The sequence below is a fragment of the Lissotriton vulgaris genome, chromosome 5 (genome assembly GCF_964263255.1).
Source record: "Lissotriton vulgaris chromosome 5, aLisVul1.2, whole genome shotgun sequence".
Lineage (NCBI taxonomy): Eukaryota > Metazoa > Chordata > Amphibia > Caudata > Salamandridae > Lissotriton > Lissotriton vulgaris.
Genome location: NC_141693.1, coordinates 495,187,560 through 495,259,648, shown reverse-complemented (window position 1 = coordinate 495,259,648; position 72,089 = coordinate 495,187,560).

The window sequence follows — 72,089 nt, the reverse complement described above, 5'->3', positions numbered from 1 at the left end:
CAATCCCACTTGAATCTTGGGACAGGCTCTAGGCTGCAGGATAGTGTGCACACCTTGTCCTCTCTCGATGAACTTGACCACATGAATTCGCCTAGGAGTTCTGTTGGAGTGAAGGCCACAGCCCGGTCAGTGGGAGCGGACCGAGGCTCAGTGATCGCTGGTATGACACTCTGGAAGAGACTGGTAAAGGAGTGATGTCTAGGGGCAAGGTGTCCAATAAGCAACCAATAAGTCTAGTCACTAACCTGTCGGATTACCAATTAACAACCACTGAACTAAAAGTATTAGAGAAAGGGCTTGGCTTTGTACCCACGGCCCGTCCAGACAAATTTAGGTTACATTGCGAACTGACTGACTTCTTTCGGAAATTAAAACTGAAGGCATTTTTTGAAGGGAAAGAGGACCCTGATGCAGACCTGCGAAAAGGGGATACTGGTCTGAGACTAAAGTCAACATTCGTACCACCACCACACACTGTACCTGCTGCCATCACAGCTTTTGAACAAGCAGTGTTCCTGGATCTCGAAACCAGCTCTGAACCAGAGTTATGGGAACTTTAGCACTATGGAATATCAAGCACTGGAGAAACTTAAGAACAACAATGCGATCACAATAAAACCGGCCGACAAAGGCGGTGGCATCGTCATCCAAAACACCACGGATTATGAAAATGTTTGTGAGGGACTATTGAATGATACCAACAACTATACTCCACTTACCATAGATCCCTCTCTCGATCTACAAAACCGCATTACCAACTTGGTCAAGGAAGCTGAAGGGAGGGGCCATTTGTCTAAAAATGAAGCGGATTTCCTCTCCACCAGTAAGAATATCATCCCGTATTTTTACACACTTCCCAAGACCCATAAAAACAAACTGCCACCTCCTGGCCGCCCTATAGTGTCAGGGATCGGGTCTCTACTAGAACCCTTGTCCACTTTCTGTGACCAGTTCTTAAAACCTATTGTTCAAAACACACCTACATACCTAAAGGACACAAAGAATCTTCTGCACCAATTGCAGACCATCACCTTCGAGCCAAATACCATCATCCTTGCTACTCTAGACATTGAGAGCTTGTACACCAGTATCCCTCAAGATGAAACAATCAAGGTACTTAGCACAGCTCTCAATTCTGTTACATGGGATTATAACACCCCCAAAGAATTTGTAATACAGTGCGCCACCATCGCACTCAAAGAAAATTTCTTTGCCTACAATGGACGGCTATTTCTGCAATGCTCTGGGACCTCGATGGGCAGTACGTTTACGCCCAGCGTGGCGGGGTTTATGTATCAGACTTTGAGGCTAATAACATCCAGTCTATTAATAATCCGTTTGCAAAAAACATCTAATTTTGGAGACGGTACATAGATGACGTGCTGCTAATCTGGAAAGGCAGCATGGAACGTCTGATGGAATTCCTGGACTGGATCAACACCATCAATAGATATTTGAAATTCACCCATACAGTGAGCACCACGGAGGTGGTGTTTCTTGATGTGGTAATCACGATCAGCGGTACAACGCTGACTACCAAGACCCATTACAAGGCTACAGCAAAAAACAACTTACTGCAGTTCTCCAGCTTCCATCCGCGCCCGTTGAGGGAGAACCTACCTTACGGGCAATATTTAAGAATCCGACGGAACTGTAGCAGCATAGATGATTTCAAAACACAATCATCTGATCTGACTGCCAAGTTGGTACAAAGAGGCTACCCCAATCACATTCTCAACAAAGGTTTCAAACGGGCACGGAACCAACCACGAGAAGCCCTTCTTGAACCGGTCATAAAAACAACTTTGGAAACCCCTCTGACTTGTGTGACCACCTACAGTGCTTTATCAAACTTGATGAAAAAATCCATAAACAAAAATTGGAAGATCATCACTAGCACTAAAAAGGACTGGCAGAAACCTCTTTTTTCGTTCAAGAAAGGCCATAGTCTGAAAGACGCTCTTGTCCACACAAGACCTAAAGAACCTACAGTTCCCCCAATGAGAAGTATCACCGATGCATGGAATTTACCCAAAGTCACAGGCCACTTCCCCTGCGCCAACTGCTCCGTATGTCACTTAACAACTTCCACCAAATCACTGTCCCTTGAACCTGGAAAAACATGGTGGCAAAAAGCACACACCAACTGCAACTCCATGAATGTTGTCTATCTTGTGACATGTCCCTGTTCACTTCGGTATGTGGGGATGACGACTAGGAAAGTCAAACAGAGGATATGTGAGCATAGGAGCAATATCAGGTGCAAGAAGGCCACGACGAAAATGAGCGATCATTTCTTATTATCCAACCATACCACCAATGACCTGAGATGGACTGTGATTGAGCAAATCACTGGGGGTTCCAATATCGCAGACAGACTGTTTGAAAAGGAACAGCGGTGGGTATATCGCTTGGGCACTCATGTTAATGGCCTCAATGACGATATACCATGGGGCTCTGTCCTCAAGTAACCTATATTCAGCCTCTCCCATTCCAAGTTCCGATTTTCCAACTGTCAATTATTGTACATTTGTTAGCATTAGATGCTCAATTAAACCCACACTAGTGATGAGCATTTCCACCTACTGTATAGCACTCGCGGCTATATCTGAGACATCATCATACCAACTCTCTCTGTGTGGAATCTCTTTCGACTCTGTGTACTTTCAGGTATCTGGGCAATCTATCACACTTGCGCCCGATACGATACCCAAGTTTGTTTACCTTCCATCCCATTGGCCGATTCTTCACGCATGCGCACTACTATCACCTTCCTATCCGGAAGTGAGTACGCTTCACTCCTTTCTGTTTACGCTCCACTCCATCGAGTTATTCTTGCGCATGCGCATTTCACACGTCTTCCAACCCGGAAGCGCGGTCGCAGCGTAACTCATCCAGGCTCATAAAACGGCCCGCACTCCCAAAGCCCGGATCGGCGAGACCCGGTTCCGAGGGCTGATCAGGTGTATCAACGGGAGACTGGCATAGTGGGCGTAGGTAACACCCTGGCTGCAATCTACCATACCAGCTAAGTATCTTTGCAGTCAATTGACAGTGTTTGTCCCTTGTTCGATCCCTTGTCTTCTCCCTTTACAGGATGTGCCAATAGGCGCTGTCCCCCCCCCTCCCGTGGTCTATGGGGTACAACGTCATCCCGTGTGAAGTGAGAACTTTCCCTTCTCACCCTCGAGTTATTTGTTGAGTGGTCACTGGCCTTTGGCCCATTGATCGCCCGAGTGATTGAGTTGAGTGTGAATGTTTACCACACTGCCATTCTCCTCCCTTTCTCACTAAAAAAAATTTCTTCTCCACCCCTGCGCACTCGCACTGAGGGCAATGATACTTGGCAGCTATATCCAAGGATTACACGTGAGACTGATTAGTCACTGTTTAAGGCTATGTTACAAACTTACTAGTCTCAGCCACAGGCAGAGCCATGTACCTCTGCTAATATGTATGAGTCGTGCACTCCCTGGCACTTTGAGCACAAGTCACTGGCTTTAAATTTTGAGCCTCCTGACAAATAATTTTAAATATTTGTTTGTCTCTTTTATGTTTGTCTGTACTTTTTATCTTCACAGGTGTTTTTAATTTTTGTCTCTAACAACTAGAGACTCGAGGCTGTGTGCTTCCCGCCTTTGGCTGGTGTAGCCCTCCTCTTCTTTTGCACTTCACAGACACGTTTTTTACTTTCAAGTCCTTTGGTTGGGTGGGCCTTAGCGTGCCCATACCGCCGGGGTTTACACTCTAGGTCCTGACGAATGCCAGGTTAATTATACCATACCGGCTGAAACATGTTGACCATTCACACTTTCACCTAAATGCTAGTGGTACAAGACCATCCAATTAGTTGGCCTTGCTTACCATCACATTTTTTAACCTTGTCCTTGATGATCAGCTATTAAAAGAATTTTTGATACATACAAGGCAATTTTAACTCACCACTTCACATTATTCACGTAATTTATCACATAGCCCTGTCATCCTCACAAGACCAGCTCCGCAGTAATTCTGGCGTCGCAGCACACCGGGGTGACATTCGGTCACACCCGGTGGGGCCCGATGATGAAGCAAGTCACCGACCAGGTCGGTGAGTGAGGGCTTTCATAACAAACCAAATGGGCTTTTGTTGGTTCCTTGTGCTCTGTGCATACTTCCATCTAACCGGTACAGGAACACTCTTTTGTTGTTATTTTCTGATAAAGCTTGGGGACCAAGAGTGTTCGCGCCTCTCCCTACCTCTCTCTTTGTTGATTAGTCATTCATGACACACCAAACTAAGCTGGACAAATTTGCACAGCCTAAGACATATGCACCCGCCGTGGTCGTGGAAGGCCAAAAACAGCTGCTGATCACAGCAGATGGGGTCCAAACACTGCAAGATATTATGGCAGCAATGCAGGGAGTTTGTGTAGCCCTTGAGAGTAACATAGATACAGTTACTTCTGAAGTTACCCAAATGCAGGCTGACCTCCGAAACATGGGCTTTCATGTCAAGGTCACTGAGGACTCGATAGCCACGCTTCAAATCAACACCAAAACACTTGAGGAGCAGGTCAAAGATTTGCAGAGTATTGCCACCACCCTGGAGGCCATGATGGAAGCGTCTGAGGGGCGATAACACAGAAATAATGTTTGAATCCTGGGAGTGCCTGAGTGAGTGACAGGCCCAGCAACAGACCTCTTTGTAGAGGACTTGATCCTCAATCATTCTGCAGCCTCATGACCTCTTCAACTATTTCTCAGTGGAGGGGGCCCACATGATCCCGGCGTTGCCACCAAGACCATGGGTGCCCCTGTGCTCCATCGTGGCCAGAATTTTTAATTGAAGAGACAGTGATATCATACTACGGATGGCTCGAAATGCTCTGCCTCTTAAACTAGGAAATGCTGCCATCACATTTTTTCCAGACTTCACTAGTAAAGTCCAGAGAATGAGGCACTCCTACCTTGAAGTGAAGAATGTTCTGCATGACTGGGAGCTAAAATATGCAATGCTCTTCCTGATCAAACTCTGAGTGGCAGCGGAGGGCAAGGCATGTTTTTTAAGGCCCCTGAGGATGCCTGGAAATGGCTTGATGGTTGGCGAATGACTAAGGATCAAAGGTCCTGCACCCGATGACCAAAGAGTGACAGTGATCATGAGTGGCCAGGGCGGCAGCAAAGCCAGACTGTGGATGGCACTGTAGGGGAATCATCAGGAGCTACAACACTTTAGGGGTCCCCAGCACAGATTGGATGTGATTGACAGACAACAAGGAGGACTTCATTATTGCTTCGGCGGTCTGCCTGTGAGATGAGATGGGATGGGTAGGGGGCTGTTTCCCCCCCCCTCTCAGATGAATTTCCGGCTGTAAGATGAGTCTTCTACATGGTCGGTGGACACTCTTCTACTGGGGTGGCTGACAACAGTGCGGCAAGGAACCAGCTCTTTTCAGTTGGGAGGAAATGATGAATGGTCATCCAAATTTGCTGCCATTCCTCTACAATGGCTTACAAGGAATGGGGTAAACAGGTGCCCTGCAATGTTGGGGGTTGGGCATTTTTAAGTCCACCAAGCAGGAAGGCAGGTAGGGGGTTGTGGGATTCTACATAGGGATCCTCTTCATGTTTTTCCTATGTATGTGTGTTGATGGAAGTGATGGTGAGACATGGCAGTCGCAAAGTACAGTTGGACAGTATTTCACTCCAAACCCGACTTAGACTTAATGGAATAGAAGTTGAGTTCCCTCACCAACATATTTGGTTAAAGGAATATATAGCTCCTTTGTGATGTCAGAATCCCTGGCCCGGTCGATGGGGTACCCAGTCAAGATCCCTTACGATACTAGACAATTGTAATTTAACCCCTTCGCTGCTGGCCCGTTTCCGCCGCTGTGCGGTAAACAAACGAACAGGGCGGGGCCGTGACGAACCCCAGCCGTCATCAGCACACGAGCACCGCGGAGCGTGACGGCTGGGGTTCGTCACCAGCATACAAGGGGTTAAATATTCAAATTCTCTCCTAGAATGTGAATGGCTTAGGGTACAAAATCAGAAGAGGAGTGGTATTACAATATTTGAAATGACATTTGCCCGATGTGCTCCTCCTCCAGGAAACACACTTACAGGGGACAACATTTTGTGCATTGAATACGTGGGGTTACAAACTAGTGGCCCATTTAGGCTATTCTAAAGGATCTAGGGTAATCGATATCCTTCTCCATAACTCCTTTCCATTCACTAAACAGCGGGCTATCCATGACTCTCAAGGCGATTCTTGGCACTCTTGGGAAACTGGTAGGACTGCTTGTTTAGTATTATTTTACTTTATGTTCCCCTGAGACTTCATGCTTCGGCTTTTGCAGACTTAGGCATGCTCAATGTTCGCATTCAGACATGGGAGTTGTTGATTGAGGATGACTGTAATGCAGCTCTTTGTGAGGAATGGGATCATTGGCCTTTGCATCAGTGAGGATCCTCTGGTAGAGCACAGACAATTTTTTTGTCAGCATTGGGCCTAGTAGATATATGGTGGATCCTCAATCCTGCTGCCTGTCAATACACCTTCTATTCGGGCGAGCATGGGAATGTATCCCACATAGACTACATATTTGGTCTGACTGATCAACTGTCAGCTTTTACCAACATACAACACTTAGTAAGAGGAATTTCTGACCATTCCCCAATTTGTGTGACAAATGGCCAAAAAAACTCATCTTGAGGGATGCGTGATGCATCCTTAACCCCTTGTACTTCAAAATGCAGCAGATTCGGGTGGGAATTCATGCAGGCACCAACCATTTTATCAAAGAGAACTAATAAACAGTAGAATTTGCTCAAATGTTATGGGAGGCCTTTAACTTGGTGATGAGGAGCCAGGCTATCTTAATAATTGCAGGCTATAAAAAGGAAACAAAAGCCAGGGTAGGGACCCTGTAACAAGAGATTCAGGCCTCAGAGGCTGAAATAACATCTGCTGATCATGTTGAGATGCAACACTGACTAGCCATTAAAAGTAAGGACAGCAAAGATACTGTAGAGGAGTCAGACAGGGCTCGTTACAGGGCATCTCAACATCACCTATACCAGGTAGGAGATAGAACGGGCAGGCTTCTGGCATGGCTGGAAAAAAAAAGGTGACGTCAAGGTGGGTGTTTGATGTTCTCACAGAAGGAGGGGCTCGAGTAAGAGGTAGACATGGTATTGCAGATACCTTTGTGGCTTACTACACACATTTATAAACCCCCTCTTCAATGAACATGGTGGATGAGGTGCAGGAACTGTTAGCTACCCTCCATGGGCCACACATTTCACTGGCTGATAGGGAGCAGCTTGAACCAAATCTCACTGACAGTGAGGTCTCCCAGGCCATTTGGTTATTGAATGCCAGAAAACCAATGTGTCCGATTGGCCTCGCTATTGAACTATAGAAGATGACACCTGCGAAAGTTTCCACTTACCTTCTGAAGATGTCCCAGGAAAGCCAGGAAAGCGGGTACTTGCAAGCAGACCAGAAACTTGCAAAAATTGTGGCAATACATACAAATGGGAAGCCACCAGAACAAGATCATAGCCAAACTGTTAGCAATACGACTAGCTCAGGTAATAGCAACATTGGTCCACCTTGATCAGGGGCGCAACTAGAGCCAAATTTCAGGGGGGGGCTAACACTTCACATGCTGGGGGCGGAGCAAAATTCAGAGTCAGACTAAAAATTGCTGGTGGGTCATCCTGTCATTGTAGTGGTATAATGCATAGGGTTTTTTTTTGCCGATACATCACAGCTCAATTCAAAATACGCTGGGCTCTAACATTAATGTATTCATGTTAGTATTTAACAAGTTTTGCAGGAAGTTTAGGACTTTCCTTCAAGAAATTCTAGTAGAACAAATATTAAATGTTGTATTTTAGTACACATTTAATGAGTTACCTACCCTCACATGACATTTATTTTTATAATTACAGTTTTGCCAACAATTAGTTACATATGATGCACTGTAAAACACCTGAAGTCAATTGTATTGGCTTCAACCCATTAACCATTCAAAATACTTTTAGAAGATATTTGGGTTCCTCTATCGTCCCACCTCCCAGAGTGGTTCAAAAAATGGTGGCAAATAGTGCAGTTTAAGCACATTTCTATAATTATTGTTACTATGCTGATACACACTAGCCGAATCATTAGCTTTATCACTTATAATTCAGTCAGCTGTCTCCCTAGTGTACCTCCACTTTCCCTACAATTGTTCACATTTGCATCCCTCACAGCCCACCAAAAAGTTTCATCGGACAGCGCTGCCACCTAAAGTTTCCATGAGTGAATGCTAACAGGCAATATACCCCAGTCCAGGTTAACTAAGAGCAGCCAGTGGGCTTTATTATTTGGCATACATACTAAGTTTCAGCCACGAGTCCCATGTTTAGGAACGTTTCTGAGTCACCTGTGTTGCCACTAATCACCAATGTGCTGTCTCCTAATCCACTGGTGATAATCAAGACCAGTGATTCATGGAGTGCCTCTACTGATGCAGTAGCCCTCTCCGCTTGTGTTGAGTACGGGGTAGTCTGTCAACCTTTTGTGTTTTTCTCCTACGTTGCGGTCAGGATTTCAATCAGTTCTGGGATGACCAATAAATAGGGCTTCCTGAGTTTGTCAGAGCTTCAGCCCATTTGCATACTGCGGATGCAACAGTATAGATGTGAATTTCCCATTGTACAAGACTTTCAGGTCTGCTTGGATTGAAAACAAGTACTTGGGGTGTAATTCAGGAAGTTGTTTCTTAACTTCCAGATATGCTCCCCTCTGTTGTTGCACCATTGGAGTGTAATCTGCAAAAATCAGTACTTGTGAATCATCAATTGTGTATGGGCCATCAAGGCCAGTCTGGTGCTTTTGTGGTGCCCTGATCCAAAGAACCTGGTTATCTATAGTGCCTAAACTGTTTGACCCTGGGCAATTGCTTTCCTTCATTGAGGCTCCCTTTTTCAGGATAATTATATTTTAAGGCACCTTGAAATGATTGTTTAGGATGCAAACTGTGCAGAAACCTCTCTTGCATAATGTTTAATGTACCATAATGTTGCTCAATCTATAACAATAAAGGCCTCGTATAGGAGGCTCAATACACCTGCCTAGGCATGCTTGTCTACCACAACCTGTCAACTGGAATCCAGGCTTTGTCACAGCATGGGCATGGTCTGTTTCATAGCATTACTATGATTACAGTTAACCCTTCACCCTGTGAAAATGCTGTACATCATGCTGAAAGTCTCACTTATAGTGCATTGCATGGCCTCTTCAAGGAGCAGAACTTGTAGAAAATTGCCGTGCCTGCCCACTTTTGGGCACTGGTGGGGTGATCTCTCCTTGCACACTGCAAGATTATGCCGCTTTGTCTGTAGAATAACACTTAGCAAGTGAAACAAAGTCGAGCAAACTCTGTAGTAGCAGCAGATGACATTATTTTAGCCCTGACTGGCCCTTTGGATGGCAGTAGTTATAATATGGGCCTGTGCCTGCTCAACGGAGAAGAATGTTGTCAGTTGAAGGGTTGTAAGTGTTGTACTCTGTAACCCTTCCAAAAACATTTAGTACTAAAGCTATTTGTTCGGTGTGGCCCCCTATCTGAATGTTGGTCCTCATACCATTTCCTTCTGCATCTTCGTCCCAGTATTCAAGGAATGAGATTCTGTCTTGCATGTTGTCAAAGTGCTTCCTGAGCACTCTGATCTCGTGTCAGTTTTGCTTTGGCTTCTGAAACCAACACTCCCAGTTTCTTCTGATCCGAGTTAATCCTACATCAAGCACTAGGGTGTCAATCTTTGCTATCAGAGCTGCATGAGTATGCTTAATAGTGAGCAATATAGGTTCAATATGTCAGCAGTGTCCGCAGTTGCAGTTCACCCCTTGCCTCCATGCCCTAATCTTCAACTATTAGCTCTCCCCTGTCTCTTACCTTCTTCCTTGCATGTCTATCCTTCCTCTTTCTTGCTGAGTGTTACTTTTTCTCACTGATTATTTCCCTCATACACTCCTCTTTCCCCCTTCTCCCTCCCTCATTGCTATTACCTGTTACTTTCGGTCAGTGGCTCTGCCCCACTTTCATCCATTTTTCCCTCCATGCTATAATTTCCCATCGCATTGCCACCTGGCCAGTTTGTTAACTAAACAGCAGATATTTTTAAGTAAAGGCCGGTAAAAAAAAACTTGGAACTCAACAAAAGCTCATAGTTATTCTTGTTTGAAATACGAGGTCCAAGCAGTTAATACAAGTATATATCCAGGGCCACTGGTGGTATGCAACTGTATGGCTGTGGTGTTTTTCGCATAGTTGAAAATTTGCTGCATTTGCCACATAAACTATCATCTGCCTCACAAATCTGCATATGTTAACAGAAATTTTTTTTTTTTCGCTTAAACGTTCAAAAGTTACTAAAAACGCAGCAACATGTTGCCATGCAGTGGAAGGGCCTTTGCAAATGGTGACTGGTCACCTTTCTGTTGCTTATTTCTGTATTTGGGTTTTAAACTGGTATTAATGAGATGCAACCAAAGGTTTAGACAGTGTTAAAAAGTGTCAAAATTACAAATTAATATAGTAATGCTATCACAAATGTGCAGCATTATGCCACATAATTTACTTAACTTTACTGCATAATTTGGCTCTCCCCTGCTGCAGAATTTCAGTTGCCCTGCATATATTATATCAAAATTATTACCAAGCAACATACACAATTCCTAAATTATTATTAAAGCTAACAGAGTCTTACTCTTCGCTGTTCAATATTTGTCTCTAAACATTTTTGATGACCTGACTGTATGACTTCGACACTCAGTTGTTCAATGTAATAATTGCAGCTTCACATTCACTGTGATGTCTTATTTTTGTCTATATTATCCGAGTGTGCATTGCGAACTCCTCAAGACTACTATACTTTCTGTAGCACTCACTATACTGTGTTCATTTTAAACCCCACTGTAATTTTATTTTGATGACATTATAAAATAAAATGAAATTGCCTGAGCAAAAAAGTTACGAGTTGTGAGTGAATGTTTCTTTTTTTCAAAAGACTAACAGCAGATTTGTTCATAAATTGCTATTCACTAACCAGCCTCGCCCCCATTTGCGGGAAAATGTGGCAACCCTATGTATATCATATGCCCACTTTAGAATCATCTCTCCCCTACATTCTTTGCAAAAGTCTGTTGTGATGTGGGTGTATTCGTTTTTGTTTGCAGAATACTGGGTGGGTGACTTTACTTCACACCTTTAAACCCTTTAACGTTGCCAGTCTCGCCGCTGTTATCATGCAGATACAGCCATTATGGAATGAAAGGCTCATGCAGGGAAGTCTACTAAAAGACAGAAAGAGGTAAATAGGATAAAGACAGTGGAAAGCAGTGACCGCCAAGGCTTTAGGACGAATCAAGTAATATTCTCGATGAACCTTGACTACTGCCTGGCAGCCTCAGCCCAACCCACGGAAACTTGACGGGGGGGAGGGCTGAAGCCCTTTTAGCCCAATGGTTGTTGCGCGCATGAACTTGATTAGTCTGCCTTTATGCTTGGCAGAAATACTGTACTCAACTTGAAACGCCTGCACAGAATATTGGCGGCCTACATTTTGGAGAACGCTGTGGTGTTGTCATTAGATATCCGAATTGCCTTCAACATGAAAGATGTCCTTTAACCCTGCCGCAGCGCAAATGGGGAGGGGGGCCGCGCGGTGCTCGCGTACTCGTGACGGAACCGCTCCGTCACGAGCCTCAGGTGGTCTGTGCTTGTGACGGAGCGGTTCCGTCACAGCCTCGCCCGCTCTATAGAACGCGCCACGCAGGTGCGAAATCAGCGCCGCACAGGTGCGGCAAGTGGGTCATGACGGAACCGCACTGTCATCTGCATAGCCCACATGAGGCTCGTAACGGAGCGGTTCCGTCAGGAGCATGGAACAGGTTAATGTTTGCAGTTTTGGAGAAACAAGGATTTTGGCTGAATTTTTTATTGTCGATTCGGCCTGACAGTGAACTGAGGTAGATCCTCGGTCTTTCAGTTACAACGGGGCATGAGGCAGGGTTGCCCCATTTCCCCACTGATCTTTGCCCTGGTACTGGAACCATTGGGTTTTAATATTTGGGTATTTATATTACTAAGGAACAAACTTTCTTCTACAAGTGAAATTTTGAGCCCCCACTGAGACGCCTTTGGGAAGACCTGCAACACTGGAGACCCTTGGCCCTGTCCCTATTAGGGAAGGCAGCCCTGTACAAAATGATGGCACTGCCTTATTTTCTGTAACACGCCATACCTGGTCTCACTCTCATGCTTCCTGACGGTTGACTCCATTATGTGAATGCTTCTCTGGGATGGGGAGTCCCCAGAATATCTTCACAAAAATTGACAAGAAGCTGGTACGATGGAGGAATAGCACTCCGGCTCTTCAATACTACTTACTGGGCAGCCCAACTCACTGCAGTGAATCACTGGCTTCATCTCCCACCAAATATGTACCCAAGGGGCTATCTCAGGGCCATCTATGGGGGGAAATAAAACAAGTTATCACTAATACGAACTCATTAACAGTTAAAATTTTACATACTATTTTTACATACTACAATGGCCATTTGCTTGTTGTGACGTCCAAGCCCGTCCCTCCAATTACGCTCCCGCCTCCCAGCTGAGCCAGCCTCCCACTGATAGATTAGGTCGACCCCTCCCCCTCCGAGAGCTGTGACCGTCCTGACTCGTGCAGATCCGGTTGCCCCCCTCTGTCCTCCTGGGTATCGTAGCGCTACTCCTACGCTTGTGCTCTGTGCATTCTTCCTGCTATAACATCATTGCGCCGCATTGTGTCCTAATCGGGCTCTGACCTTAGCGCTTCTTTGCTGCTTTGATTATTTATTGCACTGTGTTCAATTTCATAGCGCCGCTTTATACTTTTAAAGTGCTGTGTTCATAGCGCAACTTTGTGACCCCTCACAGCGTCCACCACTCAGCCATTTCATTTGTTAATTAATTGTTTTAGTAATAGCGCTCCACTGCTCGCCCCAACCTCTCCCTGCGTAAAGTTGTTGTTATTGTTGCAGCCATTTGCTTGTTGTGACGTCCAAGCCCGTCCCTCCAATCACGCTCCTGCCTCCCAGCTGAGCCTGCCTCGCCCCTCCCCTCCCAATATCCACTTATGACAGAAGCATTTGCGTGCAGCGTTCACGCGCAGCGTTCGCGCCCCAGTCGCGCCGAAGGTGCGCCAAAGGTAAGCCCGTCTACGCCCGTCCGCGCCTGGACCTCGCCCAGCGCCAGACCCCCTGGTCCACGCAATGCCCAGCCCTCCCGCATTACTTACGACGCCTCCACCCTCTTAGCCCTAAACCCCGGCCGCCTCCCCAACTGCGCCCAAGCCGCTCCTGGACACACCCATGGACCCTTCACATGCTACTCCTGCAAGTTCGACGGCACCAAGAACAACTCCTCATCCACGATCACACAACAGTTATCTGACTCCAACCACCTAAAATGCATCCTGCTCAACACCCGCTCAGTCCACAGACACGCCATCGACCTCTGGAACCTACTAGACACCATTTCTCCCGACGTCGCCTTCCTAACAGAAACATGGATGAACGCCTCATCATCCCCAGACATCACCATTGCCATCCCGGAAGGATACAAGATCATCCGTAAGGACTGCACCGACCAAACAGGAGGAGGCATCGCTATTGTCCATAAGAACTCCATCCGCATCTCAACCAGCTCAGACGTCAACCTTACCAGCGCCGAACACCTTCACTTCCAGATCCACACCGACCCCAAGACCACACTCAGAGGCACTCTCCTCTACAGACCTCCAGGACCCCGTGCACAATTAAGCGACGTTATCACTGACTTTATCACCCCACACGCCCTCCCCTCCGAGGAATACATTCTGCTGGGAGACCTCAAATTTCACCTGGAAAAGAGCAATGACAGCAACGCCACCTCTCTTCTGGACAATCTCGCCAACCTCGGACTCAAACAACTTGTCACTACGCCCACCCACATCGCAGGTCACACACTCGACCCTATCTTCCCCTCCAGCAAACATGTCTCCTTCAGTCACACCACTACTCTCCACTGGACTAAGCATGGGCGAATTTTGCGAATCTCGCGTTCGTGAATTTTGCGGATTAGCGAATTCGCAATCCGCAAAATCCGCGAATTCTCGCGAATTAGCGGATTTTTTTTTTTTTGTGTTCGCAAGTGTTTCTACCAGTTCGCGAGGATTTGGTACTAGTTCGCAATTGCGAACTTACTTGTCGGCTCGCAACGGTCGCGACTATGTTGTTTCTACGTCTGGTTCATCATCACAGCCTCCCAGCACCCTCTGTTTCACCACTGGCACCCTCTCTTTGACCCATGCCACCCTCTGTTACATCAATGCCACCCTCTGGTTCATCATCACTGTAGAAGATGGGGGGGGAAAAGCAAGCCCACCTGCCCTGCTTGAACTGACATGAATTAATTTGGGGTTAGTTTATTAACAACACCTGCCCTGCCCCAACTGACAATAATGAATTAGGGGCTAATTAATGTGTCACTGAAAGAATTTCAAGTTCCAGCCTGGCACCTGCTTGTCTGCTCCTTTAGCTGTAAATCAGGACCTTTGTGGCATACAGTTAAGGTCAGAGCAGGGTCACACAATAGTTGCAAGCAGGCAACCGAATTCTGGAGGGCCCCCTCAGGAAGCACTACAGAGAATCGTTACAAATCATGAGGTTGACCTTTTGCACCTGCTCATTGCTTTTGCTTTTGCTGAAATCGTTTTTCGTTTTTTTCGCGCTATTCGCGGGGCGCGGCGTCGTGCGAAACCGACCGCGGAAGCCGCCAATTCGTGCGAATGAGCATTTTATTTTTTTGCGGCTTGTTGTTTCGCGAGTTTTTTTGCAGTATTCGCGAGCCGCTTGCAGCGCAACACGCGAATTTACCCCAAGGTCGAGTACGGGCGCGGCCATTTTGTTTGCGTGACGTATTTCCGTTTCCGCCCGCTATGTATAATCTCGCGCAGTAAGCGCATTGCGAGTAGAGGTTCGCACGAGATCGCGCGGGAAATCTAGAGGTTCGCACGAGATCGCGAGGAAAATCTTGCGCGAACTTACTTTCGCGCTCGTGAACGGGCGCCGGCCATCTTGTTTTTCATTCATTTCCTGTGTCTGGGCATGGTGTTTAATCCTCTTGGTATCTTTGCCATCCTTTGCTTGTTTTCAGTTTTTTTTTTACGATTTTGCTTCTTATCTATCCCTCTCTTTTCCTAGCTGTATATTTTTGTCTTTTCTGCTATTTTTCTTTACTTTTAAACTACTTTTTTAAACTCTTTTCTTTTCCTCTTCCCTATCCTATTCTTTCTTAATTTTCTACTTCTTCCTACCTTACCTGCCCAGACCATGGTCAAGCCAGGCGCCGTGAAGCTGCCCAGGCACTTGAGGGCCGCAGCGGCGGCGGGGAGTAGTGCTGGACCCAGTGCCAGGACAGCATGCGGGAGATTGAGGGGGGAGCAGGTGACGCGACGGGAGATATTCAGCCCGGAGGAAGTGGGCGCGCTGGTCTACTTCGTCCAGCGCCGCCTGCCCAGGACCATCGCGGGAGGCGGCAGGATCGCGGCCGGCGGCTACAACATGCGGGAGCGCCGGAAGCGGTGGGAGAAGGTGTGCTGGGCCATATCCCACCTCTACGGGGTCCAGCGCACCTACAGCCAGGTCACCCATCGCTGGACGGACCTCCTGGACCGCGAGCGCGACCTGCTGGACCAGCTCGGCTTGGAGATCCCCGGGCTTGGTGAGTAGTAGTAGCCATTTAATCACTCACTACTATGATGTTTTCTCCTGCTCTGTGTTGTTGTATTGCAAATATTTGTTTTTTACATGGAGCAAGCCAATAATGCCGCTGATGACTATTACATTGTAGTTAAATTATATTTCAAAATCTTCTGTGCATTTCAGGTGCACTGCTCTCCTTCTCAGTGGCGTTGTTACTATGCTTATTTGTTTTCTATTTCGTGGTCTCATTGGCCTGAGTAACTATTATGTATGAGTGTACTTTACAGAACTGCGTAATGCTAGACACTAGGGGGCAGATTACATTTACAAGCCCCTTGCGCCACGTTTACGTTGCCTTGCGTGACGCAACAGCGGCGTAAACGTGCCGCATCCCTGCGAGTCATTTACAGCATGACGCATCTAGGGAGATGCGTCACGTTATAAAGCCATGGGCCTGCACGACAATGGGTGCGTTCCTAGTACGCAGGGTGGGCGGTCCGGCGGCTGTGCGCCTCGCAAAATTGCCTGCGTGAAATCTACAAGATTTAACGCAGGCACTTCTGCGACGCTGCTACGTCAATTCAATTCCTTATGTCTGCTCGAAGCAGGCGAAAGGACTGACACAGCATGTTAAGTATTGGGTGGCCCTGAGCATTACTGGAGTTGCATTGCGTTGGCGACGTGACTCCAGCGATGCGCCGCTCTTACGTGACGAGATGCATCACGCAAGTGCCTACCCTTGCGCCAGGGCGCGCCGCATTGTAAATGAGGCGCATCTGCCGTGTCGCAAGGGTAGTTTTGCGTGACGCATTTGATCTGGCGCATCTCTGGAGATGCGCCAGAACGCGTAAGTAAGTATGCCCCTAAGGGGCAGAATTGCAATTACCGTCGCATCCCTGCAAAGTAGCAGGGATGCGCCATTAATTGTGCGGCCCGCTACCACCACCAAACATGGTGCGCCGTATTTGCAATGCGGCGCACCATGGGCCCAAAATGTCACCGAAGCTTTACTGCTGGAGTTGCGTCGCAACGATGGCGCAGCTCCAGCAATGCTCTGGGGTACCCTATCTCCCCAATGCTGGGTCAAGCCGTACGTCTGCTTCAAGCAGGTGCAGGGTTTGTGTGACGCATCATTGTCCTAAAGGTGACTGATTGAAATTTTGTAGATTTCCCTCAGCCACTTTTAGGATGTGTTCCAGCGCAGGAATGCCCTCCCTTGCGCCGGAACGCCCCCTGATGGCGCAGGGCTTTATAACGGGATGCATCTCCCAAATGCGTCACGTTGTTATAATATTATACGCCGCACCATGGCGCCCTTTTTTGTTTAGCTGCTGCGTCACAAAAGTCACGCAAGAACGGCGCAAAAGAGCCGCAAGGGGCTTAAATCTGCCCCTTCCTTTGTACCCCTGACAATAAGAAAAATAGTGGCGGTGGATTGATAGTTTGACTATTTAAATGACTGGTAATGTAGCAGGCAACTGTTAGTGTTGTCACTGATCTGACTGAAATCACAATGGAGTTTGTCTGTCACTTTGCGTCTTGCCTGCGGACTGCTGCCTGCCAGTCCTAGGTGAACGTTTCAGTACTTTGTTTAGTGAGTTACGTGACTTTCGAAGTCACAGGTCCGCAAATAAATGAAAACTAACCCTAATCAATATAATTTCGCGGAAATATTTTGTTATTGTTCTTTTGAAATGTTTGATTTGTTTGACATTGACAAGCAACAATCATCCATGTTTTCTGTTCTTTCTTTCATGTTGTACGTCAGCTCCCCCCAGGGGCGAGAGGAGGACACAGGAGCAGCAGGCGGCGGATGCTGTTCAACAGGGCCAGGATCGGGCAGGCGAGGGCTCCTCTGCTGGCCCCAGTAAGTTTTCATTTTAGACTAGTACCTATTTTTCCTAGCGTTCCTCATTTGACTTTTTTCAAAATTGTCTTTGCTCTTCTTGTAGGCTGTATCTAAATTCTTATCCTGCCTCTACTATGACTCCCTGTGGTATTACTAGATTATTCTTATTAGTCTGTCTGTGTAGCTAACTAAGATTGCACGGTTGGCGAAACTCCCATGATTCTAGTCAGCAATAGCTCTATCAACTTAGTGCAGTCCTCTGGGATTGTCCATAATGTCTTTTGAAGTGTTCTATCTGGACTCATGCTTGCAAAAATTGCAAAACCTTTCGCTCAGTCACTCTAGTCTGGACCAAAAAACACAGATTGTATTTAAGTTTAAAAGCTTTATTAAAAGTAAACACATTTATTAAAATGAAGTCATAATAAAACTAAACGTTTAACTGATAATGGAAAAGTGGTTAGTGCTGACGATTAATTGAAGACATTTCTTGTGGTCGAGCCGAGCTCTCACCTGGTTTCAACTTGATCTTGTTTTTAGAAGTCCATCTTCTGTCTGTGTGGAGAAAAATGGTGCGTGTTAAAAAAACAGCCTTCATCAGTTGTGCCAAAAAGTGCAGCAAGACAACCTTCCCTGGAAAAAGGGACATTTTTTTTAACTTTAACGTAGACAGTCACAAATTACATTGTTTTCACATGTCTTCATTCCTAGACCAAATACTAGTGAGTGCTTTATTCTAACATTCTTAAATGTACTTTGTAGGTGGAACATCTGGTGGCGGGGCCAGTGTGGAGGTGGTGGTGCTCGACACGGAGGCGGAGGGCGATTCTTCAGAGGAGGAGGCGGCGGCTGTGAGAGTTGAGACGGTGGTGGTGGCGGCCAGAGGTAAGCTCTTATATATTCCTTACTTATTGAGATTGAAGACTAGCTGGGAAGGCAAGAATATGAGATGCATGGCTGGGTGAATGATGAAGCAATGATGGGTGGAAGGACCACAGCCTGGGTGGGTGACACAGAAACTGTATGTGTCCATATACCTGGATCATGCTACTATCTGACTCTTAGATAGCATATGTGTATCTAGAGCAGGGATACTCATAGTACGGCCGGCGGGCCGGTGGTGGCCCGGCAAGCCTTCCTTGGCGGTGCGCAGACCTTGCAGACAATCACTGCTCCCCCAGCCCCCACAGAGCAGAGGCTTTTTTGTATTCCACCTGTTAGCGCCCCTGCATCTCCACTCTGACAATCACTGCTCCCCCGGCCCCCACAGAGCAGAGTGGAGATGCAAGGCCACAAAGAGGTGAAATAGAACAAAGCCTCTGCTCTGTGGGGCCGGGCAAGCAGTGATTGTCAGGGTGGAGAAGCAGGGGCGCTACAACAAACAAAGCCTCAATAATATGTTAATGGTCTTTTAAAGACCTGTTAAGTACTTTGGTGTTGTTGTCTGTGTGTGCGCGTTGAGGAAGCGGTCTCAACCCGGGCTGAAGGCTGACACAGATAGACACACACACAGTGAGATGACAGAGGGGGAGGGAGAGGGAGGGCAGGAGGGAGAGAGAGATGGAGAGGGAGGGCAGGAGGGAGAGCAGGAGGGAGAGAGATGTATGTAAATGCTGGGTCTGGTGGCTCAGTGGATGAGGGCATCTGCTGCAGGGACCTGTGTGCAACCTCATGGTCACAAGTTATCGTTTTGCTTTAGCCCCGCCCCCTCTGACTCCGCCCCCACCAGTGCGGCCCTCGGCCCCAAACTACACTGTAAATGTAGCCCCTGAGAGAAAGTTTGTGAGTACCCATGATCTAGAGAGAGTAGACGGTCAGTGGATGAACTAAGTGTAACTTTGAAGAGCATGTAACACTGCACCCGCACGTCCGTTCCAGTGTAGGAAAGGCAAGGAAAAGAACTTTTAATTTTGTCCAAATACTACCATCGATAGTAGCAGTAGTTTGTATTGCAAGCACTGCATAGATCCGGTTATTACGGTGGCCACTCCCTACCGCTCTTAATAAGTTTAGTAGTACTCAGTCATTCATGTGTGGATGTATCACTGGTCACTCAATAAAAAGCAAAGCACCTAAAGTCATCCCATATATAAGCAAAAACATCCCATGTGAAGTGATAGATAATCAGATTATTTATCTTCTTCAATTTTCCATTTCTAGTACTCATTTCCACTGTAGGGTGAAAGTTAAATTAATTAAGCAGTAGCCCTTGAGTTGTAACAGAGTATTCTCAGTGCCACCCGTAATAGAAAAGTAAGAGCTTCACCACCTGCATGTACTGGACGGGTACAGTAACGCAACGCAAGTCTAGGTCACTCCTCATGGCGAGCGTCTCTTTTTCTCGGGTGCAAGTTTACTGCGCTGGCATTATGCCGGCTTGCAGAAGATAACGTACCAATTTTCCAAAACAAGAGACAAGAAGAAGAATAAGACTGGTGTACTTTCATAGTCGACTCCAATGGAAGTCCATAGTGCTCGTAGAATTTGTTCCTTAAACTCCCACTAATGTTAGAGCAAGGATGAAGAAGTGTGAGGTTAGATAGATACTGGCCTCAATAGTTATGTAATGCGTTTGCAAGTTGCTAGTTGTAGTGCAACACAAATTTCTGCTGAATGATTGAGTTAATCTTAAAGAGCATTGGTTACAGACTATGTCTTTCTTTCTTCATATAGGTTCTCCTTCCAAACGAACAAGGAGGAAGGAGCTGGCTAGAGCGGCCCGGCAACGGAGGATCGATGCCACTGTGGCCGAATATCGGCGGCTGGTGGCCCTGGAGGACGAAGAAAGTGTGCAGTCGACCACAACAACTACGTCGTCTGCATCGGCCTCCGTTCCCCCACGGGCTGCCAGTGCCACCCAGCACAGTGGTCCACCCAGACTGAGCCGGGCTGCCAAAGCCAAACGCCACCGCCGAGTAGCAAGGACAACAGCTACAGCTTCCTCTCACAGCCGTTGCACCTACAAGGCATTGAAGGCACGCCTGCGCCGCAGTACCCTGATGGTGTCCCGCCTCCAGCAGGAGCTCCACCACTTTTCCAACCAGTTGGAGGGGCTCCGCGTAGAGCACGCCTTGCTCCGCCAGGAGCATGATGCCCTGGCCCAAAAAGTTGACAGCATCCACCCATAGTGTCCCTTGCCCCTTTTTTAGAGACTTTCGGGGGGTGGGAATTGGGAGTTGGGTTTTTGGGGACTTTTGAAGGACAATCGTTGGGGTTAGGGAGGGTCTTGCGGGAGATTATTTTGTTAGGGATATAAATATACTTTTTCAAACTTTATCTGACCATACCCGTTTCTTACTGCTTGCCTGGTGGGTGGGGGTTTAACAGTGACTTTGTTTTCCTGAAAGTTTAGTTCCATTTTCTTCCTTTAAGTGTAAATGCCCAAATGTTTTCAACACTAAGTGCCTCTCACAGACTAAGTGAAGTGAATCCAAGAGTCCTAGGACTTTAGTAGTACTACCTTCAGTCTCTCGTCTCTCCTACTAATACTCCATTATACCCCCAAACCACCAAACGCTTATCTTACCTGTAATTTGTGTTTGAAAGTAGGGCTAGACCCAGGGCTGGCTCCACGGGAAACAGCGAATAAGGTTGGCAATCTTGGTCCGATAAAATTTCCTCATAGCGGTGGTACTAGTGGTGTGACACAGTGGCAGTTACATGCCTATGAAAAAAAAGAAAATGAAATCTGGTTTGTCCTCCTGACCAATTCAACGGTACAACTGAGAATATAGCAGGTGACAGAAGTACAGTAGAACAGTGCCACATTGTAGTCTAACAAATGGTAAAGTATAACTACTAATTCGGTTGAAGTTCTTTCACATTAGCAATGGTTCTTTGTCAAGCAGAGTAAGAATATATCCTCGGATTTCTTCACCAGCCTGTTGCTATCACCTTATCCTCCCCAGCAAGTGTGTGGATTTATTGCTGTAATTTAGTCACAAATCAATCAAAACCACACAGCCCGGGGGAAGAGGGTTAGGGTTTGAAAAATGGATGGGTACGGGGGTTTTTGGGAAAGGTTTTGGGAGACAAGAAAAAATAGCACAGCATAGACAAACAATTGTGAACATAAACAAATCTTTGGGTACAAACCTATCCATCAATCTTTGAAAGTGCATGCACTACTGCATGCATGTCAGTGAAAAGTAAGTAGTACTTTCGACAACTGTGGAAGAAAGAATGCGACAGTACAGGGCCTGTGTGGAATTATTGATAACGATATTCAACATAAGGTCTCTGTAGCCAGATACCCGAGAGCCTTGCTGGTCACTATAAATCCATTCACAACAACACTCAGTGGGGTTGGTCTGGAAGGTATAGTAGATAGAAAAGGAGAAATTGCTTTTTTTCTAGGTGTCCCCTCACTCACCAGGGTTGCCCCTTGGTGACATGCTTCATCATTGGGGCCATCCCAGTCCTCTACGGCCTGGGGCGTGCTGCGACTTGCGAATTACGTAGGAGCACTTACAAATGACTATGTGTGGTGCAGATGTGATAGTGGAGTGGAGTAAGTGATGTGTTAAGGGATCAATTTAGAAGCAGAGAGAGATCCAAGAAATGCAGTCACAGTCAGAGAAAAAGGCAAGGGATACTGTATCTATGTGGTTGTAGTGGTCCTGTTGGAAGTGGTAAGTAAGTTGCCTGCAGAAAAAAAATCCTCTTATTAGCGGCACTCCTCCATTGCAGCCGACGCTTCGTCCATCGATGTTGGTCACCAGAAGACACCCTGTAAAAAAAAGCACAGCATAGACAAACAACTGAACATAAACAATTCTTTGGGTACAAACCTATCCATCAATCTTTGAAAGTGCATGCACTACTGCATGCATGTCAGTGAAAAGTAAGTAGTACTTTCGACAACTGTGGAAGAAAGAATGCGACAGTACAGGGCCTGTGTGGAATTATTGATAACGATATTCAACATAAGGTCTCTGTAGCCAGATACCCGAGAGCCTTGCTGGTCACTATAAATCCATTCACAACAACACTCAGTGGGGTTGGTCTGGAAGGTATAGTAGATAGAAAAGGAGAAATTGCTTTTTTTCTAGGTGTCCCCTCACTCACCAGGGTTGCCCCTTGGTGACATGCTTCATCATCGGGGCCATCCCAGTCCTCTACGGCCTGGGGCGTGCTGCGACTTGCGAATTACGTAGGAGCACTTACAAATGACTATGTGTGGTGCAGATGTGATAGTGGAGTGGAGTAAGTGATGTGTTAAGGGATCAATTTAGAAGCAGAGAGAGATCCAAGAAATGCAGTCACAGTCAGAGAAAAAGGCAAGGGATACTGTATCTATGTGGTTGTAGTGGTCCTGTTGGAAGTGGTAAGTAAGTTGCCTGCAGAAAAAAAATCCTCTTATTAGCGGCACTCCTCCATTGCAGCCGACGCTTCGTCCATCGATGTTGGTCACCAGAAGACACCCTGTCCACTGCCTGCCTGATGCTGAATTGTGGCTCGCTACTGTGAAGCCTGACTCCATCCTTTTTTCCCCATTGCAGAGACTGAAACCCGGCCTGTAATTATTCAACGAAAAACAGGAAGTGATAAAATATTACAACACCACTGATAAATAAATATAAGGTATGTAGGCTGTGGAGTGCAAAAAGTCACAATTTGATTTTCCTAGTAGACAGTACAATATTTTTGAAAGTGCGTACTCTGTCTGAGTCACCTTTTGAAGGATAAATAAGTATGGGCAAATTAATGTAGCGGATCTTTCCCCTCAAGCTAGGTGTACTGTAAACTGTGTTTTAGAACAAAATTAGATCTTCCTAGCAGTGCTCCCACCCAGACCCTTACTAAAGCCAGTCGGAAAAATGTAGAAGACCCCCAATCAAATCTCAAAAAACGAGGCCTAGCAGAAAACTGGTGACAAAACTTACTTTGAAAGTAAAAGTAGGCCGAAGTACCCCCTTCCTAATTACCCCTTACCCACCGTGGATTGCATTCAAACCACTTGCAAGCAACCAAGCAAAATTAGCCATAGCCAGCATAGCTCCAAGACTATAAATCCCCCCCACTCAAACACATGCAATAGAAATACTGCTAACCCTAACGAACCCTAAGTTAAGAATAGTGGCAAAGGCTTTCTTTAAGTATGCCAAATCCCCCCTTTCCCACCATGGATTTTCTTCAAATGACTTGCAACCAAAATTACACATTCTCACGAGTGCTCTAAGAGAGAACACCCCGAAACACATGCAATCCTGCTGCTAGGGCTAACCCTAACGAACCCTAAGTTACAAAAAGTGCCAAAAGGCTTTTCCGCGAGGATTTTGTCCCAACCACTTCTACCCGGTATTAGACCTTCCCAGGAATGCCCCAAGACCCGCCAACCCAACCCACCCGCCAAGAAGCATAACACCCCCAAACAGGCCAAAAGCAAAATCTCATACTTGCAATATTTCTCGGCCTTCGGTCCAAACGCGCTGCGTAGCTAGGCCATAAGTCGGGGTTGCCACGACGGATTTCCTGAAAAGCAAATGCAATCAAGATTAGAGTGTCCCAGCAGTGCTCCCAGACCACGAAACTCACCCACAAACACCGGGAAGCCCCCCAAACAGGCCCCCGAAAACGCTACATTGAGCAAAATGTCAGAAATAGCCAAAAAAAAATCGGCCTGGATTTTGTCCCAACCACTTCTACCCGGTATTAGACCTTCCCAGGAATGCCCCAAGACACGCCAACCCACCCGCCAAGAAGCATAACACCCCCAAACAGGCCAAAAGCAAAATCTCATACTTGCAATATTTCTCGGCCTTCGGTCCAAACGCGCTGCGTAGCTAGGCCATAAGTCGGGGTTGCCACGATGGATTTCCTGAAAAGCAAATGCAATCAAGATTAGAGTGTCCCAGCAGTGCTCCCAGACCACGAAACTCACCCACAAACAGACGGAACCCCCCCTAAGAGCACCTCAAAGGCAAGCAAGTCATCAAAAACACAAAAAAAATTCCGCCTGGGATTTGGTCCAAAACACTTTTATCCGGTATTAGAGCTTCCCAGCAATGGCCCCAGAGCCGTCAACCCAGGAGAATACGAGTAGAAGACCCCCAAACAGCCAAAGAGCAAAAGTACAAAAATGGGGACTTAGTCAATTTTTCACAAATTTCCCAAATCACTCCGCGCGCGCTCTGCAGCTAGGCCCTAACTCCCCTCTGCCACCATGGATTTGCTTCAAACCTCTTGCAAAGTAAAGTATATATAGCCAGCAGTGCGCCCAGACCCCGAAACCCACCCACAAACACCAGGAAGCCCCCCAAACAGGCCCCCGAAAACGCTACATTGAGCAAAATGTCAGAAATAGCCAAAAAAAAATCGGCCTGGATTTTGTCCCAACCACTTCTACCCGGTATTAGACCTTCCCAGGAATGCCCCAAGACCCGCCAACCCACCCGCCAAGAAGCATAACACCCCCAAACAGGCCAAAAGCAAAATCTCATACTTGCAGTATTTCTCGGCCTTCGGTCCAAACGCGCTGCGTAGCTAGGCCATAAGTCGGGGTTGCCACGACGGATTTCCTGAAAAGCAAATGCAATCAAGATTAGAGTGTCCCAGCAGTGCTCCCAGACCACGAAACTCACCCGCAAACACCAGGAAGCCCCCCTAAGAGCACCTCAAAGGCAAGCAAGTCATCAAAAACACAAATAATTTTCCGCCTGGGATTTGGTCCAAAACACTTTTATCCGGTATTAGAGCTTCCCAGCAATGGCCCCAGAGCCGTCAACTCACCTGCAAAGAGGTACAACAACACCCCCACAAGTGCTGAGTCTTTCTTCATTGGGCGTAAACCAGCCCTCTGGTTTGATGGAAATAGGAGTCTGGAGGAGGAGGATAGAGGAGCATGTTCTTCTGAAATTGTGAACCTGAGGAATGCAGACTGCGGCAACTTCAAATCAATTAGCAAACCAGTGAAGACAGTTCTGCTGATGGGCTTGATTTTGTGATTATCTGATTAAAGTTTGAAATATATTAACTGTGCACAACAAAGAAAGACAGACAGACAGGAATAAAAGTGAATAGGGACGAAAAAGAAAGTTATTGATTCGTTGTCTCATTTTCAGGGCTTGGTATCACGGTCCAGGAATAAGAATAAGGCTTCGTCATCATACTCTGCGAATTCAGGCAGGGTGAGCTCAGTGTCACCTGACAGAGTAGAAATTCCCTCATCTATGTTGCTGGCCACCTCCTCTTCATCCGGCACGCTTTCTCGTACTCTGAAATCTGGTGGTATGAGGTGCTGATTCATCTTGATCATTGTTAACCTCTCCACATTTTTGGGCGAGAGGCGGCTCCGTTTGGGAGTTACAATGCCACCAGCAGCACTGAAAACCCGTTCAGAAGACACGCTTGCGAGTGGGCAAGACAAGTAGTTTAAAGCCAGGTTGGTGAGCTGTGGCCACAATTCTTTTTTCCCATGCCAATACGCCAATGGGTCAGAATTAACATAGACCTCTGTTGAGTCATTCAGATAGTCCTTCACCATCGACTCAAGGTCCTCTTCCAAGGTTCCTCCACTTTGCTTAGCTCTTGCTGTGCCTCTGACCTTTTGAGAACCAAACCCACGCAGAGCTAGCCAATCCTCTTCAGCCTCCAATGTTTCTGTTGTGTCTCGTGCAGATGATCCGGTTGCCGGTGTCTTTAACGGCTGAGAGGTCACTTGTGCCACAGCCACAGGTGCAGAAGTGGATTGTTTTGACTGGGGATGGCCTGCTGATGTACTGCCATTTCCTTCAATTTTCAGCCGTTCTGTTTCAAACCTCTTGGCTGACAAGGCTAGCCAACGTTTGTACTTTGGAACATGTTCATCATCAAAAGGAAAGAATGCTTGGCCTGCCAGCGCCTTTTTGTAGCGTGGATCCAGAATAGTAGCACAAATGTAATGCTGTTCTGAGTGGATCTTTTTAAGACGTTCATCACCTTGTAGGAGCTCTAATAATTGCTCAGCCAGAAGCAAAGAGTCTTGGTTTTTGTCATCTTTTTCAAACACAGAACACACCTCCTTCAGTTGGTCCTCCAGCATGTACAACAATGGGATAGCTTTCCCCAAATTAGAGTCCTCCTTGCTGACTGCACGCGTGAAGAACTCAAAAGGACGAAGCATGCGTGTCAGGCCTTGAACTATGTTCCATTGCGGCCCACCCATCCTCAGCTCCTCTGTACCCTCTGTAAGGAAATATTGATCGAGTTCCATATACTGCTCATACAGACGCTCAAGCATGTAGAAGGTTGAGTTCCAACGTGTTACCACCTCCTGGATGAGTGCTTTCACTGGCATTTTACGTTGATATAGCAGGCTCCTCAGCTGCTTCCGGGCCTTAAAAGAATGGCTGAAATGCTTGCACATTTTTCGGCAGGTGTCCAATACACTGTACGCTGCACTGGCTTTATTAGCCAAGAATTTTTGGACAACCAGGTTTATACAGTGCGCCAAACACGGCACTCTGAAATAGTAACCGTCCCTCATGGCCTTAACTATATTGGCGCCATTGTCCGTGGAACATAACCAACCTGGTGTTTTAGTGGGGACAGCCAGTTAAGGACCTTTGTGTTAAAGACATCCAAAATGTTTTCTGCTGTGTGACGTTTCTCCAAACCAAACATGGCTAGTGTTGCATGTTTCCGAGCAGCTTTAAAACAATGTCCGTGTCAACACCTGTGTTTAGCTTTGCTTTAGCCCCTGAAAAAGAGACCCAGTGTGCAGTGATGCACATGTAATCAGCGCCTGCGCCACTGGTCCACATGTCTGTTGTCAGATGTATAGTGTGAACAGCACTCTTCTGCAAAGCTGCCCCAATCACCTTCAGAACATCTTCATGTAGTGCTGGAACTGCAACTCGGGCAAAATAGAACCGGCTAGGAACCTTCCATTTAGGGCAGAGCGCTGCCACTAATTCTAGAAAACCAACCCCTTCTGCAAAAGAAAAAGGGAGAAGGTCCAGAGCTAGCATTTTAGCCAGGTTAGTGTTATACAGACGCGTCAGTGGGTGGTTGCGTTCATATTGCGTTTCTGTAAACAACATCTTTTTAATGTTGCCCTGGACCAAGGATTTACGGGATGATGATGATATCTTCGACCCAGTTACGCTCGCTGATGAACTTTTCCGCATTGATGTCTCACTCTCTCCCACACTCTTAGTGTGGCTCACAAGGGGTGTGCTGCTGACAGGGGTACTGGGTGTAAGTGAAGTGTTTGAATTGTCTTCTTCCTCCTCGTCATCATCAGATGAAAAATCAACGTTTTCATTACGTGCAATTCGGGCTTCCTTGACCGCGTCTAGGTGCGCAAACCATTGGACAGCGTGCGTTCTCCTAAGATGACCTCTCTGGCCTCCGGTACCATAGTTGGTACCAAACTTAGCACGACTAACTCGAAGCTTACAAATGCTACAAATGGCTACGTTTTCCTTTTTTGGGCAAACACTGAAGAAGTCCCAAACTGGAGACTTGAAATGTCTTTGGGGGCCGGAGGAGGCGGCGATACTGGTGGTGGTGGTCCTGCTGCTAATGCCAGATGAAGTGGAGGATGTGGATTGCCGAACTTCAGTACGTTTTGCACTTTCACCACCACGAATTGAGGTCGAGGTGGGTACCTTCTTGCGAGGAAGAAATATGGAAGCGGTAGGTTTTGGTGTACTACTTAACTCCAAATCTAATGATTCCATTTCCATTGCCTCCTCGTCGACATCATCATCACGCTCAGCAGCTTCTCGGGATAGGGTCAAAATGTCTCTTTGCTGCATGCCCGGTGGGGCTGCAGTGACCATTGTGATGACTGGCTCGTTGTCATCGTGAGAGGCTTCATCACCAGCAGTATCTGTCACTTCTTGTTGAGCCTCATCACACTCCATTGGTATGAGTTTTTCGACGACCTTCCTTTTACGCTTAGGTACCGGTGTCAGATCATGGTGTGCCTCACTGTCAGACCGCAGTTGTGGTTCCCAAGCTGGATCTGTATCATCAGAAGGAGGTGGGCTTGAAGAAGATGTAGACACCCCCCTTGATCTTTTCCTTGCTAGGGATGTGGAAGACAATGAATGATCATCAGGAGGAGTGGCTTCCAATGATACCTCGGCTTCATTGTCGATTTCCTGATGTGCCCCTACTTCGGGAGGAACAACTATTGTGGGCACTTGTGAACCTCCATGCACCTTTGCTTGCGCATCTCCTTTTGCTGCCTCTCCTTCCACATGTACTTGAGCGTGTACTTGCACATGGTGTTGTTGTTGCGGCTGTGGTTGTTCAACACTTGTCAGATGAGTTACAACAACCTGTGTTGATTCAGGGACATTGCTGCTACTTTCTTGCGATGAGCCAACATCACTGGTCGATGGTGATTGGAGAAGTACACTGACTGCCTCTGAAGCACTCAAGGGCTTTGACTTAAGTTGGCGTGGTGGTGGAGGCACTGAACCCAATGGAGCAGGGGTGCTGCTCCCAGCTTGGTCCCCAGCAGATCCTGCTGCTGCAGGCGTACTTTTTTTTTTTCTCCCAAAAAACGTGGCGGGTGGCACACCAGCCTCCTTGGTAACTTGCTTCTTCTGCTCCTTACTAGCAACTTTCTTGCTAGAGGAGCTACGGAGTGCTTTTTTTGGGGCCATCTTCTTCAGAGCAGGTCAGACAGCAGGCCGCAGTTGCTCGAATTGTAGAGTTGTTTGAGGCCAGACGTGACGTCGCGTGACGTTATGCTGCACACACACACCGCTGCAGGACTTCTTCCTGGCACTGGTGGTTCTCTTGAGTCTTGTGCACCTAAAAACAATGGAAGACAGAGGAACATCAGTTCAGTTATACAGCACAAAAAAATCAAAAAACACTGCAAAATCAGCACAATCCCAATCCATCCATGCCCTCCATAATGTTTAAATTCAAGACAACCCACAGAAAGACTAGGCCCATGCAAGACTCACTACCCCTGGGCATAAATAAAGGTTGAAAAGTAGGCAAAATGGTTGCAGGCCTAACAACAAAGCCTGCATTCAAAATAGCCACTTGCCTGCCAGCACATGGCCAGTGCCTGTAGCTGCACTCAAAATGGCCACCAGCCACATGGCCTGTCCCTCCCCATGAACACCCCCAAAAATCGAAAAACACTGCAAAATCAGCACAATCCCATTCCATACATGCCCTCCATGATGTTTAAGTTCAAGACAGCCCACAGAAAGACTAGGCCCATGCTAGACTCAAATACCCCTGGTGAAAAGGCCACAAGTACAGGCCCAAAAAACGAAAATCACTGAAAAATCAGCACAATCCCATTCCATCCATGGCCTCCAGGATGTTTAAATTCAAGACAACCCACAGAAAGACTAGGCCCATGCAAGACTCACTACCCCTGGGCATAAATAAAGGTTGAAAAGTAGGCAAAATGGTTGCAGGCCTAACAACAAAGCCTGCATTCAAAATGGCCACTTGCCTGCCAGCACATGGCCAGTGCCTGTAGCTGCACTCAAAATGGCCACCAGCCACATGGCCTGTCCCTCCCCATGAACACCCCCAAAAATCGAAAAACACTGCAAAATCAGCACAATCCCATTCCATCCATGCCCTCCATGATGTTTAAGTTCAAGACAGCCCACAGAAAGACTAGGCCCATGCAAGACTCACTACCCCTGGGCATAAATAAAGGTTGAAAAGTAGGCAAAATGGTTGCAGGCCTAACAACAAAGCCTGCATTCAAAATGGCCACTTGCCTGCCAGCACATGGCCAGTGCCTGTAGCTGCACTCAAAATGGCCACCAGCCACATGGCCTGTCCCTTCCCATGAACACCCCCAAAAATCGAAAAACACTGCAAAATCAGCACAATCCCATTCCATCCATGCCCTCCATGATGTTTAAGTTCAAGACAGCCCACAGAAAGACTAGGCCCATGCTAGACTCAAATACCCCTGGTGAAAAGGCCACAAGTACAGGCCCAAAAAACGAAAATCACTGAAAAATCAGCACAATCCCATTCCATCCATGGCCTCCATGATGTTTAAATTCAAGACAACCCACAGAAAGACTAGGCCCATGCAAGACTCACTACCCCTGGGCATAAATAAAGGTTGAAAAGTAGGCAAAATGGTTGCAGGCCTAACAACAAAGCCTGCATTCAAAATGGCCACTTGCCTGCCAGCACATGGCCAGTGCCTGTAGCAGCACTCAAAATGGCCACCAGCCACATGGCCTGTCCCTCCCCATGAACACCCCCAAAAATCGAAAAACACTGCAAAATCAGCACAATCCCATTCCATCCATGCCCTCCATGATGTTTAAGTTCAAGACAGCCCACAGAAAGACTAGGCCCATGCTAGACTCAAATACCCCTGGTGAAAAGGCCACAAGTACAGGCCCAAAAAACGAAAATCACTGAAAAATCAGCACAATCCCATTCCATCCATGGCCTCCATGATGTTTAAATTCAAGACAACCCACAGAAAGACTAGGCCCATGCAAGACTCACTACCCCTGGGCATAAATAAAGGTTGAAAAGTAGGCAAAATGGTTGCAGGCCTAACAACAAAGCCTGCATTCAAAATGGCCACTTGCCTGCCAGCACATGGCCAGTGCCTGTAGCTGCACTCAAAATGGCCACCAGCCACATGGCCTGTCCCTCCCCATGAACACCCCCAAAAATCGAAAAACACTGCAAAATCAGCACAATCCCATTCCATCCATGCCCTCCATGATGTTTAAGTTCAAGACAGCCCACAGAAAGACTAGGCCCATGCTAGACTCAAATACCCCTGGTGAAAAGGCCACAAGTACAGGCCCAAAAAACGAAAATCACTGAAAAATCAGCACAATCCCATTCCATCCATGGCCTCCAGGATGTTTAAATTCAAGACAACCCACAGAAAGACTAGGCCCATGCAAGACTCACTACCCCTGGGCATAAATAAAGGTTGAAAAGTAGGCAAAATGGTTGCAGGCCTAACAACAAAGCCTGCATTCAAAATGGCCACTTGCCTGCCAGCACATGGCCAGTGCCTGTAGCTGCACTCAAAATGGCCACCAGCCACATGGCCTGTCCCTCCCCATGAACACCCCCAAAAATCGAAAAACACTGCAAAATCAGCACAATCCCATTCCATCCATGCCCTCCATGATGTTTAAGTTCAAGACAGCCCACAGAAAGACTAGGCCCATGCAAGACTCACTACCCCTGGGCATAAATAAACGTTGAAAAGTAGGCAAAATGGTTGCAGGCCTAACAACAGCGCCTGCATTCAAAATGGCCACTTGCCTGCCAGCACATGGCCAGTGCCTGTAGCTGCACTCAAAATGGCCACCAGCCACATGGCCTGTCCCTCCCCATGAACACCCCCAAAAATCGAAAAACACTGCAAAATCAGCACAATCCCATTCCATCCATGCCATCCATGATGTTTAAGTTCAAACTAGCCCACAGAAAGACTAGGCCCATGCTAGACTCAAATACCCCTGGTGAAAAGGCCACAAGTACAGCCCCAAAAAACGAAAATGACTGAAAAATCAGCACAATCCCAATCCATCCATGCCCTCCATGATGTTTAAATTCAAGACAACCTACAGAAAGACTAGGCCCATGCTAGACTCAAATACCCCTGGTGAAAAGGCCACAAGTACAGCCCCAAAAAACGAAAATCACTGAAAAATCAGCACAATCCCAATCCATCCATGGCCTCCATGATGTTTAAGTTCAAGACAACCCACAGAAAGACTCAGTCCACCCACCACTGAGTACCCCTGGGCAAAAGGCCCCAAAACAGCCCAAAAATCGAAAATTGCAAAATTTTAGTTGCAGCAACTGTAATGCCCCAAACAAACTTACTTGTAAAATTTCTAATCCAACAGTGATCCAAAGAAAGTCAAAAAGGCCTCAAATCCAAATATCCAGCAGCATCCACAAAAAGTAATCCTTCCAGCTCCAGATCCAAATGAAAAGTGACCAGGAGATGGACAAAGCACTGGGAGGAGCCTGCTGAACAGGAACAGGAAGTTGAAGACTGTGGGGCACTTCCTTCCTCCCACCCCCCTCCCCCCCTCCCCAAAATGGACTCCTCGCTAAAAAAGTGCAGGTAAATGTCAACCTAAGGAGTTATTCAGATAAAAATCATCATTTCTAGAAGGTTTATGCTGCTTGCTGGTGGATTTCTTGTGCAGAATTGCAAATTTTATATTTTCGCTCGCCGCATCTCAAATCTCGCAATTGCGAAGTACCGCGAGACGTGATCTCGCCGTACTCGCATTGACAAACTCTCGCTGGCAATCCGCGATGACGTTGCGCGCTCGCCAATTCCCGCGGGATCACACAGCAAGATCCAAAATGGCGCAGCACTCGCAAACTATCGAGAAAAACAACCCGGCAAACGATGATAAACGCCGCGCGCCGCAAAAATTGTATAACTAACGCCGCGCGCCGCAAAAAAAATCCGCTGCGTGCGAATTTGCGGATTTTGCGGGAAATTCACAAATCTCGCGGATTGCGAATTTCCCAAAAATCCGCAAAATCCGCGAGCGAAACGGATTTTCCGCCCATGCTTACACTGGACGGACCACAGCTGCGTACACTTTATCTACAATAAGACCACAACTCACAACCATCCTCAATCTACTCTGCGAAGAAACTGGAACAAAATCACCATCGACCAGATCTCCTCATCGCTTCTTCAAAACCCCCCTGCCCACTCCACAAACCCCGACTAAGCAGCCATTAACCTCACCCAATGGCTATCCAACAGCGCCGACATCCTAGCACCGCTGAAAAAACGTCAAATCAAACTAGGCAGCAAAAACGCCTCCTGGTTCAACGATGATCTTAAGAAATCGAAGAAACTCTGTCGCTCCCTCGAGAAGGCCTGGAAAAAAGACCCAAACACCAGCACCAGGGACGCCTTCAAAAACGCCACCCACATACACAACCAACTAATCCGATCTGCCAAGAAAGCCGCATTCAAAGACAGACTAGACAACAACGCCCACAACAGCAAGGAATTATTCAACATCGTCAAAGAATTTACCAACCCCTCAGCCAACTCCAACGACATCACCCCCTCTCAAGTCCTCTGCGACTCCCTAGCTTCGTTCTTCCACAACAAAATCGCAGACATCCACAACAGCTTCGACAACCGACCCGGAGACCAACCCACCCAACCTTCTGCAGGACCTTCACCCCCCTTGAACATCCTTAATGACTGGAACCCAATCTCCACTGAGGACACCATCCGCCTGATGAACTCCATCCACTCAGGATCCCCCACAGACCCCTGCCCTCACCACATCTTCAACAAAGCAGACTCCATCATAGCACCACACCTCCGAGATGTCATCAACTGCTCCCTCAACTCCGCCACCTTCCCGAAAAGCTGGAAACACGCAGAACTTAGCGCCCTTCTGAAAAAACCCACAGCGGACCCCACCGAACTCAAAAACTACCGCCCCATCTCGCTCCTTCCATTCCCGGCCAAAGTCATCGAGAAAGCCGTCAACAACCAGCTCGCCACCTTCCTCGAAACCAACAAATCCCTCGACTCCTCACAGTCTGGCTTCCGAGCCAAACACAGCACGGAGACCGTCCTCATCGCAGCAACAGACGACATTCGAACTCTACTGGACAATGGAGACACAGTCGCCCTCATCCTCCTCGACCTCTCCGCAGCCTTCGACACAGTCTGCCATAGCACCCTTCTACAGCGCCTCAGAAACATCGGAATCCAAGGAAAAGCACTGGAATGGATCACCTCGTTCCTCACCGGAAGAACCCAGAGAGTCCGCCTCCCACCATTCAACTCAGAGGCCACTGAAGTCATCTGCGGCGTACCCCAAGGGTCCTCACTCAGTCCCACCCTCTTCAACGTATACATGAGCCCCCTCGCGGCCATCGCACGCCAACACAACCTCAACATCATCTTCTACGCGGATGACACTCAACTGATCCTATCACTCACCAAAGACCCTAACACCGCCAAAACCAACCTACATGAAGGAATGAAAGAAGTAGCCGAGTGGATGAAGCACAGCCGTCTGAAACTGAACTCAGACAAAACAGAAGTCCTTATCTTAGGTACCTCCCCCTTGGCCTGGGATGACTCTTGGTGGCCAGAGGCCCTTAGAAAAGCACCCATCCCGACGGACCACGCACGGAACCTGGGCGTCATCCTGGACTCCTCACTCTCTATGAACAGACAAGTCAACGCCGTTTCATCATCTTGCTTCAACATTCTTTGCATGCTCAAAAAAACATTTCGCTGGATCCCCACCGACACCAGAAAAACGGTCACCCATGCTCTGGTTACAAGCCGCCTGGACTACGGAAACACCCTATACGCCGGTATCACCGCAAAACTCCAGAAAAAACTCCAACGCATCCAGAACGCATCAGCCAGACTCATACTAGACATCCCGCGTAAAGACCACATCTCTAGTCACCTGAAAAACCTCCACTGGCTCCCCGTCAATAAGAGGATTACTTTCCGCCTCCTAACCCACGCACACAAAGCACTTTACGAACTTGGACCCGAATGCCTCAACACACGACTTTCCTTCTACACCCCCTCCCGCCAGCTACGATCCTCCAACCAAGCCCTTGCTACCATACCTCGCATCAATAAAACCACCATGGGAGGTAGATCCTTCTCCTACCTCGCAGCTAAAACCTGGAACTCACTCCCCACTCACCTTCGTCTCACTCAGAACCATCTAGCATTCAGAAAGCAACTTAAATAAAACTTGGATATTCGACAAGTAACTCCCCACCCTTCTTCAAGCGCCTTGAGACACTCCGGGTATGTAGCGCGCTATATAAATCTTTTGACTTGACTCTTTTGACTTGACACTTGGATGGCTAGGCAAGATCACCCGGGCTACACTGTTGTGTGACTCAGCACAGTTGGGCCTCCTAGCTGGCCATCTGGGATTTTATAAATGGAACTTGATAGGTCCTTTGGTGACCTACAAAAAGAATACCAGTTGGCACCCTTTGAGACATTCCACTTTCTCTAGATAAGACAAGCACTCTGGAACTGATTCACATAACTAACTTCAGACAAAATCCTAAACTTACTACCATTTTGGTATTCACAGAAGGCACTTACTCATTTTGGTATTCGCAGAAGGCACTTACTCGTTTTGGTTTCCACAGAAGGCACTTACTCATCAATGAGTAAGTGCGTTCTGTGAATATTATCAAAATGAGTAACTTACTCAATTTGGTATTCACAGAAGGCACTTACTCATCAATGAGTAAGTGCATTCTGTAAATAATATAAAAATGAGTAACTTACTCATTTTGGTATTCACAGAAGGAATGAGATGTGGAATGAGGTGGTGAGTACCTATCTAATTCTGGCTTTGCCTAGGTTGAAGATGTGGTGAGGGCATCAGACAGTTGGAGCCCCTAAGTGGACCAAGTTCATGATGGAGGCGGTGTCCTGTGGTGAGAGCTGGCTCCATTCTGCTGGACGTGTCCTTGCTGTTGCGCCATCTTCTTTCCAATTGTTTATAGTGTGGTTTAGTGGTTCTGAGGACTTCAGTGTACCAACTAGCCTGCTTGATGGACCTTCTGTGTATGTTGTTGCCAATGGGAGCAACATTGTTAGTGCAGTTAGGGATCCAATTGTGCTTGTCTAGGTTGTTGGAGGAGATGGGGTGGGTGGCGCTGAGTAAATAGATCCATTTGTCCTTTGAGATGTTGCTCCAGCTGCTCTGGGGGGCTTTGGGCAGAATGGGGGCTGAGGTCCATGAGCAGGTGATGTTGAAGTGGACGATGGATGGTTGGTGCAGATAAGTTCCGTTGTGTGGCTGTACCTAATGCAGTTGCTGGAGGTGATGATGGGTTCTAGCGTGTGGCCTGCAGTGTACATGAGTTCGTGGATGAGTTTAGTGAGTCCAATGTTGTTCATGTTGTCAAGGAGGTTGGTAGTGTTGATGCCATTATGGTAGTTGAGATGGAAATAGAGGTTGCCTAGGAAGAGGTAGTTGTTAAAGCCTATGGCAAGGGGAGCATTGAAGTCAGAGATGAAGTTGAAGAAGGCTGGACGTGGCATGGAGAACATTAGACGAGGGTGCCTCTGATGGAAGTTTTGCTATCTGCTTGGAGTCAGAACTTGTGGTGATCCAGGTCTGGGGTGATGTTGTCATTTGTGGTGCTGCATTGGATGGATTCCTTGTGCAATTACTTCACCAGGCTTGTTGATGTGATCACGGTGGGTGATCTTGTGTCCTTCAGGCATTGCGGTGGCGATGTCGGAAGTGGGGTTGAGCCATGTCTCTGTGAGGAAGTGGAGGTCAGGTGTGAGAGTAGTTTGAATACTCATGGGTTAAATGCTTAAATAGGCATACATTTTCAGGTTGTTTTTGGACTGTGAATGTTCCTGCTGTGTTGGAGTTCATTTGGATGTTAATTAACTCATGTAAGGAAAGAGAAAGTGTCTAGTGAATACTAGAGACTCTTCTCATAGTTTTACAGAGGGCTCTTGCATACATGCTTGCCAGCACTGCCTGCAGCTGTACTGCATAAAGTGATAGAGTCATATTCAGATACCATAAATTGTAATGTGATATACACTCTACTCAGTATATTAGCATAGAGGAAACATTAAACTTTTAAGACACTTTCATAGTAGTCATATGTCAAAGAAATTAGATAGATTTTTACTCTGGTTGCTGTGGCACAGTCACTTAATAGGTATTGGAGATTTCAAGATGATTTCCAAATAATGCTGAAAAATCTGATTTCTTTAGGAAGTGACCTGGATTGGTCACTTCCTAAGGTATGTTTTAAAACATTCTTTGATTTTGAGCTTAGGGTGCAGCTAGCCAACTTCTCTTGTCTCTTTATGTTGAATCTAGTCACTCATCTGTGCACATGGGTTTGCTTTGATTTATTTAGCGTTTTGGAAAGAAGAAAGTTAAGATTCTGTAACGAATTTGTTCTGAAATCCCTAAATGCTGTGAAAATAATGCAACACTTTAAGCGTTATCCTCTGTGCTGCAGGTAGTCACTGTTGTTCCTAAGGGTCAGCAGGATGAAGCATGGTTTCGCATAGTCCAAAAAGAACTTGGTGGCTTAGTTTGTAGCCTGCAGGAGTTTCTGGGAACGTATATTAGGTGGCCAGCATAAACTGCTTTTCAGTAATCATTCCAAGACAGCATCGCATTGATGTTAATTTGCATACAAAGTGGAAGAATAGCTTCAATATTACACGCTGCAGTTTGGTGTCTTAGGAATAGGCAATGAGTAAACCCCTACCACTGTTTTTTATCTACATCAGTTAGTCAAGGGAAAGGGTAGCAGTGCTTAGTTGAGAGTATAATTTAGAAACATCCCTAGTTTTCTGGCACACATCATTTAGAAACAAATAATACTCATCACACATAACCTCTTCTTTGATCTCAAATCTAGTGTTTCTTAAAAACTGAGTGAAATAGTACTCTTTCACTGGTTCCTTTCCAGTCTAAAAAAGGGTCAGATCAGTGGACACCAGAATGATCATATTTGGGGTGAATAAGCCTAAAACAATTGTAGACTCTCTTATCAGATTACATTAACATCAAAATGGAGTTTGAGTATAATGCAAATTACTTTTTTCAAGAACAATATTTATATCATGGTGTAGATAGTTGCAAGATAAACATGCTTCTGTGATGCAATTTCTGTAAAAAATTATTCACTTCTGGTATTGAGACATTTATGTAGGTAATTATTTGAAGTGCTCTTTGTTAAGAGTTCAGAAAATGGATACTTTTGACATAGAGATTCTAAACCACATAATAGACAGTGAGAGCAACATCTCAGTAGTGTATGTAACTTGGAACAAAGAGGTGGGAACTACGAAAGAAAAACACTGGGAAGAATCATTCTTCAAAAACCATGGGATAAAAAATCCTACCAGAATAGTAGGAAGAGGACAAAAAGAAGAGTCATTCATTCATTCATTCAAATAACTGTATTTCGAATCCACAAATGAGTCATAAAAGTATACACTGATATAAAATACATACATTGTCATAAAAATCCACAATACATATTTACCTATTTAAGATTTACAATACATTAAAAGTAACCTCAATCATGTATGGACAGGACATAAAATGCTAAATTAATTTCATCAACAGGCCAACAGAAAAATATTTATGGGAATTTCCACTCACAGCTTATTTCAATATCGCTCTCTAATAGCAAAGGCCGATCTAATAAAACTAAGTACAGCATTACAAATGTTCGAAGTTGACAAGGACAATAAATGTTCATAGCCCTCTTTGTAATAGCATGATCCAAAGGACAATAAGACCGGTCTAATAAATGTATTTCTTGGGACCTTATACAAAGCACAGAAAAGGATAAGGTGCAATGTACTTTGCGAAACCTTATCATTACAGGGGCAGGGAGGTAGTCTCTCACACCACCCCCCTTGCATTGGAAAGGCAAAAAGGAAGTGTAGAGTACTGAGGCGAAACCTTGTCAAATAAAAACGCCATTGCGTATTGATGGTATATGATAAATAAAAAGGCCGCTGCAATTTGCCCCTAACATACAGTGCGTGCTCACTATTCCTTAAGGTACCCACATTAGAACGGTAGGCATTTTTAATAATTAACTTAGCATCCTTGCTAATCATATCAGGCTTTTCAAACATATTACCTAACCCAATCTTGTAAAAGGTATCCCTAACATATAGGAGCCATGGGATCTCCCTATAGTGGTCAAGTTTAAGGCAATCTTGTAAAATATATTTTGTCATTTTCAATTCTTCGGATTGCCAGACTTTAGACCATAGCAGTAATGGAGCTACATGTATAATGTCACTTACAAACTCCATACCCACCTCCCCATGACAAAAACTATTCGACGTACCAGATGGGACAGATAAGAGGCGCTTTATAAATTTATTTTCCATAATCTGTAACTTTTCACAGTTCTGTGACCCCCATACTCCAGCGCCAAAAGATGCAACGGAGACACACTTAGCTTTATACAGGGATATTATTTCTGCTATTCGCTTTTGACCTAATTTACTGGCAAAACGAAAAAGGGCTTCAGTTGATTGTGTAACCTTTTGTACCCGAGCTGATATCAAGGGGTCCCAATTCAGTTTATTATTAAATAGGTTACCTAGGTAATTGAAATTATCAACTTTCACTATGATTGAGTCCTTCACCATATACCTGCGTGTTTTTACACTTCTCGGGCCGCAAGTCATGGCAAAGGATTTAGTGAAGTTGACCCTAAGATCTAAACTTTCCATAAATGTATCAAAAGCATTCAGGCAAATCTGCATGCTATTGGAAGTGAGGGTCATTAAAACAGGGTTGTCTGCATATGACAACATTGGTATCCTTTTGCCATTAGCCTGTGGAAAGTCAGCACCGGATTCTAACAAAAAACTTTCTAGTCCATTGGTATAAACCAAAAATAAAAAGGGAGCCAAAATACAACCCTGGCGGACACCTTCAGTGGATAATATGGGTCTAGTCTTCTTCCCACCAGGGCCATATCTTATTCTCACTGTTGTGGCGGCATGGAGCCTGCGAAGCAAGGTAACCAGAGGTTCGTCAAACCCCATAGACTCCATCATCCGCCACAACTTACCCCTGCATACAGTGTCAAAGGCACTGGACAAGTCCATGAATGCCAAGTGAATGGAACTGTTCTTGGCACCCATGTACTTGCCCATAATTAGTGCCAAATTGAGACACTGCTCGGTGGTTCCTTTGCCTCTTCTGAACCCATATTGGGAGTCCACAATAATGCCCACTGACTCCGCCCATGTTTCGAGGCGTGCCAGTATCACTCTGCCCGTTAATTTATAGGACACGTCTATTAATGATATCGGCCTGTAGCAGCGCGGGTCGGACTTGTCACCCTTTTTGAAAATAGGTACCACAACCGCTTCTTTCCAGGAAATCGAAATAGACCCCACCACTATTGCCTTAAAAACATTTAACAGTAGTGGTGACCAAACCTCTAAGTTATGTTTAAAAAGATCCAAGGGTACAGCATCCGGCCCTGGGGCCTTTAATGCAGCACCCTTACTCAGGGCGATCTTTACCTCTGGGAGCGTTAATGAGGCTGACTCCATATTAAAGTCACCAACTCCCACAGTAGTAGTCATCAATACCTCATTTGGGTTGAAAATGTTACTATAGTGAGCTACCCAAGAGTCTTCTGGAATATGCGCTTGGATGGTACTCTCTTCTCCAGTTTTTAAAAAAGGTCCATTTATTACCTCCCAAAAAAGCCTGGTGTCCCTCAATACGGCCGCTTTTTCCAGATCTTCCCATGCCTTAGTCCTTAACTCATTTTTCCGTCTGCTGACTGCGTCTCTATACCTTTTCCTAGCTTATCTAACCAGATCTTTGTCACAAGGTACTTGGCGTAAAGCCTTCGTTAAACTTGTTTGAGCAGTAGAACATTCTTCGTCAAACCATTTGGGTCCCCTATCTTGTTTCCCCCCCCCTGTTTTCACAAGGTTTGAAGCCACATTTCCCAGTAGTGATTCAAAGTTTTTAATGATAAAATCTGGGTCGGATATAGGCGTCAAACAAATTTCTATCCCATCCTTGTTTTTCTCGAAGATGTCCGCCTCCAATTGCCTCACATCTATCTTGTCCCACCTTAAGGTGACACCCTGATTTTGGCTATATTTTATCGGTTGTTCCGTAGTCTGGGTTTTCACAAGAACAGGGTTAAAGCTCAAGATTAGGGGATTATGATCACTGGCGGGATTCGCCTCAATCTTAAAATCCTTACAAGATGGGCAAAACCCTTAGATACCATAGCAAAGTCGATTGTACTCACTCGGCCCCCTGAACCCTGAAAGGTGGGTATACTCAATGAGCCGGAAAAACTAGGCATATCCAGGATACATAAATCATTATTCATAACAATACTATTCAAAGCCTCCCCCTGTTTCGAGTGCATAAAATGAACCATAGGCTGGTCACTTGAGTCCACCAAACCACAGACTCTAGACTCACTAAATTTACATAACACACAATTAAAATCACCTAACCATAATATAAAGAGAGGGAAAACCCTGTTTGTGACCTTAACAATTTCCTCCTGTAAGTTTTCAATAACTGTGGTTGCATGGGAATCAAATATATTGTAGTACCAATTTATGAGAAGAAGGGTTACTGGAAATAAGTCCTTGATCATAAGTAATTGGTACCAAGGAAAATCGGCCACTTGGACCACATGTGTTAAATTATACTTTACAGAGATAGCTGTCACAAGCCCACCTTTAGCTCTCCCCGCATGTGAAGGCTCAGCAGAAACATTAAACATTTGGTAACCATCCAGGCTATGGTCCATAGTACTCCATGTCTCCTGGAGGCAGACAATGTCAAAGGATTCAATGCATTTTAACCAGGCAGGATCTTCTAGCCTCCGCCAAAGGCCAGCTATATTCCAGGAAGTTTAACGAAAGCAGCTGTCCTCTACCCAATTACCCTCTTCACCCCGTGATGATTTTCCATTAGGGTGAGCTATGTCACACCCACCCACTCTTGTTTCTATAACATTATTTGCTGCCTCAACATAGGGGGAGATTGTGCTTCTATTATCATCAGGGTTTTCTCTACTCCGCTGATCTGAGACAGAGTCAAAATTTACTTTGTCAGCAGATCCCATATTCATGTGTGTAAGATCATCTTTATCTCCACTATGGGCTGCAGGATTAGTATTTTGTTCATCAAGAGTTCGGGTTATATTACTAACCCGAGGACCCACTACTTCATAGTTTTTTTTCTCCAAAACATCCCACTGGATAAGCTCATAATGGGTCACCGGTACATGCATACCCTTCTCAACCAAAGAAGGAGATGTTGACAAGTTTTCACCCACAGATCCCTCTTGTCGAGGAGTTGGAGTCAGTCAGTCATTTACGTCCATTCCAGTCAAGGGATGAAACATATTATAGAAGAAGAGTCATTTCTAATTATACAACCCGGTAGGTATTTTAATCAAAAGAACCACTATGTTACATTACATAAGAAAACCTCAGTGAAGGGTAAAAAGGAGGAAACCCTCATGAGAACTCCAATCAGAGGTACAATATGAACTTCTGAACACAACTGAAGATTTTAGACAATGGTGGAACCAAAGAAACCAGCATGGAAAAAAAGAGGGAAAAAATTACCTTAGCTCTATATCCTTCCTCTTTCAGTATGTATTCTAATAGAAAGGTGACCCACCACCTCAAAATTAACATTTCTAGTTGGGAGTCTGGAATGCTGGAATGAGAAAAAAGGAAATAAAAAGATTATTTAAATCTTTATGAACGTTTCTTACAGTGAAGCTTATTTTTATGTAAAGGAAATGTGTCCAAACAAAGTAAAATATGTGGGAATGCATGAGAAAATTAGTAAATGCAAATCAATATGTTTCAATGCTGTGTCTATTTCAGTGTAGATTTACCAGGGCAATAAAAAAACACAACAAATCTGACATTATTAACAGTCCCTACTTGAGTAGTGTTGTCCTCAAGTAGGAGAAACACATCTCCTATATTCCAGTGTTTCACTCTTTGTGTAACTAAAATATGAGATGGGAAGACTTAAATGGAATGTGGCCATGAGCAAAGGCACACCCAACATTCATATGGAAACTATAAACAAAGGAGTATTTCAATTTAATAGGTGGAGCTTGGGTAATGGGCATATTGTGTCTTCTTATTAATACTCTGTGTTTATGGATTAGTATTTAGTTCTCCGAAAGTGTTTATTCAATCAGTCACTCAACTATGACTTGCATAGCATGGCTAATCATCTGTGACGGTATCCAGGCACTAAGGATCTTGCTGAGGATGCTCACTCAAACAGCCAGGCCTGGAATTCGTTTCTGAATTCCAGTAGCAAGATGAGGTCTGGATGTGTAGAGGGAGGGTGGTCGTTCCAGGACTTGGCTGTGAGGTAGGAGAAGAAACGACGGCCGCTGCGGCTTTGATAGATGCGGCGGTGTAAGCGAAGTGGAGTGAGAAGGAGCGAAGTCGTCTGGTGGGTTGGTGGAAGTTCAGGCGTTGGTTGATATATGCTTGTCATTTGTTGTGTAGGGATCAGAATGTGTGTATCAGTATATTTAAATGCCATCTCTTTTGAATGGGGAGCCAGTGTCGTTTCCTGAGGTGGGGTGATGTGGGTCAACTTGGGGAGGCCAAGAATAAGATGTGTTGCAGAATTTTATATGGTCTGTTGTCTTCGGAACCTACAAGTGAATTCCTGTGTAGAGTGAGTTGCCATAGCCCAGTTGGTTGGTGACCAATGCATGGTCGAAGGTGCTGCATGTGTATCTAAACATCCAAAGATCCCAAGTAGTAAAGGCCTAGCCAAAGCAGTCTGAACTGCTGCACTAAGAGGTATTGTGTAAACCAAACCAAATGGGAGAGAGGTTGGAAACATCATCTTGTAAATTCTTGCCCGTTTATATTCTTATAGTATATTCCACACTTCTATAACTTTTCCTTAACATAAGCTGTCCGCAGCCTTCTGTAACCTCCTACATTGGAAAATATATACCTGCACTATTGCCAGATTGCCTTACCTCCCACACTGCCACCTCACTGAAATAAAAAAAAAGAATACCTGAGAAAAAAGTGATGGGAGAAGTGGCACTGCATCACCCTCCTCTCTGAAGCATAAGAAGAACCTGTCATCAGTAGCCAACATTCACCATAATCTTTCTGCGTAATCCTGGGGCGATACAGGAACATCAAATAATACTGTGAGATTTCACATCTGTATAGATTAAAATTTTGATGTGTATCAGTGTTGAATGTCAGCAGTGACAACAGCTGCCACAATCACTGCCTGATGCATTGCTTCACAATGGAAGGCAGAGACACAGATGATTTTAGAGGATACTAAGTATAAACAGAATGTAGGAAAGTAGGATCTGCCTCTTATGGCTACCCCCACTTTTTGATTGATGTGATACTGTTTTTGACTAATCTGACTGGGATCCTGCTAATCAGCACCCCAGGCTATCTTCTTTCTCCCTAAAGTATTGTGTTCAGTACCTAGGTACATCGCAGATTTGATACTCAGGTACCCTTGTCAGCCCCTAGTATATGGTATCCATGTACCAGAGCCTAGGTACCCCAGAAGTCTCCCAAGAGCTGAAGCATGCATCATGCCACACATGAGAGACCATTCAAAATGGAACTGCATGCCTGCCATTGCAGCCTGTGTAAGTTGGTGCATGCATCAATTACTAAAGATATACGATTACTGTATCCAATGGCCACGGCACTTAAGTCACCCCTATAGCAGGCATGTACAATCCTGAGGGCAGGGTGCTGGGTTCTAAGTGAGAGGGTGTCTCTGCATGAGCAGGACAGCCCTGCAGCCTACGGAGTCCCTCCTTTTGGGTTGTCAATGAAGCAGCCATATACTATATAGAGGGACATCGCACAATCGCGCGATGGTCATCTCGAAAACGGCTGCAACGAATCCTATCATGTTTTGTATCAAACATGGTGGAATCCTACTCCTGCAATGTAAATACTGGGGAGGTATGATTCAAAGCACCAACCTTCTAGTCCGGAACAGCACAAAATGATTGCTGCTGACCAGAGACACATTTCTGCACTCCTGCTGCTGAGCCAAGCTCGAGCAGGGGAAGGCAAAACAATAGGCATCCTGTAACAGGGAGGTGTGACCAACTCCCAGACAGGATTTAGTGTATTAGAGCTGGGTGTGTGCGCTTGCCAGCACCTGAAAGTCTGTAGGAGGGGCACATTTGGTGTCCCTGTGCATAGTCCAGTTCAAACGAGTCCTGGAAGTTGTTGGCTCCCGCTCTGTCGTGAAACTGGACAAAGGACATGGGAGTAACCTCCCCCCTGTTCAGACCCTCCCCTTGGAGGATCTCCTGAATCTTACCAACCCTTTCCTCAGGGTACTTAAGGGCTTACCCTAGATTCATTGTGTGATAAGATTCAGTACTTAAACCACTGCACTTCTACCATCTGGGCACCTTGGACTTCGCTGGACTTCGTTTAGGCCTGACTTCATCTCCCTTCCAGTATGATGCATCGTCATCTATGCTTGTGCATCATATAGGAACCTACCAAGGCCTGTGAAGCATCAAGGACAACCAAAGTATTCTCTTTTGAAGTGAAGGAGGAACTCCCCTGCATTCGCAGGCGCTGAAACAAAGACAACCAGTCTGCAGATTCCAAGCTCCTCCAGACTCTGTGCACTCTGCAACACAGGTGGTTGTTTTCCTCAGCTCTCGAGGCCTGATCTAACCGCTCACCAAGTTTTGAGGCCATTAGTCCTTGTGGGGGTTGCAATAACTGAACCCCTGGGTACTGTGTCCCTTTGCAATTGCAAAGGCATGTTGATATCTTTACAAGAAGTTCTTCAGGTTCCAAGCAACCCCAACCTCAAGCACCTCCAGTGACCAGAATCTTTGGCCACACCACATTGTGTGCATCATGGCCTTGATCTTTTTGTGTGTTGCTTGAGGTCCTCTCGCAACTCCTGTGCCTTTGACCTGTGGGTTGATTAGAGGTTCACCTTTGTTTTTTTGGACTTCCCTGATTGCATGGGGCCTGCCCTGACTTCCCTGCTTGAGGTGGGTGCACCTTCTTGACTTCCTGGGTGGGTTGCATTTGCCAAGATTTGTTCATGCTCCCGCTGGACACCGACCCCATAGCACTCAACATGATTTGTGGGACAGCTCGTATCTGGGTCCTGGTAATCCTCAGCATCGCCTGGTCCACGCAGCTGCAGAAATAAAGTCACTGTTATCTTTTCTGAAGCACCCGACATCGGAGAGAATTCGTCTTCCAAGGCTCCTCATCACTCCCAAGTGACATAGACTTTACCCCATCTGCTTTCAGGTACTGCTCTTCAAGAATCTGCATTCCTACAGATAGTTTCTCCCCTTCCAGCAGCTGCACTTTCCTGAAGTCCTCCATTGGGTTCGACAGCGGTTTCCGATGCCACTTCACACCTATGCACACGGCTTCCCTAGGATAGGTAACTTGGGTACCTTGGTATCCACGGGTGGGGGGATCTCCAACCTTATGTCTTCCACTGGGTTTCTTCAGGGTCCATTGGGAAGGGTCCCATGTCTTTAAAATTCCAACTGTGACTTGAACATAGTCTTGTACGGAGCACACAGTTGTGCTCACACACTGCACACACTCTCCATGGGGTCCCTATCTACTTACCTTGGGTGGATCAGTGGGTCCCCAGCAATTCTACGTCTTCTCAACATTGTCTTGACTTGACTCATGATCTTATACCAATTTCTTAGTATATGGTTTGCGGCCTACTGTAACGTACTAAATAGTGTTATATAATAAATACATATTTTCATAAATACTTTGTGTGGTTCTTTTTTATTTAATCTATCCTATAAGATTGCATTCTGGTAAAACAAGATGATTTACACTGCTTCTAAGACTAAGCCTGAGGCTGCTCCCAACAGCTACCACTGATAGCTGTCTAAGGTTGTCTGAGACCTCCTAAATCACCATAAGGGTTGTCTGGGCTGGTGCAAGGTGCCCACTTACATTAGTTAACATGGTATATAAAAGGCCAGCTTCTCAAATGAAGCATTTGTAAAAATATGTCTGCTTTTATTTCTTTTCTTTTTTTTGTCCTCATACCATCATTGTATGCAAATTGCAGCCTGCCAAGCGTCCTGTACCTCCCCAGGCTAAGCGCATTATCTCAATAGTCCTGCACACAAGCCTGTCCAGTAACCTGGTTGCTAGTTCCACATAGGTGTAATCATAGGACTAATATGATTAGGTGCTTATTTTGCCATTCCAATTCAGAAAAGCCTCTCTGATCTTAAAATGCAAATTAGTCTCTGATCACATGTCCTTTTTACAAGTGCTTTTTGCCCCCTGGAACCAGTCTATCAATAGGGGTGGCACATCATCTATCCACTTTTTGCAAATGTCTCGCCTAGCGAGAAGAAACAGATAAAAGAGCAGGGCCTGCTTATCCCTAGGAAGAGGGGTAATCTGCTTATCTTTCACCCCTGACATAATTAACGTTAGACTCATTTTTATGTTGGCACAGGGAATTTCATTTATTGCCTTCTCCACTGTAGACCAATAGTCCTATAACAAAGGGCATTCAAAGAGCATGTGTCTGTCATCTGCACCCAGCAATCTGCATCTATGACATCTTGGGGTGCCAGCTGTTATGAATTTTGCCAATTTATATGGTGTCTAATCTAGCCTATTGGCTGTGAAAAAGTGATTCCTTTTTACATTTGATGGCCGAGCAACTTTATATAGCAGCTGACAAGGAGAGTTGCCACAATCTCTGTGGCTCCGACCTCTGTATAACACCATCCCAGATCTCTTAGGGTGCTTTGACTTTCTTCTCTTTAAAAGACAACAGAGTTCAATACAGTCACTTACTTCCTTCTTTTTCGGGGATTCATTCTGTAGCTATTTTTCAAACTCCCAACATCCTTCGGTGTCATTCCTATTTGTGCCTCCCCCCAAGATAGTAACTGCAGATATTTGAACCTTGAGAGGGATCCCCCTGTCTTTATACGCAAGATTTCCCCTGGCACCACCTCTTTCTTCATCATGAGGTCCCCCCAAAGCTCAATTCCTGCCCTCCTAAGTGGGATAATTAATTGGTCTTGATAGCATACCGGCGTGCCTGGTGAATCCCATATTGGCGCCTCTCCTGAATAGTATCCCATTCCCAATATATTCCTTATTCCGACCCACAGGATAAGTGCTGCCTTTAGAGTCTTCAATTTGACTTTTTTGAAGAATTTCTTTGCCCCAAATTTGTATAAAACCCCTTTCGCACCCCACTCCTTGACCATTTCCTCTAACAGCCCACCCCACACCCGGGGTCCCAGAGTACCTAAATGAGCTCTACAGTTCTTAAACTGGAATGCCATACAATATAGCCTTAGATACGGTAGTGCCAGCCAGCCTTCTGCCAATTTACGCCGCAATTTCTTCCAGAAATATGTGCTCCCTTACCTGCCTAGGGAAAACTGCCCAATTTGCAACGTATTTTATCAATCAGGCGTCTTGGAAATGTAAGGGGTATGCAATTAAAAATAAAATGTCAACCTAGGCAGTAACACTATTTTGATTAGATTTACCCTTCCATATAATGTTAGTGGGGGGTTCATTTAGTTAGTGATTTCTCGATATCCTTTGCAACCCTCTCTTGATTCTGCTGGGGGATATTCTGCAATGAATTGACAAAGCTAATTTCCAGATACCTTATCTCTCTCTGGGTATTCCCCTGCAAATCTGGAATATTCCAACACATAATCCCTGTGTTCTCCTTATTAACTAAATATCCTGAAAAGGCCCCATATTCTTCCGCTAGTAGCTCTACCCTTGGAATTGTGATGGCAGGTTCTACTGTATAGATTATGAGGTTGTCCTCATATAGGCCAATTTTCTATTCAAATGCTCCTGTACGGAAAGCCACAACCTGTTCATCTTGACGATGCATCTGGGCAAATGGTTCAATATATATATATATATTGAATAGTAGAGAGGAAATGGGACAAACCTGTCTCATGCCTCTAAGGATCATAAAACTTCTAGTAAGAGCACCATTAAGGTAAATCCTAGGTGTGGAGCAATGGTATAGGACTTTTAATGTAGTTATAAAATAAGGCCCAACCCCCTTGATCTCCAATACTGCCCATAAATACTCCCAGCAGACACGTTCAACCGCCTTAGGGGCATCAAAGGGACGGCCGCCAAGGGGACCGACCTTGATGTAGCTAAGGCGATGCACCCTATTAACTGAGGGCCAATTCAAGCATATGTCTCCAAAGAATAATCCCCTTTTGATCTTCATGCATAATCTGGGGAGCAACTGTGGACAACCTCCCTGCTAAAATGCTAACAAAGATCTTATAATCTGTATTCAGCAGGGATATCAGCCTATATGATTCTGCTTTTAATGGGTCCTTAGCAGGTTTTAGTATCAGAACTATAGAGGCTTCCCGACATGATTCTGGGACCTGCACTCACCCATATATATCATATTAAACAGACTGGAACATGGCAACTGCTAGCTAGATGCCTGCGGCCATGGGTGCCATTGCAGGGGTAGCGGTACGGGAGGAGAATGGCAGCTACACAGCAGTTACACGGTTTGAATCACGCATAACTGTTTTTTTCAAAGTACTTAATCCCTATGTCCTGGCATGAGCCCGGAACACCGAGTCCTTAAACCTCAAAGAGACCGGAGGCTGATTTTCCGACCCCCTAGGGACTCGCTGGAGTGAGGCAGTGGGAGAGCTTCGGCGAGCCTGGAAGGCTGGAATCATAGTGGGTGGCAGAGACACAACAAGTCAAGCTTTCCTGCAGTATGCTGAGAAAGTGAGGAATGAGGAGAGGGTTCTGAGCAGAGTGCCAGGCGAGTGCCAGGCGGGGAGAGCAGAGTAGAAGAGGGGGGCTGCACATGCATATGGAGACAGGAGACATTAAGGAAGGAGAGGCACCCTCCAGGTACACATTGAGGACCACAAACAACGGAGGTAAGGCAAATCTCCTTCCTATCTCACCAGATTCATTGTCAGAACAATTGCAAGGTGCAACATTGTTTTAAAGGCAAAGCGGGGGCAACAAGGAGGGAGTCTCCAAAGCAGGAGATTAGCAAAGTCATCAGCAGGGAAAATCAACGAGGGGAAAAGCACAAAAAACCTGGCTTTATACCCTCTAACGTAAAAATTACTGCCTCACTTAAATCTTTTTTTCAAGGACTACCAAGCATGCAGAAAGATAGCGTAGGGGCGGCAAGTCCCAGCACAGAAAAACATGCACCAGACATGCCTGATAGTAGGGCCAATTTAGAGGATACTGTAACTAATTACGAAAATGGTGCAAATAGTCCTGGTGGTTGAAATGAGCAAGTTAAGAGACAGTACCAGGGTACTCCAGGGAAATATTATAACAGTTCAGTTGAATAATAAGTTTTCAGTGCTTGCACCACTCAAAGTCCCAGGAGCTCCGCCCCCAGTACCAAGTGGGGACAGACAGAGTAGTTTGGATATAGGAACATCTGAAGTGAGCAAAGATACAGAATCCTCGTTGGCAAGTATATTATTCAGCCTTAAGAATGATATTAAGAAGCACTTTGAGGTCTCAGAAGCAAATCAGCAAGGCATACAAGCCTCTTGTTTAGAGCTAACGCAGAATCTGGATGATGCAACTCTCCGCACAAAGAAGTTGGAGCAAGAGGTTGATGTAGTGAAGCAGGATGCGGAAAATAAAGCATCTGAGATTTCTAAATTAGAAAGGCAAAATCAAACTTTAAGAGAAGATAAGGAGAGAGTGGAGAACCATTCCAGCAGGAATAACCTAAGGTTCTTGAATGTCCCCGAAACAGAGGAAGGATCAGATGTGAAGGCCTTTATAAGTTTGCTGCTAAGGAGTACGATTCTGAAGGACAAGGAAGAGATAAACCTCGAGCATGAAGTCCAGAGGGTGCATAGAGAGCCTTTCCCTAGTAATCTACTAATAACTACTGAAGAGATACTTAGCAGGGCTCTGAAAATGGTCCTTATCTGGTAAATGGGTTCTCCCTGCTTGTCAGATCCGACTTGTGTAAGGCTACAGACAGAGGCAGTGGGAACTAGGAGGCAAGACGGAGGAGCTCGGGAAGTTGGGAGCAAAAGTCCAGCTAAAATGTCCCGCAATGCTGTGCATTATGTGGAACAATCAAATGTATAATCTCCGAACAGTAGGAGAGGTAGAATTGTTGATTGGCAGGATCAGAAAGGGAGACACTGCAAAATGACCAATTTGGGTTATAGTATAGGTTGCTCTCTTAATGATAAGTACTGTAGTGGAAAATTCTCCCAATGGTGCGCCCATAGGCATTATTATGCCAAAAAGATAGGGAGGGTTCCCCAGGGTAGGTGTAGGAGGGTGGGGCGGGAAGGTGGTGGGGGCATGGATGCGGAGCAGTGGGATAAAAAAAAAGTTAGAAGTGCTACCTACATCACAAACTACAATTCGGTATTTTTACCGAATGGTAAATTTACCAAATCGATAAAATGTACAGAATCAGTAAATTTACCGATTCTGTAATTTTACCGATTCGGTAAAATTACTGATTCTGTAAAATTACCGAAAATGTACGTTCTGTTGTCACCTACATCTCCATAGCCCTTTACCGGTCGGAAACGGACGAAAATCGGTATTTTCGGCCGTTTCCGGCCGGTAAAGGGCTACCTACATCTGGCCCTTAATATTTTAGTAAGCATCATGGCTAACATCCTGAGTATCCGAAAAAATAACTTGGTGAGGGTCCAAGGGCCAGATTAACAACCCCTAACATACATGTGCCCTAATACTGCATATACATAACAAAATATGTCTGTGGGTCAGAAAAGAAAAGATAGGGTTCTACTGTGTAACCAAATATGTAGCACAACCAAGGCAGACCAACGAGTGACTAGTGCAAAAGTGTAACAGAACGCACTAAATTCCTTGAGTAGGAAAAAAGTACCCATCAGTTCCCGTTCGGTACTGCCCTACTCATCATCTGGGCTCTCCTAACCCAGAAGAAAATGTGGTCTGCCACTAGATGTTTTATGTGACAGACAATCAAAGCAAGATAGAATTTATTGAAAAAGGGTGGAACCGGGAAAATTTGTACACCAGGGTAACTGAATTGCAGAGCATGGGTGTGAAGTAAAAAAAGGAGTGAAGTGATATAAAATTGGATAGAATAGAGTAGAAATTGGCAATTTTAATGGTGTCTCTCAATTCTCCCAATAATAAAAATATAGGAAACTGACAGATTTAACAATATATCTGCCTGCAACTAGGGTCGACATGTTTCGGCAAATGTGGCTGGAGTTACACCACTGCCTTCTTCAGGACCAGAGTATTAGCAGCTACTGCAATAATAATAAAAGTTGTCACCTGTATTGTTTTCAGGTCTTGCTCAATCTCCTCCAAAAAGCTGAGGGGAAAGTATGCGCCCAAACAGGAAACCACAGAAAACCACAAAGAGAAAAGAAAAAAACATTAGTAAGTTATTCAGCCATTAGGTGCCTCTAGCACGCCATGTCATAATGAATATGGAAAACAATTCCATTATCCAAACCAAACCCCGCTTACCTATTTGGTAGGAGGAAATTACCTCACCCCACCTGGCTGCAGCTCAGGTGTGTGGAGCACCGCTCTGGTAAAAAAACAGAACAAACAAGACAAACTCACATTTAGACATTTACAGGCATATAATTTAGGAATCATAGTAAATGAAGGAACAGTCCCTAGGGCTCACAACATCTACGAGCGCCCCTCTCATAGCGCAGTCTGCTAATAGCTGTTATATCGACTTATCAAGACGTTAATCAGTCACCATACACATACACTTCCGCGCGGCGCCCTCCATAAGAGGCGAAGTGGGAGGGAGGAGCAGCTGGGAGGCGGGAGCGGGGCGGCCAATGAGCGAGGGCACAGGGCACAGAAGGAAAAAGGGGGTGGGCCGCGGGGAGCAGAAGTGGGAAGCGGGGAGCAGGGGGCACAGAGGGCAAGGGCACAGGAACGGCAATCAGAGGAACAATAAACAAAAATAAACAGCCAGGTATGGGGAAGAAAAACAGAGCAACAATACAGTACCAACGAAACAGGTACCAGGGGCACAACAGTGGCGAACCCTCTGCAGAAGCAGCAGTTGGGCAGTCACGGGCAACCAGGAGGAGCCGTGCAGCGTGGGGAGTGACCAGAGGTCAGGTCACACTCACTGCCGCGCGGCGCCCTCCATAAGAGGCCAAGTGGGAGGGAGAAGCAGCTGGGAGGCGGAAGCGGGGCAGCCAATGGGCGAGGGCATAGGGCACAGAAGGAAAAAGTGGGCAGGGCCGCGGGAAGCAGCAGCGGGAAGCGGGGAGCGGGGGGGCACAGAGGGCAAGGGCGCAGGAACCGCAATCAGAGGAACAATAAACAAAAATAAACAGCCAGGTATGGGGAAGAAAAACAGAGCAACAATACAGTACCAACGAAACAGGTACCAGGGGCACACCAGAGGTGAACCCTCGGCAGCAGCAGCAGTGGGGCAGTCACCGGCAACCAGGAGGAGCCGTGCGGCGTGGGGAGTGATCAGAATTTAAGGCATCAAGCATGGATAGTTCGGGTAGATAGGATTTTGCTCGTTTAAAGTGGGTGGTTAGTGATGGACCCAACAAGGATGATTCACAGCATATCATAGATTTAGAATTGAGGCTTGCGGATGTCTATGCTCCTGTAATTGTGGGTGGAGACTTTAATGTATTGATGGATCCTGTATTGGACCGCTCAATGAGGAGGGAGAGTGCTTATGTCCCTAGAATGAGGAATATTGATTTATTAGATGTGTGGAGACACTTGAGAGGTAAGATAAAGGGGTACACGTATCACGGTAAAAAGCACCATCACTTTTCTAGATTAGATTATTTTTTAGCTGATAGATGCCTTGCAACTAATATTAAGAAGATCCAGCTTCTTCTAGCTCATATTTCGGACCATTCAGCTGTAATTATCACTCTACAAGCTTCATGACCGCAGCCTTCTAAGAGATGGACTCTAAAGCGTGCTCTGCTTTTAGAAGAGGGGGTTGAGACAGCATTGAAAAAAGCGGCCGTGGAGTTCTTTGTCAATAATAAGGATACTGCCTCTCCAGAAATAGTATGGGAGGCCTTCAAGACATATTCGAGGGGTTCTAAAATGCCTTATCTGTGCAAAAAATCGAGAAGATAGGGTAGAATTAATGAACATGGAAAAGCAACTTGGGATTCTCAAGGAGGCATTGCACACTATAAGTGCTGGAGAGGAAATGGAGAGGATACAAATGAGGTTAGAAGAGGTCCAATTAGAATTTAAAATCAGGCTAGAACTAAAGTGCAAGGCGAGATGGTAATCAGCGAATATAAAGGAATTTGAGTATGGCGAGAAAGCAGAAGCATTGTGAGCATGGAAAGCAAGAGTAGAAAGATCTAGAAATGAGATAAAGGAGTTGAGGAGTGATTCAGGGGAGAAGCTGGACAGTTGGAAACCTATGCAGGAACATATAGTGGCCCTTTTTTCTTCGCAGCTCTATAAGGAAGATACAGTTGCTGATCCCCAAAAGTTAAGAGGCTGGCTTAGCTCGCTTGGCCTCCCTGTTATGAATGAGGAAAGGGAGAAAATGAGGGAAGCCCCAATCGCGCAAGACGAAATCAGGGGAACAAATAAACGATCTAAAAATGGGAAGGTTGCAGGATTAGATACTGTTCCCTCAGAAATATATAACATGGTAATAGAGGGAGTTTTGCCTGTTTGGGAAAGTCTGTTTAATATAAAAACATGTCTGCTAATAATTCAAGATTAATAGAAGTTAAAATAAGGAATCAATAATAATTAATGTTTATGTAATCCAATGACTACACTTAAAATAAATCAAAAGAACTGTTCTGTTTATTCTAATTCCTGTTCACAAACTATACTTCTAAAGTTACTATAGCCAAAAATGGTCCAAAAGAGTATCAATTGTACTGGAGTAAGTTCAGTACCACACACAGACCATACAAGGCCAACCACTGATACCACAACATCCTCCCATAGAAAGTATTGGGGAACGTAAAATATAATGAAACCTCAAAGGAAATAATAGTGTGAGCAAAATAGTTTATTTTATGATATGGTGTGGTTGTATGACCTCACCTAGTAAGAACATCATATCTTGGGTCCAGTCAAGCTTGTTTGCAAAAACCTTTGCTAAACCCTGGATAGTTGTCGTTGAGCAGTCTGGCATTAGCAAAGCATTTAGAAGAAGCAAAGCAGCTGCATGAGAAAAGAAACACAACAAAATTGAAATCTAACACCAAATTTATAACAATAGGTCTTATTTTTATGTGTTTTCAATAACCAAAACACACAAAATCCATCAGATTGTTTCATAGATATGAATTATCAAGCAAATAATGAATCACATCTTTGCATTTAAATCATAAACAAGTATTTGCACCGCCTAAGGAAAAAGTTTATTTTAAAAACTTTTGAAAACATTTGTAAAGTTGTAAACTTCAACTCCAGCAGGGAGCATGTCAATGATGCAAATTAGGTTTGTTTTGCAATTACCTTGCAGTCAAACCAGTCTCCAGTCCATTTCCAATTTCTAGCCATAAGCTTCAATTAAGTGCTCCAGATGCAAGGGATGCAGGATCCTGAAGATAATGAAGGATGATGAGTCTGTTGTTCCAGTGATGGGAGTCTCTCTGGGGCTACTCCTTGGTCCACAAGTGCAGTGGGGCAACTGGCCACATGGAGAATGAATGAATGAATGAATGAATTCCGATTTGTAGAGCGCACATAGCTGCCCTGAGGCATCCAAGCGCTAAGCATACCGTCTGAGGTTTGGGTTAGAGGAGGCAGGTTCAGCTCCATCATTAAGTAGTGAATAGGAGCGTTTTCAGGTGTTTACGAAAGGAGAGAATATTAGAATTAGATCTGAGATGCTGGGGCAGAGCGTTCCACCTCTTAGCTACATTGTAGGAGAAGGAGCGGCCTCCTGACCTTGATTTCTTTATTGGCGGCACAATGGCTAGATTTGCAGAGGTGGAGCGCAACTGTCTTGTGGGGAGGTAGGGTGTAATGAGAGGGATATTGATTGCCGGTCCTGTAGACCAGAAGGTCTGGTGGGCAATACAGAGTGCTTTAAAGTTTACTCTTTCCTTTATAGGGAGCCAGTGCAGTGTCCTCAGTCCGGGTTTTGCTGATGATCTGCGGGGGAGTTGTAAGAGTGTTCTAGCTGCGCAATTCTGTATTAATTGCAGTTTGCGCAGGGTGAAGTCAGGGGCTCCGAGATACAAGGCATTTCCGTAGTCCAGTCGCGACTGAATTAGGCCCAGAACCACGGTTTTTCTTGCTTCAAAGGGGAGAAGAGGCAGGATCTTCCTGATAACTCTCAGGATTCCGAAGCAAGTGGCAGAAAGTTTTGTTGCCTGTTGATCGAACGACAGGGATCTGTCAAGCCAGACACCCAAACTCTTGATGGCGTCTTTGGGAATAGGGGCAGGGCCCAAGCTGGGAGGCCAGAGAGTGTCTATGGTAGATGGTACGGTATGACCCAGGAGCATGAGCTCAGTCTTGTCTCCGTTAAGTTTGAGACAAGACTTGGTCATCCAGCTCTTGACCATCTCCATGCAGCCAGCGAGATCTACATTGGCTGAGGGTCCGCCTGCCTGTGCCAAGAACCGGGCCTTATGGGTCTGGCGGCGCAGGGCACGCCTTAAATCCCTGAGTTCACCTGCCTTGTCGAACAGAGACACGAGACACTCTGTTGGGCATAGAAAACCAGGTTTATTAGCTGCAGCTAAGCACAGTTGTCCCAGATGTACATACAGAGTGCAGATTCTAAGGAGACTGCCACTTTAGTCCGTGGCGCACAATCTTTTATAGCAAACATATTTATGACATTTACTCCTTGTACATACAAAGCAAGCCAATAGGAAAAGTTGGAAAACAAGCTATCAGGTGTCCCAAATACGCCCCTCTCTCAAACCCCGTGTGTTACCCCTCCCAACAAATTAATCAGTGCTAGTACAGACAATCCAATTTGCAGGTGGCAGGACGTATTTGTGTGCCTCAAAGGATAATTGTGTAACAAGAGAGTACAAGGAGAGAATAGCGAAGGCCAGTCGGATAAGAAAAAGTAAGGAAAGAATAGGAGAAGCCAAATAGTCAGTTGAGACAGGGATCAATCAACCCAGACATGGATTAGCAAACTCGGCCAGACCCTGACATCGGTTTTGTAAACAATGGCAGGGAGTTACTCTTTAACGGAAGAGACACGTAGCAGCTGAGAAAAGCAAAAACACTCTGTTCGCCGTGCTGCCTGAGTGAGGGCAACACAAAAGGCAACAAGACACAAAATGGCAGCTAAATAGGGGATGAAGTCAGAAACCAAAGAACCTCACACAAGTGTTAAGGACCCTCAACGTCAGGTTAAAGTCCAACCAAAAAACAGTGGCTACAGGTCCACTGGTCTCTGGTTACAGCAAAGCCAGTGGTTCTCTTTAACTGGTGATAATGCCTGACTTGGCAACTAAAATGTACACCGATGACTCTCCTGGGTCCAACAGACTTAGGTGGAACTTTTAGCGGTCGGATGTGGTCTCCCAGGTTGCACTTGTGTGGTCAGTGGCAGTCAAGAACTCTTGGCTACCAACTCACAAAAGCAGGCTTCCTTGAGCTTTTGTGGCCCTGTAGCTGTAACAGGAAGTCTGCTGTAACAGGAAGCCTACTGACTCTTGCAGTCACTTCTTCTGTCTGAGGCTTGGGCACAACCTTTCCTCAAGCAGAGCACCACAAGCAAAGTCCTTTCTTTGCTAACTCAAGGAGTAGTAGGTGCTGTTCAGTCTTGGTGCAGTCCCTCTTTGCTAGGCACATGAACATCAGAGCAGTCCTTATTTGGTCCACTCTTCAGTACCTATGGGATTCTATTGCTCAGAACTGCCTTCAGGGGATGCGGTGACTATGAGCCAAAGGGCTGCAGGTTACCCCACCTGGTGACAAGTTCTTGCACAGTGAGGCGTCTTCTTATCAAAGAATTGAATATCCTGCCCACTCTCAAGATGGCAGGCCCACTCGTTTGGTGTCGAAGAAGCCTAGGAGCCCACTCTACACACGCACAGGAAAATTAGTTTGGCAACCATTTCCCAATCCCTGACCCCAAAGTCAACTTGTCAATTGGAAAAAAGAGCTGCCACAGCAGGGACATCACAATCTATTGTTTTGGGGAGGAGGGCTTGTGGCCCCTCCTCCATAGCCTTTAGGAAGCCCTGGGGCTCCATTGTTCTGGGCTGCATCACATTTTTAAGGTGAAGGGGGGCATGTGGCCCTCTACCTGAGCCAATTTCCTTCCACAGGAATCCCATCACGTGGGTCCACTACACATTTTAAAAATGGAATGAGGCGTCCTGCAACATTAAAATGCTGTAGAAATCCTGGTGCCCACCAGGACACCTATAGCAATGAGAGACCCACGTCCAATGCTCGTTCCGCCAGCCTGCATACTTCATGGTGCAGCGAGAGACGGCTTTATCTATTTGACCTCACAAGGTGGGACAAGCTTTTCTCAGCTCCCACCGGCTGGGAGCAAACCTGTGGTCCCTGCCTGCAAGAGTTTAGCAGGGAGTTTATCTTTTCCTTTCCCGATGTCTTGCAGGCAGGAAACTGCAATGTCCCGGCCCTGGAGTCCTTCGACACTGCTGTCAAAGACCTTGGAGGATTGGCTTTCGAGGGCCTCTGGCTGTCTAGGAGTGGGAGCTCCAATACTCCCTCCTCACAGCAACAGCATCAAAGCCAGGGGATTGGGTCCCTTTGGCCTTTTTCCCTTCCTGGGTAGGGGGCCCCACAAAAGAGGATCAACCCTAGGGGAGGGATTCTTTGGTAAATTTCATGTCCCTTCCCTTTAAAAAAGAAATGAGACCCTGGTGATGGAGCCCCCCAGGGCCTATAAGAGACTCAGGAAAGGTGGTTGTATGCCCACCTCCAAACAAAAATTGGTCCCAGGAGATGAAGTCCATGGGGATTTTCATTGGCTCGAGTAGGTGGGCCTCATGCCCCCTACTCCCCTTTAAAAAGAAAATGGCCCCTGGGGAATGTGTTCCAGGGGCCTATAGAAGACTTGGAGAGGCAATGGCTTATTTTTTACTTATGCTGGTGGTGCTCCTAAGAAAGACAGTGGCAACACCAAGCATTTCTGCTAATTTTATGGAAGTCTTCAGGGAGAGCAGCAACCCCCCCCCCCCCCCCCCCCCAGCAACATTTAACAAAGCCACAGTACGTCTCCTGGGCCACTGAATCCATGATCCCAGGACAGTGTACACAATAATTTTGAAGCACTCCAACCTGGAGTACTATGATCTGTAGCTGAGATGCATGGCACCTTTTTGTAAGTACTATGGCTACATGTTGGGACCTGAAAGATGTTTAAAAAAGACTCAAAAATGTGCTGATGTTTTTTAAAGGCTTTATTGAATTTTTTTATGACAGTCCCTTTTATTAAACGTTTCTATCTGGAAATTTATAAAGCATACATTTGAATATAGTTAGTGATGACTATTTGACAAATAAACGAAGTCTGTTTTATATTTTTTGATTTGCTGACCCATTGACAAAGTCAGTAGATCTGCCTTACTTAAAATGACACCCTTTATATTGTTACATTACATAGTCAGTGTGGTACACGCCTGCAGGAATTGGCCAGGCCCTATGCCCAACCCTACTTCCTCATTGCTGAAGGCCATGCGCTGCAGGGGGTTGGGTGCTCACAGCCCCCAATGCTCATGGCCTTTGGAGGTTGGGCACCTGCAGGTGGGTTGGGTACAGGGCCATGGCTACGGGACATGACCTGCACACAACCTCACATGGTGCATTGCCTAAGACCATACACTAAGGGGGTTTAGGTGTTCTTGAAGTGTTGGGCAGTGGGCAGCGAGGGACTTGGACTTCCAACCCCACATCCTGCAGTGTTGGATATCCTATTTCATAATAAAAAACATAGAAATTCATGGAACAAAATAAAGATTTACTTACGTTATAGTTAAGTGAAAATGTCAGTTAAAACACACCATTTGAATTTGAAACAAACAAAAGCACTTAAATTCACCAGTAATAGATATCTCAAGTACTATAACTTGAACCAAGATGTAATTATAACCCAGGCCTTTAAATGCTCTGCTTATACCCTCACATTTTTACTTCACTGATGATTGATGATATCTGAAGTGACATCATTATAACAACTCTATGTATGGTGAAGGTGTACCACACTTTTGTCATAAAATGAGAATGTTAAGGCTCTAGTTGTTTATTAGAAAACTGTGGAAGCAGCAGCAATTCCAGTTCGCAGGTGGAGGAGAATTGCCCAACCTGCTGGAGCACAGAGGTACACACAGAGTAATAAAATGGTAATTATAATTTTATTATTCTTTGTGCCGCTGGCCTGCGCTGCTCAGACGCCAGTGTAAATGTGTCGGTGGGGCACCTTCATGCAGATTGCAGGAAGAATGCTGCCCCTACCAGTGCTCATTGTGCATGTCAGAATGACCAGCTGTAGACAGCTGGCTTACCCGACATGCACACGCTAGACACTACAATCCTAGTCCTGTAAAGCAGCTGGGGGATTACATGCACAGGCTCCCAGCCTCAAAATGAGGTAGCCTTTTCCAACCAATCCTGGAGCTGCTCGCAGCATAAGAACAGTTCCAGGATTGGTTGGATTTGTTCAGGAAGTCAACCCCTCTCCTTCTCTTTTATCGATTTATGAGAAGAGAGCCACAGATCGATGTGCCGTCAACACTGATGGCTGCATCACCATCTTGGTGAGTTTTTCAGCATTGCATCCCACCCCACCAACGTTTTATGCTACTGTAGTTGTGAGCCTCAGCAAGGCCTACCAGTACGAGGGATTCACCCTTCACTGCACAGAGTCCTCAGACCACAGGAAGAAGTTGGCACAGAAACTGGAATAGAAAAGACATAGTTTATTAAACCTCATGAGGGGGAACTACATTCACACAGCACCCTTCGGTAATGCATGAAGTAGCACACTGACTGGAAGGAGCTTGGTCCTTTTATACCCACACAGGGGCTCAATTGAAGGTGGTACAAGTACAAAATACTGGTTTCAAATACATTTAAGATCATACAGAGAGTGTGCTGGCAACAAGTGGGAGGGGCTAACAGTTAGCTAATTCTGATGGACACATCCTGACAGTTACAAGTTGGGGACAGCTTTAAGCTCAACTGAGCATGTGCGAAGCAGGAGAGGCTTAATATATCTAGTCTCTAGGCAGATTTCAAGAACAGTTAACAGGAAGGTAGTACAGAGCACATGGTGAGTGCATGGCAAACAAAATGGCTGCCAGTAATACAAAATGGATTCCACACAACGGACAAGATAGTCTCTAAATACAAGATGTCTTCTGCTAATGCGTAACCTAATCGCTGGTAAAATACAACACTACTAGCCATCCCAGTGTGGGAGGCAGTAACAGAACTCCTGGGGACCAATTAACAGGCTGCTGCTGGTGATAGAAGTACACTGTTTTCTCAGTATGTCAAAATGTATTCTCACATTGCTGCGGAAGATAGTTTGCATTTGCATAAAATATGCTGTCATTTTAGCTTTGTAGCACCTTCCATAACCACTATGAGCAAATCATGATAGAAAATAATTTTCTATCAGGCATGGTTATTCAAATATCAGCAAATGATCAGAATTGTACAAAGGGTAAAATCACCTTAGAATACAATACAATTTCAAAAATTACACCAAATGTGTCAGAAAGCTTGATCTTTACCCAGAAAGCATGCTTTTGTGACTTAGTGTAATTCTGTTCAGTAGTTTATGGGAATTTAAGATTCAAATTGTTTACATATTTACTGTAGAGTTACTATCACATTACCACTGCGGAGTACCATGGTACCGCAAGCTCGGAACATGTGATCTGATTGGCTGGCCACAACATAAAGAGTAAATTGTGACAGCATTTTATGATGCAGGGACTCCCTGTGTCATCAAAACAAATATAAAAAAGGAACAAAGAGGCAGGCTAGTGAAACCCTGACCCTGACTCAAAGCCGACCTTGGCTCACTCAGCCTCGAATTACTTAACAACCTTCCTACTCACATCAAAGGTCATCTGTTGGATCCCGTGTTCTCCAACCCCCCGCGTCTCACAGCTAGGCCCCCAATCCCCATGCCATGGTCAGACCACTTCCTGGTCCCATTCGAGCTACTGCTATCCACCAAACCTCTGGGTAAACCTCCCCCCCAACCCCCTGATCGCCCGTGGAAAAAACTGGACAACAGCGCCTGGGCTCAGGCTCTATCCTCCACCTCCCCCCTCCTGGACGAAGACCCTTCCATAGCAGAAACTCAGCTACAGGATTGGATCCATCAATCCTTAGAAACCATTCTGCCACTCAAACCAATGCCTAGCAGGAACAAATCGACCAATTCTCCCTGGTACACCCAGGAACTCCGCACCCTAAAAAAGAGCTGCAAAAAACTAGAACGCGCCTGGAGGAAAACCTGGTCTACAACCTCCAAAAACGAATACAGAACCGCTATCAAGCTCTATAAAAACGCAATTAAATCTACCCAGGCCACCTTCTTTGAAGGAAAGATTGCTGCAGCGGCTAACTCAGCGAAGGAAACATACCGCATAGTACGGCTCCTCACCAAAATCCAGGACCCCCCCCCCCCCAGACCCCGAAGGCGTGAGATGCAATCAAATGGCCAACTTCTTCTCCGCAAAAATTGATAAAATACTCACCTCACTCCCTGCACCCTCCGCTTCTCTCCTTGCCATTGCACCCCCCCTTCAGCCGGAGGCTCCACACCTGCGAGCCTTTGACCAGATCTCCACGGAGACATTTTTAGACACCCTGAAAGCCGTAAAAAGCGGCTCACCAGCGGACCCTGCACCCATCAGCAAGCTGAAACTGGTCGCCCCTACTATTGCTCAACCCTTCACCAATCTAATAAACGCCTCCTTTAGGAGTGGCGCTATTCCAGCCAACTGGAAAAAGGCTACGGTCAAAGCCCTCCTGAAGAAACCTCACCTGGACCCATTAGACCCCTCCAACTTCAGGCCGATTTCACTCCTACCAGGGATCAGTAAAGTGGCTGAACGAATAGCTAACCAACAGCTATCCTCCTTTTTGGAGTCCAATCACTTATTACGCGACTCCCAGACCGGCTTCAGACCGGGCCAAGGCACCAACACCGCCTTGCTTGCAGTTGTCGAAGAGGCGAGAGCCATCATAGATGCAGGAGGATCAGTGGCAGTGATCCTCCTCGATCTTAGTGCCGCCTTCGACACGGTGGACCACTCCATCTTGGTCCACCGGCTGAGCCAAGTGGGAATCACCGACTCAGCCCTCGCATGGATTAAATCCTTCCTCGAGGGAAGATCATTCCAGGTATCAGACGGCTTTTCCACGTCAAAACCCCTGCCTATGCAGTGTGGGGTCCCCCAGGGCTCCTCCCTTAGCCCCACACTTGTTAATGTTTATATGTCTCCCCTCGAAGACATTATCACTCCCTTCGGTGTCAAGTCAGTGATGTACGCTGATGACACCCAGCTGGTGGTGTCCATCAACCACTCAGACTCTAGCTTAGGAAACCTCGCCAGTTGTCTAGAAGGGATCTCACTATGGATGTCGGACTCTAGACTTAAGCTTAACGGTGATAAATCCGAGATCCTCCTCCTGGGCAATCAAAACAAATTACCTGCAAACCTTTCTTGGCCACCCTGCATGGGCACCTACCCTACTCCCAAAACAGAAGTCAAAAGTCTAGGTATCTGGCTTGACCAGGACCTAAATTTCAAAACCCAGGCCAGGAAAACATCAGGGACCTGCTTCGGCCTAATCCGTATGGCCCGTAAGATCCTCCACCTGATCCCTTTCCATTCCAGGAAGTTACTGATGCAGGGACTGGTCAACTCAAGACTTTATTATGGTAACATCCTATACTTGGGAGCCCCTGCATCAGTCATTCAAAAACTCCAGGTGGCCCAAAACGCCGCAGCTAGAGTTCTCACGGGAACCAAAGCACGGAACTCGGCGAAACCTGCCCTCAAGAGCCTGCACTGGCTCCCAGTAAAAGAGCGTATTACGTTCAAAACGCTCTGCATAGCGCACAAAATCCTGCAGGATAAAGGCCCCCCCAATACTCAGATCCCTGATGAAACCACATAAATCGAACAGACACCTAAGATCTGATTCACTTGCCCTGGCCTCCATCCCGAGAATAAAAAAGGCAAGATCGGGCGGCCGCAGGTTCGCCTATAACGCGCCTAAGCACTGGAACTCCCTCCCACTAGCCATGAGGAGTGAGCAGAACCTACTATCATTCCGGAAAAAATTAAAAACCTGGCTCTTTCCTTAAACATCTTCCCGCACCGGCCCCACTTGAAATAAACTAGGTCCTCTTAGCGCTGGGATGCCCAAGGGTAGCTATGCGCTCTATAAATCCACATCCAATCCAATCCAATCCAATCCAACCCACTGGCTATTATGTGGGATTCCCAGAAGGGACCATGACTGGCTGGAGTTATGCCTTTTGGAGATTGGGTGCAGGACCTGGCCTAACTTTAGCTACATTTTCAGAGAGCGCTAATCATCCACAAAGGCATGCTGGTGCTGTAGCAGGTGAGTTAATCTGGCCCTGGTGAGCTTCCTCTTTATAGTTTAGACTATCATAGGTAGGCATGTTTATACTTAGCTTGGTATGGTTACTTTACAAAAAAAATCATGAAACAAACAAAGGTTAAAGTGATGTTATGGTTAGATAAAAATGTCAATGTTAGATTTGGGGGTCTCTAGTTGGCATAGGTAGGTACCTGTGACAAATAAGGACCCTTGCATTTAGTCGGGGTAAGGGGGTACACTCCTAAAATAACCCCTGCTCACCCCCTTGGTAGCTTGGCACAAGCAGACAGGCTTATCTCAGAGGCAGTGTGTAAAGCATGTAGGAGCACATACAGTAACCCAGTGACAACACTACAGATGTACACCACACAATTCTATAATAAAAATAAGTATTTGTTATATAGATTCAAGACCACAAACGACAAAAATCCACAATACTGAATTTAAAATGGTAGAATTGGCTTAGTTTTCTTTAGATCTTAAAATGCAACACTTTGAGTCAATGTACCTTAAGATGTGACACGCAGGGCAAAGAAAAGTGTTGCAGGGAAGGTGATGCGGTAGTCCCTGGCACGCAAGGACGGTGATACACTGAAGATCCGATGCAAAGAAACAAAGACGGTGTCTTCTCCTTAATGCGGCGTGCTTCTCTGATGTTGCAAGATTTCTCGATTGTTACCTAGATGCACATCAACTCATACTTAACCCATGTAATGAGTGTGTGTATCCATGCTGTAGAGCTCATATAATTAAGTATATGGTACTGTATCTTGCATGTAATTGACTGAAAAGGTTCAATGGTGACCATTCCTGGGGGATACAGTATGAGTAATGGCAGCAGAAGTGGACTGTGAAATGGCCTGTATGCTGAAACACAGTGCCTACCTGACTGTGGTACTTAACATATTGGCCTGTTTCCTCTCAACACACTACAAAGGTATGGGCACATGTCTATTAGAGGGCGTTGGGTATATAAGGTCATAAGTCAGGCATGCAACTGCATTAGCATGTGTGGACTGGTGACACACCCCACATCGACTCATACCTTTTGAGTCTGCAGTAAGGTTGAAATCATTACAGCCCACATCGACTCATACCTTTTGAGTCTGCAGTAAGGTTGAAATCATTACAGCCCACATCGACTCATACCTTTTGAGTCTGTAGTAAGGTTGGAACCATCACAGCCTGTGGGGACCTGCCACACACAATTGACCATGCATTGCCATGCGCACGCATGCGCTTTCAATGTACATCAGACAGAGGGATTGAAGTCCATCCCTCCAATTCTATGTGTAGATCGAGTTTCATGACAGCATCCTTTATACCATCAAGCCATTTTGGCAATGATTTCTCTGTCACCCCATATAATATGTCACCTATATGCAGTACTGTAAAGGATGCGCAGGTAGCCATGATGTGGGATAACAGTTTCCGCATATCATGATAAATCTGGAAGAAAGAGTGCACCCAAGTAAGTCATAGGTATGGACAATTGAGTTTCAAACTAGGTGCAACAAATGGGGATATGTAACTTGCCCACTGGTTTTGTTATAGTGAATAATATATTGTAACTATGGCACCTCAGAAATACATATGCAGCATCTATACTTATAAGGAATCATGTTTCCGTATGCAGAGCCTGCTAACATGGTCCTTTGGAGTCCACACTTTGGCTAGACACTTGAACTACATGTACATGTATGGCTCACAGAAAGCTTGCTGTTTGAGTGGGATGAATGTATGACATAGCTTCAATAATTTAGACTGTACCAATTTTGGTAGGGTGGAGGAACGTATTCTGCAGGCATGGGTATGGTATGATGTGAACAAACAATGGGAGCAAAAATACATTGGAAAAGCAGTTCACTGTGCACATTTCAACATTAGATTCACTGTGTACAATTGGTAGTATTATCTGGTATATGTTTTACACCCCGACCACACGTGTCCGGCTCAAATTTGGACTTAGGCAAACATACTGTGCCAGGGAAATCACAGCCTATCCCATGATACATTTCAGTTGCATATGTCCGGTAAAATGTTGTCACTTTCTGTCCATAGTATAGGTAAAATACATTTGAACGAATGACAATCAGTTTGATTTTGGGCAGGTGATGATACATGTGCCATAAGTATCCACACCATATCTGGCACAATATTAGCAACGCAGATTCAGAGCCATCAATCATGTGGGCCTGAATAAATTGGGGAATATTTCACATTGATATTTTACCCTGTCAATTGCACATGCAAATGTGTCCTCCTTCTATTGTGAATCTACATGTAAGGTAAAACTTGTTTCCGCTGAATGATGATACCCCTCACACATCTAACTGCAACCAGTTTACGAGAACACACATATAACTTACAAAGCACAGAAACAATCAGAAGGCACTCACTGGTTGCATTGGAATCTCTGAAGCTGTCCACCAGGCCACAGGCACCCCCTGAGGCTACATCCCATCCCTCCATGAATGGGAGGCACACATGTATGGGTTAGGTCCAGCTACAAGCCAAAATAGATAGTACATTGCCCCGTAAAAGCTGAACATGTACATTGTCCACATACAAAGCACAGTACTTTGATGGCAGAAATGCCTAGCATGGTCCATGATTTAGACTTGTAGCATAAGGCAAAGTTGGATTGCCCTAACGATTGACATATGTAGGCCATGTTGCAGTGTATACAGATGATACCAGGCACATTAAGTAGCAGATGCACAGAGTGCAAACAAGGTACAAGGGTTGCTGGCTTTGATGGCTTTGTAAACAGTCCAATTTGACTGACCACACTCTGCATAGTATGATAATGCTGGGGCCTTCTCAAGTCACTACGTGTTCTTTACAATGCTACACACATCAGACAGTACCCATGCTTATTTGTCTTCTTCACTTAGCTCCTTACATGTGACCAGTGCATTTGTAAGGAGCACTTGCATGTGACCACTGCACTTGTAATTGAACAATGATCATGCAAGGAATGTACAGGCTCATAAGGGAATTATTACCCTTTTTTACTACATTCACGTATGTGTGATCATTTTGGAAGTAAACGAAACACCCCGTGCAACCTGTGGCCTCATGACAGGTGAGTGCGCTCCCTGAAACATACATGGTGGTTGGCCTCCATAGTTTAAAGACAGTAATGGCCTAACAGGCCGGGTGACAATAATCCCGGCACAGTGATGGATTGGTCCTACAGCACCTATGGGCCTACCATGCACTGCATTGTATGTTATGGCTAGTGTAATACCTCTGTGAACAGTGCCCTGTGGCATGTTCTGTTTATTCAACTGAGTTAGCCCACATCATGCTGTACTAACCCAGATACATATGTGGGCCTTTATGAAAAAAAAAACATTTAAAGATGTGTTCGATAGTGGCACAGCTACAAGCTCATTGAATATAGGGACTTACTGGTAAACCCACCAACTTCAATCCTTAGGTGATCGAGGAGATCCGGCTTCAGGCTGACAACATCAGAACATCAGATATTCAGTTGGTGGCTGTTCCTCTGGCAATTGAAGAGCCAACTCATTTGGAAGAGCACCTTCTGCCAACACTCTTGTCTCTTACGTGTAGGGTAGCCTTGGCTCACCCTACCTCTACTGCATATCATGTTTGGCAGGTGTCGCAGCAATAGACACAGTAGGCCAGCAAACTCCTCCTCTGACAGGTTCTTGGATCTACCCCCTACCTGATATCTCTCTACCTACACTAGCCACCTGTTGGACTTGGCCCTTTTTGAAGGGTCATCCCTGAGCTTTTTGCCTTCCTCCTATATTTTTCTGACCTGTTGTTGACTATTTTATGACTTTGGGTACTTTACCACTGCTGATCAGTGCTAAAGTGCATTTGCTCTCCCTATTGTAAATGAATATATTAATTGGTGATTCCATGATTGAATATTGGGTTTACTTGTCAGACCCTAGTACAGTGCACTGAGTGTGTCCAGGGCGTGTAATTCCAAATGCTGCTAGTTGGCTTGTCTGAACTGGGGTGGTGTGGAGTGCAAAAAAACGATGGATTTAGGCCAAGATCTCTGTACTGGGGTGAATGTATGACATTGTTCTGCATTCTGTCCATCAACTGTGGTTTCTGCATTTGTCACCCCGAGTTGGATGGGTATGCTCAGACGTGAATCCCATGCTCTCCACACCACTGGTGTCAAGCTATCCTGGCTGAAGATGCCTGATAGCCAGAAACCGGTCCTAGGATGCTTGATTCTGATCCAGGAAAGACATGGCTTGGCAGTTCGGGCTGGACTGTTCCCATGAGGCACAGGGTCAAGGCTGATTTGCATATGGCCATGTCTGAACTGGGGTGGTGTGGAATGCAACAAAACGATGGATTTAGGCCCAGATCTCTGTACTGGGGTGAATGTATGACATTGTTCTGCATCCTGTCCATCAACTGTGGTTTTTGCAGTTGGCTTGCAGCACTGGTTGTGCCACCCACAGAAGCGGCCTTGTAAAAAGTGTCTAAGGTCTGCCATTGCAGAGCCTGCATGTAGTCTGGAATTGCCACGCTGACTGGGCAAGTGCACCTACATGCGAGTCCCTAAACCCTCCCTTTTCTGCATATTAGTCACCCCTATGGTAGGCCCATGGGCAGGGTGCACTGTAAACATAAGGTAGGACAAGCCATGATGTGTGTGACATGTCCTAGTAGTGAATTACAGCCATTTTCGTTTTTCACTATTGTAAGGCTACCTGTTCTTCATAGGCCAGAATGGGCTGCTAGATTATTGCATGTTTATAATTCTAGCAGACTCAGAGAACATGGTAGAAATTTGAGTTTAGTATGCCTTCTGTGTTTGCAAATACCACTTTTAGAAAGTAGGTATTTGCTTGCCTACCCATTTAAGCCTGCTCTGCGAGGTTGTGTATTCCTTTATTTGGAGTTTGAGTGACAGGGTTGGGTGTTTCCAGGAGACAGAATGAGTCAGCCCATGGTGAATAGGGAAATCTGCATCTAGATGGGAGGGAGGAGTTGCACCTGGGACCTGAATAGGACTGTGCCCGCCCCCCACAGTGCTGGCTCCTCCCCCTGTGGTGCGTCTGATGTCTCTGCCCTGCACACTGAAAGAAGAGAAGGAAGACTATCAACAAAGTGCTCCAGGGCTGTACTTGCCTTCCACAATGCTGGCTCCACCTTCTGTGGGGCGTCTGATGTTCCTGCCCTGCACTGTGAAAGGAAAGGAGAAGTCTGGTACACGGAGTACTTCAGAACTGGTTTGGACTTGGCACAGGCCCCTCTCCCCTCAGAGTACAAAAGATTTTGGGGTATACATTTTGGGACCCTAATCCCAAGAAATTAGATCACTTCTGCACTCACAAGACAAAACTTCTTCTGAGGAGAGGAACCTGAAGAAACTGAGGAGAGACTATTCCCAAACTGAAGTGCTGCTTGGGGGATTGGCCTGCAGTGGTTACCTAACTGCCAAAGAGAGGAGAAATAACTTTGTGGACTTTACTTTCAACTTGTGCAAAGATCTCCAAGGGCTTGGAAATGAGCTTGCTCCTGACCGAAGTCCCAGGACCAGTGGACTTCACCAGCCTTTGTGAATTGCTGCTGAAATGCTGTTTCAGTGGCTACAGAGGCAGGGAGCTGTGACCGACTCTCACGACCTGCCCGGTGTCCTGTGGGCACCGCATCAAGCAACCTCCGCCTCGAACAAGTCAAGCTCTGCGCTTACCGACTCCATCCTGACGCCGTCACCGAGCCGTAGCCTGCACCGCATCGGGGGACAACACCTCCTTTCTGCACTGCGACTAACACCGGAACCGGCTGGCACATCCGTGCCGGCCACCTCAAGTAAAAGGTACTGTGACTGAGTTTGTCGACATTTGAGTGGGCCCGTACCGACTCCGTCCGCTGGATTTGCTAGACTCTGTGTTATTTTCAACAACGCTGTAGCCGGACCAGGCTACCGACTTACACAGGACCTTGATTTAAAACTTTTTACAAGAACTCTTGAAATCTAATAGTACTGTGGATTCTTTTTGTCGTTTATTTGTCTTGTGGTAACTCTATACAAAATATAATTATTTTTTATATAAAACCTGGTGTCGTGTCCATTTGTAGTGTTGTCACTGGGTTACTGTATGTGGTCACAAATGCTTAACTTACAACGCTTCTGAAACAAAGCCTTGCTGCTCGTGCCAAACTATCAAGGGAGTGAGCAGGGGTTATTTTAGGAGTGTAATCCCCCTTACTCTGACTAGAGGAGAGGGTCCCTATTTTTCACAAGTACCTACATGTGACAACTAGAGACCCCCAATTCTAACACCACCGTAAACCCAAAAACCACAAATACTATCCTCTACTGCCTCCCCTAAAACAACTAATAACAGCTAAATGGACAAACACCTTACAACAAAGTAGGCAAAACTTTACAAAACACAACTGGCAGTTTACTTACACAACAGGGACAGCAGAGACACCAACACGACCAAATGACACACTATATTTCAAAAGCTCACACCAAACAGCTTCAAGAACCAGAACCGACAAAAGACTGTAAGTGCCAGTGAAAAGAAATGTATGCTTCCTAATTTGCAGCCTGGCTGAGCCATTGTATAATTTCCTGGCTGGATGCATCACGTTTCTAACTAAAGCGCCACGCTTCCTACTAAAGCCTCACCTTTACAAAGGAAGGGTCACGTTTCCTACTAAAGCATCACCTTTACTGCTGAAGCATCTTGTCCTACTAAAGCGTCATGTTTCCTACTACAGCATCACTTTTCCTACTAAAGCATCACCTCTACTACTAAAGCGTTTAATGCCCCAAAGCATCATGGGGCATATTACCAACAACTAGCGATAATTTTTGTCTCTAACTTGTTTAGAGACAAAAATTATCGCCGCACATCGGCAACTTTTATCGCAGATAAACCTTGCTATTAACAAGGTTTATCGCAAATGCGATAAAAAACGGCCGAAATGCATGAATATCGCTGAAAAGTCAGCGATATTCATGCATTATCGAGCAAATGCTCTTAGCCATGTTATCCACCTCCCATTGGATAACATGGCTAAGAACTGCTCAGGGCAGGTGTTAGCTTTTGGAGATATTCCCGCTTAGCCCGAATATCTCCAAAAGTTGGTAATAGGAGATAGCGATGTTAGCGACTGTTTTCAGTCTCTAACATCTTGGCACGCCCACTTTGCATCTCATTAGTGATAAATATCACTGACATGCAAAGTGGGGCCCAAGATGGTCGCTATCTCCTACTAGCTGTCGCTAACTGGTGTTAGCGACAGCTTGGTAATAGGGAGATAATTTTATCTCCGCTTTCTTGGCTTTTAAAGCCAAAAAAGCGGAGATAAACCCCCTTGATAATATGCCC